Below are 71,500 nucleotides of genomic sequence, written 5' to 3'. Positions count from 1 at the left end.
GTCACCCAGGCTGGAGTGCAGTGGTGCCATCTCAGCTGACTGCAACCCCTGTATCCCAGGTTCAAGTAAGCCTCCTCAGCCTCCTGAAGAGCTGGGACTACAGGTGCCCACCACCACGTCCAGCTAATTTTTGTATTTTTAGTAGAGACAGGGTTTTACCATGCTGGCCAAGCTGATCTCAAACTCCTGACCTCAGGTGATCTGCCTGCCCCAGCCTCCCAAAGTGCTGGAGTTACAGGCGTGAACCACCGTGCCTGGCCCATGAATGTTTTAAGTAGCATTCCAATGGCCACTCTAGCTTTTATTCCAACAATTCTACGTTTCTTTTAAGGTGAGTTAGAAAAAAAGTGTAAGTAGCACAGCTAAAATGGCACTTCATGGACATTATTAATATGGACAGGGCAACTACACGTGAGCTTTAGTGTTCTTCCCAACAACAGGTGAGACATCCCTTCTGGTGTGAGTTGGATGTAGTTTAAATGCTGAAAGCCCAGCCTGAGCAACATAGCAAGACCCTGTCTCTATAAAAGACTTTTTTAAATTAGCCAGGTGTGGTGGCACACTCCTGTGGTCCCAGCTAGCCTAGAGGCTGAGGCGGGAGAATCACTTGAGACCCAGGAGGCGGAGGTTACAGTGAGCTGAGATCACGCCACTGCACTCCAGCCTAGGCGACAGAGCAAGACCCTGTCTCAAAAATTTTTTTAATTTAATTTAAAAAGATTCACCCTGTAGCTGCAAAAGACACCTTCCTGTCCTACTGGCCTGAACGCAGCTAACAGAATCCTTTCTGAGGACTTTCCTCCTACCAAAGGACCCAGTGCCCCCGGAGTGGAGGGAGCACAGGCTTTTGCCTGACCCAGCCCTCAAGAGACGCCCAGCTCTGCTGCTTACTGGCCAGTGCACCTGGTGATGGCTGCGATGCACTAGCCTCTGTCTTCCTCCCCCAGCAATGGAGAAGCTGGCGGGGTTACTAGGAAGCCCTCCCACAGAGCATATGCAGAGAGGGAAGGCAAACGCCTCTCCTTGCCCACGGTTAACAGTGTGCACTGAGTGTCTGTCCTGCACCTGTGCCTCCCAGCGGCCTCGTTCTCAGATGCCTGACATGTGGCCCCAGATGTCTGCGATGGGAGGGAGACACTGCAAAAGGAAGGCATGTTCCCAAAACCTGGGATGTGCAGAGTACCCCGATGCCTTGGAGGGAGCAGGTCTGGGTGGGACTCCACTCTGCCGTCAGGTGGGCACTTCAGACTGACCAGATGCCCGGCTCCCAGTGCACCCTGGCAGGAGGCACATGCTGCCTGGGTCCCTTTTCTGGTGAGATTAGCACCGCTCACATGCTCATAGCATTGGCCAGGCTTCTCCACTGTAAAGTTCCTATGCTTCCCCTGTGGGAAGGTATTTTGAGACCATGTAACTGTCCCATTGCTCTCCAACTTCACACCCACTCTATTAGTTTCTTATTTTGATTTATTTATTATTTATTTTTTATTTTTTTGAGCAGCAGGGTCTCATGATGTTGCCCAGGCTGGTCTCAAACTCCTGGACTCATGTAATCCACCTGCCTCAGCCTTCCAAAGTGCTGGGATTACAGGCATGAGCCACCTCTCCTGGCCACATCCGCTCTATTTGTTTCCTATGACTGCCCTAACAAATTACCACAAGCTGGATGACTTAAAACAACAGAAATTTATTCTCGCACAGATCTGGCAGTCAGAGTCTAAAACCAAGGTTTCAGCAGAGCCGTGCTTCCTCCAAAGGCTCAAGAGGAAAATCAGCTCCTCACCTCTTCCAGCTCCCAGTGGCCCCAGGTGTTCGTGGTTTGTGGCTGCATCGTGCCATCTCTGCCTCTGTGGTCCCATGGCACTCCTTGTCACATGTCTGTCTCTTCTATCTCTTACAAAAACATATGTCAGCTGGGCATGGTGGATCCCAGCAATTAGGGAGGCCAAGACGGGAGGATCACTTGAGCCAAGGAGTTTGAGACCAGTCTGGTCAATATAACGAGACCCCATCTCTACAAAAGAAAAAAAAAAAAGTTTTAAATTAGACAGGTATGATGTGTGTCTCTAGTCAGAGCTACTCGGGAGGCTGAGGCAAGGGGATCACTGGACCCCAGGAGTTCAAGGCTGGCGGCTGCTGTGAGCTATGATCACACCACTGCACTCCAGACTGGGTGACAGAGTGAGACACTATCTCTAAAAAAAAAAAAAATAGTATGTGTTAGACCAAGTGTAGTGGCTCACACTTGTAACACCAGCACTTTGGGAAGCCAAGGTGGGCAGATGGCTTGAGCTCAGGAGTTCAAGACCAGCCAGGGCAACATGGCAAAACCCCATCTCTTCCAAAAATATTTAAAAAATTAGCCAGGCATGGTGGTGTGTGCCTATAGTCCCACCTACTCTGGAGGCTGAGGTGGGAGGATTGCCAGAGCCCAGGAGATGGAGGTTGCAGCAAGCCGAAATTGTACCACTGTACTCCAGCCTGGGCAACAGAGCAAGACTCCATATCAAACAAAAAAGAAAAGAAAAGAAAAAGAAAAAAGAATAGGTGTCATTGGATGTAGGGCCACCAGTTATCCAGGATGGTCTTATCTCAAGATCACTAACTTAAACACATTTACAAAGATTGTTTTTCCAAATAAGACTGCTTTCACAAAGGCCTTATTAGGTCGTGGACATTTATTTCCATTCAACCCCTGAGGCCCACTCATTGTGGCATTCGTTGGTGAGTCTTGCCTGAACTCATCATTATGATAATTTGCCAAGTGCCAAAGATTGCTTTCTAATTCCATCTCACCTTCCCAGCCGCTCATTAGCATCCTACTGTCCCTTCTCCACATTTTTAAGTTGATTTACACCAGTAGGCTTTCTTCTTTTTTTCTTTATTTTTTGGGTTGGGGGCTCACTATGTTGCCCCTCCTGGGCTCAGTGATCTTCCCACAGTGCTATAGGCAAGAGCCACCATGCCCGGCCCTTCTCTTCTCTTCTCTTCTCTTCTCTTCTCTTCTCTTCTCTTCTTTTCTTCCTTCCTTCCTTCCTTCCTTCCTTCCTTCCTTCCTTCCTTCCTTTCTTTCTTTTTTTTTTTTGAGACTGGATTTCGGCTGCGCACAGTGGCTCACACCTGTAATCCCAGCACTTTGGGAGGCGGGCGGATCACTTGAGGTCAGGAATTCAAGACCAGCCTGGCCAACATGGCAAAACCCCATCTCTACTAAAAATACAAAACATTAGCCAGGCATGGGGGTGCACATCTGGAGTCCCAGCTACTTGGGAAGCTGAGGGACGAGAATCACTTGAACCTGGGTGGGGGGTAGAAATTGCAGTGAGATGAGATCACATCACTGCACTCCAGCCTGTGTAACAGAGCAAGACTCAGTCTCAAAAAAACAAAGAGGCCCTCCCTACCGCCAAAAATAAAAATAAAAAAAGAGAGACTGGATCTTGCCTATCACTCAGGCTGGAGTGCAGCGGCAGGATCACAGCTCCCTGCAACCTCCAACTCCTAGGCTCCAGCAATCCTGCCTCCTCAGCCTCCCACAGGGCAGGAATCACAGGCATGCACCACCGCTTCAGCCTCCCCTTCTGTTTGTCTAAGTCATTCATTTTTGTTGTATTTTATAAAAGTCTTGCTGAGTGACAGACTGAAAATAAACAGAACTGAGCCCCCACCCCTGATAGATGGCCAAGTGCTGGTCATGGATACTTGTGGGGTGGGGGCGCAGTCATCCTCAGGGTCCCCCACATTTAATTCCTGAAACCTGCATCTCTGAATTTCAACTCTAGGTAGATGGAGTTTATTGAGCACCTACTGTGTACCTGAGAATTACCACCTCCATCCAGGCCCCTCCACGCCTCACTGATTCATCACCTGGTCTCCACCCACCCTCTGCCTGAGAGCAGTGATCTGAAAACAAAACCCCAAAACTCTCCAGTAGCTTCCCAGTGCTCTCAGAACTAAGTCCAAAGCCCACACCTCAGCCTGCAAGGTGCTGCCTGACCAAGGCCTGCCCATTGTCTGGCCTCATCCCCACCACTGGCTCTTTGTGCTGCCAGCCCAGTCGCCCAGGCCTTCAGTCTGCTTCTGACACGGGCCAGGCCTTGTTCCCATCATACTTTTGCATATGCTGTTCCCTCTGCCAGGAATGCTTTTCCCATTCTTCCCATGGCAGGTCTGTGTCATCCTTCAAGTGTCCGCTCTAAAGATGCCTCTTCCAGGCAGCCCAGACCGCCTGGTCTAAAGTACCCATCCCCCACCAACATTCTCTCTATTTCCTTCCCAGAACTGTTGGGGAATTGTAAATCTCTAGGCAGGGCAGGAGCTCAGATAGGATTTTCATTTCTTATGCAAATGTGTCTGTCCTTCTTCCCTGATGGCCTAAGGATTATCCAGCTTTTCCCAGTAGAGACTGCAGGATGGGACCACTGAGTTCTAGCCTGGGATGCACACAGTTCATCCGCGGCAGGGAGGTTTCCTGAGCAGGGAGGCTGGGTAATCAGTATTCCAATGGAAGTGACATGAGGAGGGGCTGGCTGGGATCCTAGCTCCCACCCACCATTTGATGATCCCATCTGGGAAAGGAGAGCACGATGGTGCCTTCCTTGGAGAGGAGTCACTGCAAGGATTCATGGTAGTAGGGCCAAAGGGCAAAGGGCATCAGTGTCATAAACACTCTACCACTAGTGGCCACCATCCTCGCTGGACAGTCACCTCCGTGGCAGAGACCAGATCTATTCTGTTCATCACCATGTGCTATAAATGAGCCGGCACATAGTAAAAGATCAATAAATACCTTATACATGAAGGGCTGGTAAGGTGGAGGACGCAGAAACTTACTAAAAGGTGATTTCAAACCTCCAGGATCACTCAGGATGCCCATGTGAGCTTTGCTGTGAGTGGAGCAAGGGTGTAGCCTTGGCATGGGGCACAATGGAAAGTGGGAGGGAGGGGCTGATGTGGGCAAAAAACATTTCACCTGGACAGCCATGGTGGCTCACACCTGTAATCCCAGAACTTTGGGAGGCTGAGGCAGGTGGATCACTTGAGGGCAGGAGTTCAAGACCAGCCTGGCCAACATAGTGAAACCCTGTCTCTACTAAAAATACAAAAATTAGCCGGACATGGTGGCAGTGCCTGTAATCCCAGCTACTTAGGAGGCTTAGGCAGGAGAATCACTTGAACCCGGGAGGTGGAGCTTATAGTGAGACAAGATCATACCATTGCACTCCAGCCTGGGTGACAGAGCAGGACTCCATCTCCAAAAAAAAAATAGAGACATAGTCTCTCCACGTTGCCCAGGCTGATCTTGAACTCCTGGGCTCAGGTGATCCTCCCACCTAGGCCTCCCAAAATGCTGGGATTATAGGCTTGAGCCATTGTGCCCAGCCCTGACTTTCAATCTTTTTGTTTTTTTAAAAAACAACTTTATTAGCTAGGCGTGGTGGTATACACCCATAATCCAGCACTTTGGGAGGCCAAGGCAGGTGGATTGCTTGAGCTCAGAAGCTTGAGATCAGCCTGGGCAACACGGCAGAATCTCATCTCTACAAAAAATTAGTTGCTACAAAAATCAGCCGGCCGTGGTGGTGGGTGCCTGGAATCCCATCTACGTGGGAGGCTGAGGCAAATAATTGCTTGAACCCGGGAGGCGGAAGCTGCAGTGAGCCGAGATTGTGTCACTGCACTCCAGCCTGGGTGGCAGAATGAGACCCTGACTCAAAAAAATAAAAATAAAAAAATTAGCCAGGCATGGTGGCACGCTTCTGTGGTCCCAGCTACTCTGGAGGCTGAGGCAGACTTAAGCCTGGAAGGTGGAGGTTGCGGTGAGCTGAGATTGCACCACTGCACTCCAGCCTGGATGACAGAGGATGACAGAGTGTGACTCTATCTCAAAAATAAAAAAAAAATAAACTTTATTGATGTATAAGTTATGTATCATAAAATTCAACACCCATTGTTAGTGCACAATTCTGTGACTTTTAATATTTTTTGCATATGCATAATCATTATCATAATCCAGTTTTTAAATATTTGTATCACCCCTGGCAGGGCGTGGAGCTTGCAGTGAGCCAAGATCATGTCACTGCACTCCAGCCTGGGCAACAGAGCAAGACTTCGTCTCAAAAATATATATATATATATTTCCATCACCCAAAAATTTCTTCAAGTGCTGAAGTTTTAAAGCCATTCCCTTTACATTCTGATACCCGAAAGTAAACCTTGAAATCTCCCAAGGCGATAATGTTCTCCTGAGGGACCCAAGTTAGCTCCTCTTTCCCATCCTTGGGAGAAAGCTCTTTGGGTAGGGTGCTATCTACTTGGCATAATGGGTACTATTTAATTTGCATCCTGTGCCCCCCTTGCCCCATGAGATAAAGAGAGGGATGGCAGTGGATGGCTGGGAGCCCACAGAGGCTATTTTATCATCTCCAAGTAAAAAATGGAGGAAAAATTTGAGACTCCAAAGAGATCCCACCTAAGAGGGGGAGTGATCACTCGTTGAAAACATAACACAAACCTGGCTTTTGTGATCTTTTTTCTGATCTCTGATGTGTCAACCAAAGCAAGTTTTTCTCAGCCTGTCAGGCTCTGGTGTCTTGAGATGCTGAATGCAATTGCAGGAAGGAGGAGGAATTGAGTGATGTCCTCAAACACATGTGAGTAACACTTGGATAAGCAAAACTGTCTTGAGTGCAGAATTGCTCAGAGCCCTCCATGTGCTGGGGAGGACTATGAAGCCCCAAAAGGGAGCTGCTGGACCAGGCAAGTCATTTTTGAGGGAAGATGTAATTGGTACCCACAGAACACCTCTCATGTCTCAGGCCTCTGGAACACAGTTACATGAGAAATGGTAGCAAAGCCTCCAGGTGCACAATGCCTGTTTCAAATGCTGAGCTTGGGGCTTTGTGCTGGTTATGTCTTTAGATGACATAGCAGTCCTAGTTTTTTTGTTTGTTTGTTTTTTGAGACAGAATTTCGCTCTTGTTGGCCAGGCTGGAGTGCAGTGGCGCGATCTCGGTTCACTGCAACTCTGCCTCCTGGGTTCAAGCTGATTCTCCTGCCTCAGCCTCCCAAGCAGCTGGGATTACACGCATGTGCCACCTTGCCTGGTCAATTTTGTATTTTTATTATTATTTATTTATTTATTGAGATGGAGTCTCACTCTTTCACCCAGGCTGGAGTACAGTGGCACAATCTTGGCTCACTGCAACCTCCATCTCCTGAATTCAAGCGATTCTCCTGCCTTAGTCTCCCAAGTAGCTGGGATTATAGGCCTGTACCACCACGCCTGGCCAATTTTGTATTTTTATTTCTCTTTATATTTATTTATTTATTGAGACAGAGTCTCACTCTTTTGCCCAGGTTGGAGTGCAGTGGCGCAATCTTGGCTCACTGCAACCTCCATTTCCTGGGTTCAAGAGATTCTCCTGCTTTAGCCTCCCGAGTGGCTGGGATTACAGGCGTGTGCCGCCACACCTGGCTAATTTTTGTACTTTTAGTAGTGACAGGTTTTTGCCATGTTGGCCAGGCTGGTCTCGAACTCCTAACCTCAGGTGATTCACCCTCCTCAGCCTCCCAAAGTGGTGGGATTACAGGTGTGAGCCACTGTGTCTGGCCACAGCCCTGTTTCATAGAAGGTGATGGTCTGAAACTGGAATACTGTGGCCACTACACCAAACCATCTCCCTTGTGAGGCCATTCCTCTCAGGAACAGGCACACGGCAAGTACTCAAAAATTAGTAAGCACTGGCTGGGTGCGGTGGCTCACACCTGTAATCCCAGCACTTTGGAAGGCAGAGGCAGGAAGATTGCTTGAGCTCAGGAGTTTGAGAACAGCATGGGCAACATAGCCAGACCCTATCTCTACAAAAAATAAAAAACCAATTAGTAGGGAATGGTGGTGTGTGCCTGTGGTCCCAGCTACTCAGGAAGCTAAGGCAGGAGGATCATTTGAGCCCAGTAGATTGAGGCTACAGTGCTAACTGTGTCACTGCACTCCAGCCTGGGTGACCCAGAATGAGATCCCATCTCAAAAAAAGAAAAATTAGTGAGTACTGATTTCAATGGAAGAACAAACTGTCGTAGACAGACTCTCTCCAGCTAAGCATTTGGAAACATGTCCAATTCTGGTTAAATAAGATGGTTTGGCCAGGCATGGTGGCTCATGCCTGTAATCCCAGCACTTTGGGAGGTGGAGGTGGATGGATCACCTGAGGTCGAGTTCAAGACCAGCCTGGCCAACACAGTGAAACCCTGTCACTAATAAAAATACAAAAAAAAATTAGCTGGGCATGGTGGTGGGTGCCTGTAACACCAGCTACTTGGGAGGCTGAGGCAGGAGAATTGCTTGAACTTGAGAGGCGGAGGTTTCTGTGAGCTGAGATCACACCATTGTACTCCAGCCTGGGCAACAAGAGTGAAACTCCATCTCAAAAAGAAAAAAAAAAGATGGTTTATGCATATAACGAAATACACAGCAATAACAACAAAAACGAGGCATTTCTTTGTGGGTTGACATGGAAAGATCTCAAGACATGTCTTGAAGCAAACAAAATGTATGCACAGCTGGCTTCAACTTAGATGTCTAACAGGCAACTTAGATTTAATTTATCCAAAGGGGAGCATGGTCTCTTCTTTCATAAACAGCCCTTTTGTCATTGTTGTTTGCTTTTTGTGTTTTGTTTTTGAGACAGGATCTCATTCTGTTGCCCAGGCTAGAGTGCAGTGGCTCAATCACGGCTCACTGCAGCCTCGACTTCCTGGGCTCAAGGGATCCTCCCACCTGAGACTCCCAAGTAGCTGAGACTACAGGCGCACACCACCATGCCTGGCTAATTTTTGTATTATTTGTAGAGCCTATGTTGCCTATGCTGGTCTCAAACTCCTGAGCTCAAACTCTAGCCTCAGCTTCCCAAAGTCCTGGGATTATAGGCGTGAGCCACCATGTCCGGTCCCAAACAGCCCTTCTGCTACCCAGTCAGCCTGCCAGATGCCCAGAGCAAAAACCTTGGAGTCAGCCTGGACATTTCTTGTTCTCTCGTTCCTATTTTTCAGCAAATCCTCTTGGCTTTACCTACAAAATATATCCCAACTCTGACCAATTTTCACCTTCTCCTCTATTCTTGTGTTGGCACAACTGTATTCCTTTCTCAGGGCTGCTATAACAAATTGTCCAAAACTGATGGCTTAAAACAACAGAATCTTTTTCTCCCAGGGTTCTGGAGGTTAGAGGTCTGAAATAAAGGTGTGGGCAGGGCCACCTTCCTTCTGAAGGCTCCAGGGGAGGGCCCCTCCTGGCTTCTTCTGACTTCTGGTGCTTCCTGGTGTTCCTGAGCATCACTGCCATCTCTGCCTCCGCCTCCACATCCCCTCTCTCTGTGTGTCTTCCTGTGGCTTCCCCTTTTCATGAGGATATCAGTCATTTAGGGTGGGTCCTAAATCCAGGATAATTTCTTCTCGAGATCTTTAACTACATCTGCAAAGACTCTAAGACCAAACGAGGTCACATTCTGAGGTCCCAGGTGGACATGAATTTGGGAGAAAAACTACTGAACCCAGCACACCAACTCACCAGCATCTTTCGTTTGACGATTTCTCTAGCCTCCAACCGTCTTGAGTTTCTGACCTTGACCCCCTACAATCAATGTACAAGACAGTAGCCAAAGTGATCCTAGTGAAAATATCAGTGAAAATATCAGGTCTCATCCCTGCTGTGTCAACCCTCAAAGGTCCCCACCTCATCTGGAGCAAAAGGCAGACTTCTTCCGAGGGGCCACGAGGTCCCACAGTCCTCCCAGTCCCTGCTTTGCAGCCTCTGCTGTCCCAGCTGTTCCTCCAATCTGTTGGGCATGGTCCCCCTCTCCAGGCCTTTGCACTTGGTAGCTTTTTCCTAGACTTCTGTTTCTTCTAAACTGGCTCTCTCCCCTCCCCTCCGTGAAACTTTCTGAAGCCCCAGAAATGCCCATTCCTGCCCCTTTTAATGTTTTCTCCAAAGCACTTCTCACCCCGGGAACACTCAGTGCATTTTACACATCCGTGGTGTGAGCTGTCTAGGTCCTCACCAGGATGAACCGCCTGAAGGCAAATCTCTTTCTGCTGTGTCCTCAGCACCCAGAACAGTGTCTGGCACACAACGGACACTCTATTGAGTTTTAAATTTTTTAATATATTAAATTTTAAAAATACATGGAACGGTTCATGAATTTGCATGTCATGCTTGCGCAGGGAGCATGCTGATCTCTGTATCGTTCCAATTTTAGTATATGTGCTGCTGAAGCGAACACAGAGTTTAAAGCTGTGTTGAATGACTACATGAATGTACTTATGCTAGAAAACAAAACAGAGGGTGCCCAGAGCCTGAAGCCCACCAATAAAGATAGTTGGGGAGAGGGCAAGAGTGGCCCAGCGACATACAATATGTTTTTAAAACGTGTATTCATTGCCATAGGGATATTTTCCCATCTATCAGACTGTCAAGAATGCAGAATACTAGCCAGAGGCCAGGCGGGGTGGCTCACATCTGTATTCCCAGCACTTTGGGAGGCCGAGGCAGGTGGATCATTTAAGGTCAGGAGTTCGAGACCAGCCTGACCAACATGGTGAAACCCCGTCTCTACTAAAAATACAAAAAAAAAAAATTAGCCGGATGTGGTGGTGCACGCCTGTAGTCCCAGCTATTCGGGAGGCTGAGGCAGGAGCATCACTTGAACCCAGGAGGCGGAGGTTGCAGTGAGCCAAGATTGCACCACTGCACACCAGCCTGGGGGACAGAGTAAGACTCTGTCTCAAAACAAAAACAAAAACAGAATACTAGCCGGCTGCGGTGGCTCACGGCTGTAATCCCAGCACTTTAGGAGGCCCAGGTGGGTGGATTGCTTGAGCCCAGGAGTTTAAGACCACCCGGGGCAACATGATGAAACTCCATCTCTACAGAAAAATTAGCCAGGCATGGTATTGCACAACTGTAGTCCCAGCTACTTGGGAGGCTAAGGTGGGAGGATCACCTGAGCCCTGGAGGTAGAGGTTGCAGTGAGCTAAGTTCACGCCACTGCACACCAGCCTAGGCAACAGAGGGAGACTCTGTCTCAAAAAAAGCTTAAATTAAATTAAATTAAAATTTTAAAGGATTCAGAATAAAATTAAGAATATATTAATCTAACTTGGCAAGAGCTGGAGACCCAGCCCTTGTGTGGGGCTGCTGGAAGGGGTTCTCAGGTCAGTGTCTCTGGGGGCCAACATGCTGTGTGGGGTGATCAAAAACCTTAGAGATGCGCACACCCTCTTGGGCCAACAATGACACGTCTAAGATTCTTTTTTTCTTCTTTTTTTGTGAGACAGAGTCTTGCTCTGTCGCCAGGCTAAAGTCCAGTGGCATGATCTCGGCTCACTGCAACCTCCGCCTCCCGGGTTCAAGCAATTCTCCTGCCTTAGCCTCTCGAGGAGCTGGAATTACAGGCACACGCCACCACACCCAGCTAATTTTTGTATTTTTAGTAGAGAAGGGGTTTCACCATGTTGGTCAGGCTGGTCTCGATCTCCTGACCTCCTGATCCACAGTGCTGCCTCAGCCTCCCACAGTGCTGGGGTTATAGGCGTGAGCCACCGCACCCGGCATGCCTAAGATTCTCAATTCGTCTTTAGTGTCTTGGTCACTGTGTGACTCCCTCTGGTTGGGTCTCACTTTTGTAAACTCCCTGGAGGCTCCAATTCCATTTCCAGGGTCAGTTGGGACCTCATCGCAGCCAGGGAACCGTGGGGCTCTGAACTGCAGTTACTAGACAGATGACGACAGTACTTCCTGGGAGGCCTATTTGGAGGATTAAAATGTAATAATGGTCGGGCACGGTGGCTCATGCCTGTAATCCCAACACTTTGGGAGGCTGAGGCAGGCGGATAACTTGAGGTCAGGAGTTCGAGACCAGTCTGGCCAACACAATGAAACTCCATCTCTACTAAAAATACAAAAATTAGCCAGGCGTGGTGGCAGGCACCTGTAACCCCAGCTACTCGGGAGGCTGAGGCAGGAGAATCACTTGAACCCAAGAGGCAAAGGTTGTAGTGAGCTGAGATCACTCCACGGCACTCTAGCCTGGGCAACAGAGTGAGACTCGGTCTCAAAAAAAAAAAAAAAAAAGTAATAATGGATATAAAACATTTGGCCTGGCCCCTGGTGCATACTAAGTGCTTAATACACAATATCTGGGCTGGGAGCAGTGGTTCACGCCCATAATCCTAGCACTTTGAGAAGCCTAGGTGGGCGGATCACCTGAGGTCAGGAGTTCGAGACCAGCCTGGACAATATGGTGAAACCCTGTCTCTACTAAAATTATAAAAATTAGCCGGGCATGGTGGTGCATGCCTGTAAGCCCAGCTACTCAAGAGGCTGAGGCAGGAGAATCACTTGAACCCAGGAGGTGGAGGTTGCAGTGAGCCGAGATTGTGCCACTGCACTCCAGCCTGGGCAACAGAGTAAGACTCCGTCTCAAAAATAAAATAAAATAAAATAAAATAAAATAAAATAAAATAAAATCTGTTGTTATTTTAATCCTTTTAAATAATTATTTAAATGGCATAATTTGCCATTTAAACTTTTTTTTCCCCAAATCAACTGCTTGGCCAATGACCTCCAAGGTTTCTGTCAATGTTGACAGTCAATAAAGCTCTAATGAGCCTCACCCTTGGGCACAGCCCTGTCCTACCTCCTCTGGTTACTTTGGCTTGAGGAATTTTGATTGTGAGCTAGACAATGCCAGCCCCACCCAGAATGCAGCTTCCCCCATCCCCGGCCCTGGTGTGTCAGGAGCAAGTGGAGGTCCCAGGCTTCAGAGCCACCATAAAGCCCATCTATCATAGGCTTTGGAGCTCCAAAACAGGCCAGCTCCAGGGAAGCACCAGCCACAGGACCCTACCTGAACAACTTGAAGCCCATCGAAATGACACCAAGAGCACCTCCCATGGAAATGTCCTTCCATAGGCCTCCCTGCGTGGTCTTACTTGCACACAGCTGGTTTATTGAGCCTTCTCTAACTTGGTAAACTTTGCTGAGGCCCAGTCCTGGGAGTTTTACACCATCCCCTCTTGATTCTTCACCCTGCTCCTGAGCGCATCCAACTCATCAGCAAGTTCTGTCAGTTCCGCCTTCAAAATACTTCCCAAGTCCTTCCGGCCCTCCATCATGGCTCCTACCAGCCGGTGAGCCACCATCTCTTGCCTCAGCGCCTGTGTGGCTTGCTTCCTACCAGGCTCCCGGCTTCCACTCTTACCCAAAGTGGTTCATTCTTCATGCAAAGTGGTTTTTTAAAATGAAAGCCATGGCCAGGCGTGGTGGCTCACGCCTGTAATCCTAGCACTTTGGGAGACTGAGGTGGGCAGATCTCCTGACATCAGGAGTTCCAGACCAGCCTGGCCAACATGGCGAAACCCCGTCTCTACCAAAAATACAAAAATTAGCCGCGTATGGTGGCGCGAGCCTGTAATCCCAGCTACTTGGAAGGCTGAGGCACAAAAATCACTTGAACCTGGGAGGCAGAGGTTGCAGTGAGCCGAGATTGCGCCACTGCACTCCAGCCTAGGTGACAGAGTGAGACTCCATCTCAAAAGAAATAAAAATAACATGTAAATAAATATGAATGCCAGTCATGTCTCTCCCTGCTTGTAACTCTGCAACAGCTTCCTACAATATCAAGAGTAGGGTCTCAATTCCGTTCTAGGACCCAGAAGCCTCCAACTCCCTCCAGCCCCATCCCAGTCTACTCTTCCTCCCGCCTCCAGGCCTTCTGCTCCCTGAACTTGTCCTTGATAGCCCTTCTGTCACCAGCTCTGCACCAAGGGCTCTGCTCAGCCACCAGCCCAGGTGTTGTCTCCCGGAGAGGACTCCCTGAACACCTGTGGAAAGCAGCACCTCAGCCAGGCACGATGGCTCACACCCGTAATCCCAACACTTTGGGAGGCTGAACTAGGCAGATCACTTGAGCCCAGGAGGTCAAGATCGGCCTGGGCAACACAGCAAGACCTCATCTCTACAAAAAAAATAAAAAATAAAAAAATTAGCTAGGCGTGGTGGTGCATGCCTGTGGTCCCAGCTACTTGGGAGGCTGAGGTGGGGGAATCACTTAAGCCTGGGTGGTCCAGGCTGCACTCCACTCTTGTCTGGGTAACAGACTCTGTCTCTAAAAAAGAAAGAAAGCAGCACTTTCAGCAGGCCCATTCATGCACACCAGAGTGTGAATAGGGCCCTGGGATGAGGGCAACACAGTGGGGTTCATTCACCAAAGTGAAATGCAATTTGGCTTTTAGGGGTCCACCCATAAGATACTCCGTGAAGCCACCTGAACAAGCAGCTCCTTTTATTCATTTATCTATTTATTTATTTATTATTTATTGAGATAGAGTTTCGCTGTCACCCAGGCTGGAGTGCAGTGTTGCAATCTCAGCTCACTGCAACCTCTGCCTACCAGGTTCAAGCAATTCTCCCTGCCTCAGCCTCCCAAGTAGCTGGGATTACAGGCACCGCCACCACACTCGGCTAATTTCTGTATTTTTTAGTAGAGACAAGGTTTCGCCATGTTGGCCAGGCTGGTCTGGAACTCCTGACCTCAGGTGATCTGCCTGCCTCTGCCTCCCAAAGTGCTGGGATTACAGGTGTGAGCCACCACGACCAGCCAGCTCCTTTATTTATTTATTTATTTATTTATTTATTTATGAGACAGAGTCTCGCTCTGTCACCCAGGCTGGGGTGCGGTGGAGCGATCTCAGCTCACTGCAATCTCCCACTCCTGGGTTCAAGCAATTCTCCTGCCTCAGCCTCTCGAAGTAGCTGGGATTACAGGCACCTGCCACCTTGCCTGGCTAATTTTTGTATTTTTAGCACAGATGGGGTTTCACCATGTTGGCCAGGCTAGTCTTGAACTCCTGACCTGAATGATCCACCCATCTCAGCCTCCTAAAGTGTTGGGATTATAGGCATGAGCTACTGTGCCTGGCCCAGTAGCTCCTTTATAACAGCAGGGGATAAGAAACATCCCAAACCCTGTTAGGAAAAGATGAGTTATATGTGTGTCACCCTCCAGGCACACACCCGAGGACACCTTCAAAACAAGTCAGCTCTATTTGAATGGAAAGGAGCCATCCACAGTGAAGAGAGTGAGGTGCCAGGTGGTGTGTACCATACACCGACATTTGGGTTAAAAAAGTAAATACATGGAGTTGTGCGTATGTGCCTAAAGTAGCTTTGCACACACCTAATTGGTAATGAGGTTTGTCTCCAGCAAGAGAAGCAGGTGGCCTGGGGGTCAAGCGTGGGAGGGAAACGCACTCCTCTCTGTGACATCATTTGCTGCATTTTATTTATTTATTTATTTATTTATGAGACAGAGTCTCGCTCTGTCACCCAGGCTGGGGTGCGGTGGAGCGATCTCAGCTCACTGCAATCTCCCACTCCTGGGTTCAAGCAATTCTCCTGCCTCAGCCTCTCGAAGTAGCTGGGATTACAGGCACCTGCCACCTTGCCTGGCTAATTTTTGTATTTTTAGCACAGATGGGGTTTCACCATGTTGGCCAGGCTAGTCTTGAACTCCTGACCTGAATGATCCACCCATCTCAGCCTCCTAAAGTGTTGGGATTATAGGCGTGAGCCACTGTGCCTGGCCCAGTAGCTCCTTTATAACAGCAGGGGATAAGAAACATCCCAAACCCTGTTAGGAAAAGATGAGTTATATGTGTGTCACCCTCCAGGCACACACCCGAGGACACCTTCAAAACAAGTCAGCTCTATTTGAATGGAAAGGAGCCATCCACAGTGAAGAGAGTGAGGTGCCAGGTGGTGTGTACCATACACCGACATTTGGGTTAAAAAAGTAAATACATGGAGTTGTGCGTATGTGCCTAAAGTAGCTTTGCACACACCTAATTGGTAATGAGGTTTGTCTCCAGCAAGAGAAGCAGGTGGCCTGGGGGTCAAGCGTGGGAGGGAAACGCACTCCTCTCTGTGACATCATTTGCTGCATTTTATTTATTTATTTATTTTGAGACATTCTTGCTCTGTCGCCCAGCCTGGGTGACAGAGCAAGACTCTGTCTAAAAAAATTAATAAATACAAAATAAATAAATTTAAAAACTTTTTTTCTTAAAAAGATTCATTTGACCAGGTGCAGTGGCTCACACCTGTAATCCCAGCACTTTGGGAGGCCAAGGCAGGCATATCATGAGGTCAGGAGTTCAAGACCAGCCTGGCCAAGATGGTGAAACCCCATCTCTACTGAAAATACAAAAATTAGCCAGACGTGGTGGCAGGTGCCTGTAATCCCAGCTACTCGGGAGGCTGAGGCATGGAATTGTTTGAACCCAGAAGGCACAGGTTGCAGTGAGCCGAGATCACGCCACTGCACTCTGGCCTGGGTGACAGAACACAACTGTCTCAGAAAAAAAAAAAAATGTCTACAACAGTGGCTGGCACATGCCAAGTGCTCAAGAATATAAGCTCTTCCATTCAAGGGCACCATAGCTTATGGCTGGCATCATAGCTTATGGCTGGCACCGAGCTCACTGTTTAAGCACAATCCCTGGAAGTAGCCAGGTTTACTCTTGAAGCTGACTCCGCCCTACACCAGCTAGGTGAGCTTCGACAACTCGCTGACCTCTGGCCAAGCCTCCAGCGCCACATCTGTAAAATGGGCTAAAATAGGGTTACTGCGAGAATGAAATGACACAAGGCAGGTATGTTTTCTGTTCTTCTGTAGACTCTCTTATGATAGCACTGATTGCTATTTTTTAGTGTTTTAACTCTACCTAGTTTCTCTTTTTTTTTTTTTTTTTTTTGAGACGGAGTCTCGCTCTGTCGCCCAGGCTGGAGTGCAGTGGCCGGATCTCAGCTCACTGCAAGCTCCGCCTCCTGGGTTTACGCCATTCTCCTGCCTCAGCCTCCCCAGCAGCTGGGACTACAGGCGCCCGCCACCTCGCCCGGCTAGTTTTTTGTATTTTTTAGTAGAGACGGGGTTTCACCGTGTTAGCCAGGATGGTCTCGATCGCCTGACCTCGTGATCCGCCCGTCTTGGCCTCCCAAAGCGCTGGGATTACAGGCTTGAGCCACCGCGCCCGGCCAACTCTACCTAGTTTCTCTAAGTTTGAAAGTAGGTTTCATTTTGACCACACACGAGTTAAAACCTTCAAACTGGATGAAATGATACACAGTGAGTCCAGGCATGGTGGCTCCCGTGCGTCATCCCAGCACTTTGGGAGGCCAAGGTGGGAGGATTGCTTGAACCCAGGAGTTTGAGGCCAGCCTGGGCAACACAGTGAGACTCCATCTCAAAATATGTAAAAAAATAATAATAAATTTAATTTAAAAAAGTAAAAGAGACAAAGTGAAAGGTCAGCCTCCGTGTCATCCACGATCCTCCGCCCCAGTCTCAGTCCCCAGCGGTAACCTCTTAGTGGGTGCTTGTCTAGCCTCCTTAAAGATATTCTAAGTAGAAACAGGCATGTTACCTGCAGTACTTTTTTTTTTTTTGAGACTGAGTCTCACTCTGTTGCCCAGGCTGGAGTGCAGTGGCGTGATCTCGGCTCACTGCAACCTCCACCTCCCAGATTCAAACATTTCTCCTGCCTCAGCCTTCTGAGTAGCTGGGATTACAGTCGTGCACCAGCATGCCCGGTTAATTTTTTGTATTTTTTTATTTTTTAGTAGAGACGGGGTTTCACTGTGTTAGCCAGGATGGTCTCGATCTCCTGACCTCGTGATCTGCCTGCCTCAGCCTCCCAAAGTGCTGGGATTACAGGCATGTGCCACCACGCCCGGCCTACGTGCAGTACTTTTGTCAAAAATAAAGACACTGGCCGGGCTCGGTTCAAGAATCACTTGAACCCGAGAAGCGGAGGTTGCAGTGAGCCGAGATTGCACCATACTGCACTCCAGCCTGGGTGACAGAGGAAGACTGTCTTTAAAAAAAAATAATAAACATTTTAAAAAGTAAAACAATTAAAATGATATTGTGACACCTTAAATCATTCTGTCATTGACTAGAATTAGTTAGCATCAACAAATAGAGAAAACAATAATTAAAAAGAAAGAGTTGAGAAAATTCTGCCTTCCTGAAGATTTTCTTAAACGGTTGGTGCCCTCCACCTTTAAATTTTTTTCTGTCTTGTGGGAGAAGACTACTCATGGATATTAGCAGTAGAATAGTGTCTTCTGCTTGCAGAAAATTAGTATTCCTGGGCCAAAGAAGAAAAGAAACAGGAGAGAATGAAGACCCCATGGCTCAGAGTGCGGTGGATGCTGTGGGGAAGGGGCGGTTCCCTCCAAGTCGGCTGAGGACAAGAGCAGGGATGGGAGGGGGCCCCGGGCCAGGGGCTGTCACACCTGTATAAGGACACCCTTCACCTCACAAGGCCCCTCCGTTTCTCCATCTCCCAGTTGGAAAAGTAAAGGGAAGAAATACAGGAACTTCTGCAAGTTTACCTGAATCTACTGCAACACTGATCAGATGGAAATCAAGCTGAAAAACCCGATGGAAAATTGCCTCAGGTGAGAAACCACAGCACCAACTCCAAACTTAGAAAACAATTGCGGCCCACACAGTGGCTCACACCTGTAATCCCAGCACTTTGGGAGGCTAAGGCGAACGGATTACCTGAGGTCAGGAGTTTGAGACCAGCTTGGCTAACATGATGAAACTCCGTCTCTACTAAAAATACAAAAATTAGCCAGGTGTGGTGGACGCCTGTAGTTCCAGCCACTCGGGAGGATGAGGCAGGGGAATGGTGTGAACCTGGGAGGTGGAGCTTGCAGTGAGCCGAGATGATGCCACTATACTCCAGCCTGGGTGACAGAGCAAGACTCTGTCTCAAAGAAAAAAAAAGATTGCGTCAGGGTGCAGCTGTTCTCCTCTCCCCGAATCTTTGCACAGGCTACCTTTATCCATTATATAAACATTACGTGAATTCTTTTTTTAATTATTAAAGTAACATGTATTTGTTTTTTAAATTCTTAGACTATATAAAATAATATCAGTGGCCGGGCGCGGTGGCTCAAGCCTGTAATCCCAGCACTTTGGGAGGCCGAGACGGGCGGATCACGAGGTCCGGAGATCGAGACCATCCTGGCTAACACGGTGAAACCCCGTCTCTACTAAAAATACAAAAACTAGCCGGGCGAGGTGGCGGCCGCCTGTAGTCCCAGCTACTCGGGAGGCTGAGGCAGGAGAATGGCGTGAACCCGGAAGGCGGAGCTTGCAGTGAGCTGAGATCCGGCCACTGCACTCCAGTCCGGGCGACAGAGCGAGACTCCGCCTCAAAAAAAAAAAAAATAATAATAATAATAATATCAGTAAAAAGTGATGTGATAATCCACCTCGCAAAATCAATTCTGTTCATGGGGCCAGGCACAGTGACTCACACCTATAATCTTAACACTTCAGGAGGCCGAGGCGGGTGGATCACCTCAGGTCAGGAGTTCAAGACTGGCCTGGCCAACATGGTGAAACCCCATCTTTACTAAAAACACAAAAATTAGCCAGGCGTGGTGGCAGGTGACTATAATCCCAGATACTCGGGAGGCTGAGATAGGAGAATTGCTTGAACCCAGGAGGTAGAGGTTGCAGTGAGTAGAGATCATGCCACTGCACTCCAGCCTGAGCAACAGACTAAGACTCCATCTCAAAAAAAAAAAAAAAAAAAGACTGGGCGCAGTGGCTCGTGCCTGTAATCCCAGCACTTTGGGAGGCCAAGGCGGGTGGATCACTTGAGGTTAGGAGTTCAAGACCAGCCTGGACAACATGGTGAAGCACCATCTCTACTAAAAATCCAAAAAATTAGCCAGGCATGGTGGTGCTCGCCTATAATCCCAGTTACTTGGGAGGCTGAGGCAGGATAATCATTTGAACCCCAAAGGCGGAGGTTGCAGTAAGCCAAAATCCTGCCACTGCACTCTCGCCCGGGTGACAGAGCGAGATTCTGTCTCAAAAAAAAAAAAAAAAAAGGCCGGGTGTGGTGGCTCAAGCCTGTAATCCCAGCACTTTGGGAGGCCGAGACGGGCGGATCACGAGGTCAGGAGATCAAGACCATCCTGGCTAACATGGTGAAACCCCATCTCTACTAAAAACTACAAAAATCTAGCCGGGCGAGGTGGCGGCGCCTGTAGTCCCAGCTACTCGGGAGGCTGAGGCAGGAGAATGGCGTGAGCCCGGGAGGCGGAGCTTGCAGTGAGCTGAGATCTGGCCACAGCACTCCAGCCTGGGTGACAGAGCGAGACTCCGTCTCAAAAAAAAAAAAAAAAAATTAGTTGGGCATGGTGGTGCGCACCTGTAGTCCCAGCTACTGGGGAGGCTGTGCCAAGAGAATTGCTTGAACCCAGGAGGTGGAGGTTGCAGTGAGCCGAGATTGCACCACCACACTCCAGCCTGGGTGACAGATTTTTTTCTATGTTTGTGACAGAATTTCTCAATCTCTGGACTGACATTTGAGGTTGGATAATTCTTTGATGTGGGGAGATGTCCTGTGCATGGATGGATGGGCAGCATCTCCCTATTATATAATAGTTGCAGCCCCCAAGCCCCACCACCCCCTCAAAGTTATGACACTGCCAAATGTCATCTAGGGAGAAATTCCACCCTTTCTCAAAGCCCTCATGTTCATGAAATAGGAACCATTGGGTCAAGCTGTGGGTAAACTGCCCCCACCCCCCCCAACCGCCACCCTTCTCCCAAGGGGAGATGGAAGAGAAAGAGGTGAATTGGTGGGAAGAGGACTGGGGCCTGTGAACAGAGTAATGACACAGTTCCTTGCTGCCATTATCGCCATCTTCATTTTGGAAGAAATCCATCAGCCCCACGGTATCCTTCTCCAAGGCATTTGACCCAGGAGGCTGGCTAGCCATTCCGACTGAAAGAACATAAATTGGCAGCTCTCCCTGTCATCACCAAGACCCAGGAGAACTGCCGAGTGCCAGAAGCTGCTATATATAGTTTACAACCGCTTGAAAAGTGCTAGAGGTATCTCCCGTCCACCCGGCAGCAAGTTCCATCAGGTCCATCAGCAAAACATGCCGGCACCCGGTTCCCCAACTCCCCTCTGCCACTCCAACCTGCACCCCCACTTCCCTGGATCACTGCTGGAGTCTGGTAACTGGCCTCCCTGCATCCACATTAACCTATTTCTCCCACAGCAGAGGGAACTGTCTGTGTAAAAGCCAAGTTCGATTTTATTTTTTCCTTGCCTAAAACCAAATGAGCCTCATGCGCTGACTCTGAGCACATCGTGTCCCCTGCACTTCCCCACCTCTCATGCCTTGCTATCACTAATCTCTATTCCTTGTCTCTATTCCTGAGCATCTTTCCACCCAGGCCACTTGTGGCTGGCTCACTCCCATTATTCAGGGCTTAAAAAAATGCCCCCTCTTTTGAGAAGCCTTCCCTGACCACTCTCACTAAGGGACTCCCTGCCATCTCTTTCGCCACCACCTCCCCATTGCAAGTCCTCATTTTATTTGCATCGTGGTACTTAGCATGCTAGAAACTTCTCCCCTGCCTGAAGTCTTCAGCTTCCCTGACTAGGAGGAAGGTCTGGGGAGGTTCTTGGATGCTTGTCTGCTCTTCCACTGATCAGCCTAGAAGCCTGGATGCCCTAAAACAAGCCCTTGCCAAGTGATTATTAAGGAAAACTTAATGAAGACTTAGAAGGTGAGTCCTAGATCTGAAACCTTAGCACCTACAGGATCCTTCAATTGGGCATCAATTTGGTCTTATAAAAGACTCTGTAAGTTCTAAGTTTTCTGTAAAATAATGGCCTCCAACCATGTCATTACAGGGCTGAGGGAGGCAGGGGGAACTCACAGTCTGGAGCTGATCCCAGTGCATCAGAGTAAACTGCAGCTATGGGTAGAGAGGATGCTGGTGAGGTCCCTTAACTCAGGACAGATGCTGGAGGGGTGGGCAGGGCATTGGCACTAAATAAGAGCAAGGCCAGCTCTCAGCCCAGCTGCCAGTTTCCTGAGCCATTTAAGGCACAAAAGTTCTCCTGACACCTTGCAAATCCTTCTGGCAAGAGAGGGGTTAATAATTCTAGCAGCTGCTATGTGCACAGCACCCACCAGCAGCCGGCCAGATGCTGCAAGCTCTGTAGCCACCATCATCTCATCTGTCGTCCCAACATCCTCACAGGGGAATGACTAAGATCCTCAGTTTAGACAGGAGGCAATTGGCTCAGAAAAGTGAAGAAACTTGCCTGAGGTCACACAGCCAGGAAGTGACTGAGTCCCACCTCAACCAGCCAGCCCAGCTGCCTGGAGAGGCAGATGAGCTCTCAACCTCATCCCTCAAACTCAGCCGTGTCTGACTTGGGAATGTTCAAGATCCTAAGTCCCTTTGCGGCTCTAAGCTTTTGCATTTGCACCTAAAATGGGACTAACATTTCCTATGATGCTCAAATTTCATTTATTCTTGCAACTGTTTTACTAATTACTTAGCAACCGCTATGTGCCAAGTAGTGCTCCAGGCCAGGGGCCAGAAAACTTGATCCGCCACCTGTCTGTGGAGACTGTGCGAGTTATTTTCACAGCACACTCTACAGAGATTCAAATATCCCCCCATCCCCACCAAAAATGTTTTTAACCTGTGATCTCACCATGGGGCAGGTTTTTTATTGTCTCATTAACCAGCAGTAACTCAGGGCAGGGGTTAGCAAACCTCATTTGGCCCATCACCTGTTTCTGCACAGCTCACAAGCTGAGAATGGTTTTTACTCTTGTTTTGTCCTTTTTTTAAAAGTCAGGGTCTCACTTTGTTGCTCAGGCTGGAGTGCAGTGGCATGATCATAGTTTACTCCAGCCTCACACTCCTCAGCTCAAGTGATCCTTCCTCCTCAGCCTCCAAAGTAGCTGAGACTACAGGCATGCACCACTATACCCAGCTTATTTTATTTTTTTGTAGATGACATCTTACTATGTTGCCCAGGCTGGTCTCGACCTCCTGAGTTCAAGTGATCGTCCTACCTTGGCCTCTCAAAGTGCTGAGATTTAAAGGTGTGATACATTTTTTAATGGTTGAAAAAACATTGAAAGAATCTTTTATGACAAGTGAAAATTATGTGAAATTTACATTCTTAGCATCTGTGGATAAAGTTTTACTGGACACGGCCATGTCATTTTTTTGTACATGGTCTGAGGTTGCACTAGACCACCTGGCCTCTAAAGGCTGCATGTGTGTATGTGTGTGTGTGTGTATATATATATATATATATATATATTTTTTTTTTTTTTTTTTTTTTTTTTTTTTGAGACAGACTCTCACTCTGTCACCCAGGCTGGAGTACAATGGTGGGATCTCAGCTTTGTGCAACCTCCACCTCCTGGGTTCAAGAAATTCTCCTGCTTCAGCCTCCTGAGTAGCTGGGGTTACAGGTGCCTGCCACCATACCTGGCTAATTTTTATATTTAGTTTCACCATGTTGGCCAGGATGGTCTCAAACTTCTTACCTCCAGTGATCCACCTGCCTCGGCCTCCCAAAGTGTTGGGATTACAGGCATGAGACACCATCCCCAGCTACATATATACATTTTTCAGACAGCTTTGTCACCCAGGCTAAAGTTCAGTGGTGTGATCACAGTTCACTGTAACCTCCTCCTTCCAATCCTCCCACTTCAGCCTCCAAAGTAGCTAGGACTACAGGCATACACCACCACACTCAACTAATTTTTTTTTTTTTTGGAGAGATGGGGTCTCATCATGTTACCCAGGCTGGTCTTGAACTCCTAGGCTTAAGCATTCCTTCTGCCTCGGCCTCCCAAAGTGCTGGGATTACAGGCGTGAGCCACCACACCCGGCCCAAAGTCTCAAATATTTACCATCTGGCCCTTTACAAGAATAGCTTGCCACCCTTGATTCTGGATCTTGTTGACATGCTGGTGACACAGGGCACCCCACATGGAGCTTACACTCTAGTCCAGGAATAGCCCTTGCAAACATCAAAAGCTGAGGCAGACCATTCCAGATCCTGGTCTCTGCAGTGAAGATAGGAGAGAGTGACTTGGGAGCTGCTGTAGCCTGCAGGGTCTCTGAGGGGGTGTGTTCAGCTCAGAGCTGCGTGAGGAGTTAGACTTCCAGAAAGAATCTTTGAGGCAGGGGGACAGCAGATGCAAGATTCGGAGACAGGACCAAGCGTGATTCCACAATCGGCAGCAAGATGCACGGCTGGCATGGAATGGACAGGGGACCACTTGTAAGTAGGCCAGGTAAGGCGACTGGAACTTTCTTCCGAGCAGAATGAGACATGATTGCATAGTGTTAGGCAGTGGCATGACAAATCCTGGTCCCATTTCAACAGGATCCCTCAGGCTGCCTGATGGGAAAGGCCATATACACTGAGGGGATATGGCCAGACGGGAGATGCCAGTGACGTAGAGGAAGACGATGGGTGTGTGTGGGGAGCAGGAGACAGCTGCACTCAGTGTGGTCTGGTTGTGGGGCCGGCAGCACAGGCTGATGCCTCCAATCCGGGCTCTCCAGAGGTCCAAATGAGGGAGCCACAGACTGATGGCGACTGAAAGCCACACACAGAGGCCACCCGATATTCAAGTGTGCTGGGCCTTTTCGCCTTCTCCATCTCACTCTCCTGAGCCCCCAAGGACCAGCAGGTGGTCCTCGCAGACCCAACTGATAGAAAATGGCAGACCTGCCTAAGTTTCCAAGGGTGCCAAGGGTGATGCAGATTGTGACCCACCTCTCCATCAACCAAGGAGCAATTCTTAACATTGTTCTGCCTAAAACAAATCCTTCTGCTTTTATTCTATTCCTTTTGTTTTCTTCCTCAGATACCACACCGTCTCCCCTTTCTGCCCTCTTATTATTTGATCCTCTCAATAACTTTGCAAGGGGCCATGTGCGGTAATGCCAGCACTTTGGGAGGCCGAGGCAGGCGGATCACCTGAGGTCGGGAGTTTGAGACTGGCCTGACCAACATGGTGAAATCCCCTTCTCTACTAAAAATACAAAAATTAGCCGGGCATGGTGGCGGGTGCCTGTAGTCCCAGCTACTCACGAGGCTGAGGCATGAGAATCACTTGAACCCAGAAGATGGAGATTGCAGTGAGCTGAGATCGCACCACTGAACTTCCGAGATTGCGCCACTACACCCTAGCCTGGGTGACAGAGAGAGACTGTCTCAAAACAAACAAACAAAAAAAACTTTGCAAGGTAGGTAGGTACCATGTTATTTATAAACTCAGAAAAAAAAATAAGCAGAGATAAATGTGCAGCAGTGAGAGGTGCAGACTCACTTAGTCATGAAGCTGTCAAGTGACAGAGCCAGGACTTAACCCCAAGCCGGGTTTTCTTTGACGCCAAAGTGAAAGTTGATTCTCATCAACCTCAACCTGGCAAGGGGTAAGAAGAGAAGGAACAAGGAAAAGGGAGAGGCTGGTTCCCAGGATCCAGTACCACATCAAAATCCCCAAGGTAACAAGATGATTTTCAGACCGTGGGGAAAGATGGTAACCCAACTATTCCTTTTCTATTTCCCCATCCACAACCCAAGCTCCCTGGGTGGAAAAAAAAGGCGGGAGATAAAAATGCCAACCACAGAACATTTGACTCAGACATCCCACTCTGAGGTATTTCCCCAGAAGAGAGGAAAGAATGCCGGGCGTGGTGGCTTACTCCTGTAATCTCAGTGCTTTGGGAGGCTGAGTCAGAAGGATCACTTGAGACCAGGAGTTCAAGATCAGCCTGGGCAACAGAGCGAGACCCTGTCTCTATACAAATAAAAATAAAAAATTAGCCAGGCATGGTGGTGTGCACCTGTAGTCCCAGCTACTTGGGAGCTGAGGTGGGAGGATCGCTTGAGCCCAGGAGGGAGAGGCTGCAGTGAGCCATGATCACGTCACTTGATTCCAGCCTGGGTGGCAAAGGGAAACCCTGTCTCAAAAAGAAAAAAAAAAGGCTGGGCGTGGTGGCTCACACCTGTAATCCCAGCACTTTGGGAGGCTAAGGCAGGCAGATCACTTGAGGTCAGGAGTTCGAGGCCAGCCTGGTCAACCTGGTGAAACCCCATCTCTAAGAAAAATACAAAACTGGCCGGGCGCGGTGGCTCAAGCCTGTAATCCCAGCACTTTGGGAGGCCGAGACGGGCGGATCACGAGGTCAGGAGATCGAGACCATCCTGGCTAACAGGGTGAAACCCCGTCTCTACTAAAAATACAAAAGACTAGCCGGGCGAGGTGGCGGGCGCCTGTAATCCCAGCTACTCCGGAGGCTGAGGCAGGAGAATGGCGTAAAAACCCGGGAGGCGGAGCTTGCAGTGAGCTGAGATCCGGCCACTGCACTCCAGCCCGGGTGAAAGAGCAAGACTCCGTCTCAAAAAAAAAAAAAAAAAAAAAGAAAAATACAAAACTTAGCCAGGCGTGGTGGTGGGAACCTGTAATCCCAGCTACTCAGGAGGTTGAGGCAGGAGAATCACTTGGACCTAGGAGGTGGAGGTTGCAGTGAGCCAAGATGGCACCACTGCACTCCAGCCTGGGCGACAGAGCGAGACTCCTTAAAAAAAAAAAAAAAGGGCCAGGCACGGCGGTTCACGCCTATAATTCCAGCACTTTGGGAAGCCGAGGCAAGTGGATCACCTGAGGTCAGGAGTTTCAGAACAGCCTGGCCAACATGGTGAAACCCCGTCTCTACTAAAAATACAGAAATTAGCTAGGTGTGGTGGTGCATGCCTATAATCCCAGCTACTCAGGAGGCTGAGGCAGGAGACTTGCTGAGGCGGAAGTTGCAGTGAGTCAAGATGCTGCCATTGCACTCCAGCCTGGGCAACAGAGCAAGACTCTGTCTCAAAAAAGAAAAAAAAAAAAGGCCGGGCAAGTGGCTCATGCCTGTAATCCCAGCACTTTGGGAGGCCGAGGCAGGTAGATCACGAGGTCGGGAGATCAAGACCATCCTGGCTAACACAGTGAAACCCCGTCTCTACTAAAAAAAAAAAAAAAATACAAAAAATTAGCTGGGTGTGGTGGCAGGCACCCGTAGTCCCACCTACTTGAGAGGTTGAGGCGGGAGAATGGCGTGAACCCAGGAGGCAGAGTGTGCAGTGAGCCAAGACCGAGCCATTGCACTCCAGCCTGGGCGGCAGAGTGAGACTCCATCTCAAAAAAAAAAAGAAGAAGAAGAAGAAGAAGAAGAAGAAGAAAGAAGAAAGAAGAAAGAAGAAAGAAGAAGGAGAAGGAGAAGGAGAAGGAAGAAGAAGAAGGAGGAGGAGGAGGAGGAGGAAGAAGAAGAAGAAGAGGAGGAAGAAGGGGAGGAAGAGGAAGAGGAAGAACAAGAAGAAGAAGAAGAAGAAGGTGGCACATGTCTACACAGAGATGCACACAGTAATTCTCAGCAGCTGTATTTGTAAAAGACAACAGCTGGAGAACTGGAGACAACCCAAATGTCCATCAACTGGGGATTAGATCAACAAATTGTGGCATAGCTGCATAGCTGTACAACGGGGTAGTGGTTGCCAATAAAAAGAACAAACTTCAGATACAAGCAACAACATGGAGATCTCAACTGCACTGTGCTGAATGAAAGCAGCCAGACAAAATAAAAATAACGCATTGTCTCTTTTTCTGTATGCTTCTACTTATGTACAATTCTACGAAGGCAAATGAATCCAAAGTGGCAGGAAGCAGGTCAGTAGTTGGCTGAGGGCAGACTTGTGAGGAGGGTGGAAGGAAGGATGATAAAAGAACACAAGGGAACTATATTTCGGGGCGACAGTTGTGTCCATTATGTTGACTATGGTGATGGTTTCACAAAACACTAAATTGTGGTGGATGTGATTGTTCACACCTGTAATGCCAGCACCTGGCGAGGCCGGGGCAGGAACATTCCTTGAGCTCAAGAGTTTGAAACCAACCTGGGCAACACAGGGAGACACCACCTCTACAAAAAATCAATTAGTGGGTGTAACAGTGCACACCTGTAGTTCCAGGTGCTCAGGAGGCTGAGGCAGGAAGATTACTTGAGCCCAAGAGGTCAAGGCTGCAGTGAGCTGTGATCACATCACGAAATGCCAGCCTGGATGCCACAGTGAGACTCTGTCTCAAAACAAGACAAAAACACAAAATTGTGTATTTATTCTTGTTTTACCAGTCTCTTTTTTTCTTTTTTCTTTTCTGTTTTTGAGACAGTCTTGCTGTTGTCGCCCAGGAGTACCGTGGCACAATCTTGGCTGACTGTGCAACCTCCACTTCCTGGTTCAAGTGATTCTCCTGCCTCAGCTTCTTAAGTAGCTAAGATTACAGGTGTGTGCCACCATGCCCAACTAATTTGTTGGGTTTTTTTGTTTGTTTGTTTTTTGAGACAGAATCCCGCTCTGTCACCCAGGCTGGAGTACAGTGGCACAATCTCTGCTCACTGCAACCTCTGCCTCCCGGGTTCAAGCGGCTCTTCTGCCTCAGCCTCCTGAGTAGCTAGGATTACAGGAGCGCATCACCACACCCAGCTAATTTTTGTATTTGTAGTAGAGATGGGGTTTCACCATGTTGGTCAGGCTGGTCTCAAATTCCTGACCTCATGATTCGCCCACCTTAGCCTCCCAAAGTGCTGAGATTACAAGCATGAGCCACCATGCCAGACCAGACCAGCTAATTTTTTTGTATTTTTAGTAGAGATGGGTTTCACCATGTTGGCCAGGCTGGTCTCAAACTCTTGACCTCAGGTGATCCACCTACCCTGGCCTCTCAAAGTGCTGGGATTACAGGCATCATGGCACCAGACCTCTTTTTTCTTTTATTTATTTTTAATTTTTATTTTTAGAGATAGTCTTGCTCTGTTGCCCAGGCTGGAATACAGTGCAGTGATCATAACTCACTGCAGCCTCCAACTCTTGGGCTCAAGTGACCCTCCCACCTCAGCCTCCTGAGTAGCTGGCGCTATAGTAGTCATGCCCCACTACACCCAGCTCATTTTTTTCTTTTTCTTTTTTTTTTTTTGAGACAGGGTCTCACTTTGTCACCCAGGCTGGAGTCCAGTGGCACCATCTAGGCTCACTGCAACCTTCGCCTCCTGGGTTCAAGCAATCCTCCTGCCTCAGCCTCCTGAGTAGCTGGGATTACAGGTGCTCACCACCATGCCCAGCTAATTTTTGTATTTTTGGTAGAGACGGGGTTTTGCCATGTGGCTTGGGCTGGTCTTGAACTCCTGGCTCAAGTGATCCACCCGCCTCAGCCTCCCAAAGTGCTGTGATTACAGGTGTGAGCAACCGTACCCACACGGCTAGTTTTTGAAAATATTTTTCTTAGGGATGGGTCTTGTGTAGGAAGAGTGGATGGAAGAGCAAGGAACTGACAATGAGCCAACTAGATGGAAGAACGCCCACAGAGGGTACAGCAGTCAGTTAAGCGCCTGATAAACAAAACTATCTACTATATGTCATGTTTACAGTGGACATCACATACATGACATCTATCACTGTATGCATACACAGTACGTCACATGTGTCACTATATGACATGTATAGTACATATCACTATACAATATACGTCACTATAGATCATGTTTACAACATACTTCACTATTTAAAGTGGCACAATGCCTAGCAGATAATAAACTCTCAATAAATAAAACCTATTATTACTGGGTTTTTTGGGGCTTTCTTTGAGACAGAGTCTCACTCTTTTGCTCAGGCTGGAGGGCAGTGGTGCGATTTTGGCTCACTGCAACCTCCACCTTCCGGGTTCAAGCGATTCTCCTGCCTCAGCCTCCCAAGTAGCTGGGACTACAGGCACCTGCCACCACACCTGGCTAACTTTTTGTATTTTAGTAGAGACGGGATTTCTCCTCGTTGCCCTGGCTGGTCTCAAACTCCCGAGCTCAGGCAATGTGCCCGCCTCCACCTCCCAACGTGCTATAATTACAGGTGCGAGCCACCGCAACTGGCCATTACTGACTTTTTTAAAGCTCCTAAAATGACTTTTAAAAATACATTAAGTAAAAAAGCACAGTGTAGGCTGGGTGCGCAGTGGTTCATGCCTTTAATCCCAACACTTTGGAAGGCCATGAGCTCAGGAGTTCAAGAACAGCCCGGGCAACATGGAGAAACCCCATCTCTACAAAGCATAAAATAGTTAGCTGGGCATGGTGGCACCTGCCTGTAGTCCCAGCTTCTCGGGATGCTGAGGTCAGAGGATCGTTTGAGCCTGGCAGCAGAGGTTGCAGTGAGCAGAGGCTGCACCACTGCATGCCAGCCTGGGTGACAGAGTGAGAGACCCTGTCCCCTCCAAAAAACAGCATAGTGGAAAATATATACCATATGCTACCATTTGTGGAAAAAAAAAAAAAAAAGAAAAAATACATATGTTGTTATATTTTCATAAAATGTCTCGGAGAGGAGACACAAGGAACCAGAAACAGTGGCTGCCTCTGGAGAATGGAGCTAGGATGCTGGAGCAGTGGCTAGAGGGACTTTTCACCAGTTCCTTGTGAATGTGGAGCCCTGAGAACATAATACCTAGAATTTTTAATTTTTATTTCATTTATTTATTTTAGAGACAGGGTCGGCCAGGCGCAGTGGCTCAAGCCTGTAATCCCAGCACTTTGGGAGGCCGAGACGGGCGGATCACGAGGTCAGGAGATCGAGACCATCCTGGCTAACACGGTGAAACCTCGTCTCTACTAAAAAATACAAAAAGCTAGCCGGGCGAGGTGGCGGACGTCTGTAGTCCCAGCTACTCCGGAGGCTGAGGCAGGAGAATGGCGTAAACCTGGGAGGCGGAGCTTGCAGTGAGCTGAGATCTGGCCACTGCACTCCAGCCCGGGTGACAGAGCGAGACTCCGTCTCAAAAAAAAAAAAAAAAAAAGAGACAGGGTCAATCTCTGTCACACAAGCTGGAATGCAGTGGCACGATCACAACTCACTGTAGTGTCAACTCCCGGGCTCAAGCCATCCTCCCACCTCAGCCACTGAAGTAGCTGGGGCTACAGGCAGGTGCCACCATGCCCAGCTAATTTTTTAATTTCTTGTAGAGATGGGGTCTTGTTATGTTGCCCAGGCTGGTCTTGAACTCCTAGGCTCAAGCGAGGAGGCCTGAACTCCACCTCAGCTTCCCAACTGAGATTAGAGGTGTGAGCCACCATGTCCAGTCAATAATACCTACAATTTTGTTTTTCTTTTTTTTTTTTTTTTGAGATGGAGTCTCGCTCTGTCGCCCAGGCTGGAGTGCAGTGGTGCAATCTCGGCTCACTGCAAGCTCCGCCTCCTGGGTTCATGCCATTCTCCTGCCTCAGCCTCCGGAGTAGCTGGGATTACAGGCGCCCGCCACTATGCCCTGCTGATTTTTTGCATTTTTAGTAGAGACGGGGTTTCACCATGTCAGCCAGGATGGTCTCGATCTACTAACCTCGTCGTGATCTGCCCACCTTGGCCTCCCAAAGTGCTGGGATTACAGGCCTGAGCCACTGTACCCGGCCCTACAATTTTTTTTCCAAAAAAACAAAACTCTTGATACATAGTAAATTCTCTGTTGATGGAAGCTATTATGGTATGATGATGATGATGATTATCATTACTGTTATATCAAATCCTCATCTTCCCTAAGGAAGCAGTTTCCTTGGGGACCACTAGCTACAAGTAGTGTGAGTCCTGATGTGCAGCCGGACCTACTCTAGCAGCTGATCCCCACATCACAAGGGCCACAGGCATCCCATCACATCGAATACTGAGGGAAAGACTTGTCCCTGGGAGAGAACCACCAAAGACAGCACAGGAAGATGGTAAGAAATAGCTCTCATTCCTTCCCTCTGGCAGCCAGAGGTACCAGAACACGGAATACCCACTTCCTTCTTTTCGCATCACTTTCTACAAGAAGCTTTAAAAACCTAATGGAGTTGGGTGCAGTGCCTCGTGCCTGTAATCTCAACATTTTGGGAGGTCAAGGTGGGAGGATGATTTGAGCCCAGGAGGTGAAGACCAGCCTGGGCAACCTAGTCAGATCTATAAAAAATAAGCAAAATAGCCCAGAGGCAGCGGTATATGCCTGTAGTCCCAGCTACTCAGGAGGATGAGGCAGGAGGATCACTTGTGCCCAGGAGGTCGAGGCTGCAGTGAGCCAAGATTGTACCATGGCACTGCAGTCTCAGCGACAAGCAAGCACCTGTCAGCAAGACCCTGTCTCAAGAAACCTAAACCAACATCGGCTCCATGTCACTGACCTAGGCAAGATTTAACATATGGGATCTTCTAACATGGTCTCATAACTGCCTCAAAGGTGTTAGGTCCGGGTGTCACACAGCCTCAATTCCCTCTTGCCTTCCTGGGTACTAGCATGCCTTGGACAGGGTAACTGAAACTGTAGCTGTTCCAACAGGAGGGCTGAGGTAACCCCTGGCGTTTGGATGTATAATCTTCATAGGTCAATGGGAACTTGACTGAAAAGCACACACAGTAGGTTCAGGCAGACCTTTGCATCAGTCAAGGCTCAGCTCAGAAGTCACCTCTTCCATGAAGCTGCCATGACTGCACCTGCCTGAAATGAGCTGGCCCGGTCACTACCTGTTTTATTTTCTTCCAAGCGCTACTGCTCTCTAAAATGCTCTTTGGGGGCCGGACACAGTGGCTCACGTCTGTAATCCCAGCACTTTGGGAAGCCAAGGCGGGTGGATCACTTGATGTACAGAGTTCGAGACCCAGCCTGGCCAACATGGTGAAACTCCATCTCTACCAAAAATACAAAAAATTAGCCGGCCGTGGTGGCAGGTGCCTTTAATCTCAGCTACTCAGGAGGCTGAGGCAGGAGAATCACTTGAACCCGGGAGGCAGAGGTTGCAGTGAGCAGAGATCAGCCATTGCATGCTAGTTTGGGCAACAGAGACCCCGTCTCAATAAATAAAATAAAATAACATGCTCTTTTTTTATTGTCTGGCTCCACCACTAGACCGAGCTCCCTGCCAGCAGGGCCAGACTCTACCCAGTTCACATCTATGCCCCCCATGCTTAGAACAGAGCCCAGCATTGAGGAGGTATTCAATAAACATTTGTTGAATACGTGGAAACACAACCAGTAAGACTTCACTCCTCCTTGCCCCTCCAAAGAAGTACAGAGAAAGGAAAGTGTGCTCAGTGCTCGAGAGAAATGAATGGAGCTGGAATTACACACACACAACCCAGTCCATTCAGCACCCAGCGGCTAAGCGCTCCTTTCAAAACACAAGATTCAGAAGTTTCCGTGGCCCAAACCCTACTGGCTTCCCCATGTCCCTGGGAGTAAGATCCGGAGTCTGCGTGCTCCCCACGCAGGGTAGGTGTTCACCGTACCCTTCCCACTCCAGTCACAGGGTCCTCTGCTCTCCCATGAAAATATCCAGCACACCCCACCCCAGGGCCTTTGCACATGCTGCTCCCTCTCTGGGATTCCCTCCTCAAGGATCTGCACGGCGTGCCCTCTCACGTTCTAGCTTTGGCTCAAGTGTGTGTGTGTGTGTGTGTGTGTGTGTTCCCACCTGGAATGTTTATTTTTACTTTCTCCAAAAGAGGAACACATTCCAGTAACCAAGGCACAGAGTGACTCACTGAAAGACCTGGAGATCCTAAGTTTGGAAAAGATGGGAGATTTGAAGGAAGCAGGACAGAAGCCTAAAAATACATGAAAGGGCAGGGTGCGGGGGTTAAGGCCTGTAATCCCAGCACTCTGGGAGGCCGAGATGAAATTCTTTCTGATGGGTCAGCCCCAGATCCACACATGGCCCTGAGCCCTGAAGAGGCTCTGGAAAAGGAACTGCCCACAGACCCCACCCCATAGCCCCAGCTCAGCCATATGATTCAATGTGGCTGTTTACTGGGCATTGAGCCAGTTAGTGCATGCAGAGACCCAAAAGCACCATCAGACATGGTCCTGGCCCTCATGAGCTGAGGGTCTACCGAAGAAGCCAGACTGTTTTCTCTGTTACCCAGGCTGGAGTACAGTGGCACTGTCACAGCTCACTGCAGCCTCAGCCTCCTGGGCTCAAGGGATCCTTTCACCTCAGCCTCCTAAGTGGCTAGAGCTACAGGCAAGCACCACCAAGCCTGATGTTTTTTATTTTTATTTTTTTGTATAGACAGTCTCCCCATCTTCCCCAGGCTGGCCTTGAACCACAGAGTGTCCCAACTCCTTGGTGTCCAGTGGGTGCCGTAGGAGCCCAAGAGTAGGAGGACATCCCCTGGAGAAGATGCTGGGGACACAGAGCAAGTTACACCCCTCTCCAGAATGGATTTGACTCAATAGCATTTTTGAACTAGAAGATGGAGGGCAGTGGCCCCTAAACTCAGCTCACGGTCAAGATCACCAAGTCTGTTTTTAATAAAATACAGATTCCTGGATCCTAAACCGAGTTCCTGATTCAGTAAGTCAAAGGCCACACAAGGGCATCAGTATTAATCCTTCCACACACTTCTGACGACCTGACAGGTCTAGCAGTCACTGTTTGGAGGGGATACCTTGAAGAACCCAATTAAAAGAAACAAGCAGACTGGGTATGGTGGCTCACACCTGTAATCCCAGCACTTTGGGAGGCAGAGGCAGGTGGATCACTTGAGCCCAGGAGTTCAAAACCAGCCTGAGCAATATGGAGAAATGCTGTCTGTACACAAAATTTTAAAATTAACCAGGCATGGTGGTGTGCACTTGTGGTCCCAGCTACTTGGGAGGCTGAAGTGGGAGGATCCCTTGAGCCTGGGAGGTTGAGGCTATAGTGAGCTGGGATTATACTTCCGTACTCCAGCTGGGGTGACAGAGCAAGACCCTGTCTCATTAAAAAAACAGATACAGATTTATTGTCTCACAGCTCTAGAGACTAGAAATCCAAAATCCAAATCTCAGCAGGGTTGTGTTCCTTCTAAAATCTGGAGGAGAGAATCCTTCCTTGCTTCTTCCAGCTTCTGGTGGTAGCCGGCAATCCTTAATGTTCCCTAGTTTTTAGCTGCATCCCTCCAATCTCCACTTCCCCTGTCACACAGCATTATCCCATCTGTGTCGTCTCTTCTTCTGTTTTTTTTTTTTTTTGAGTTGGAGTCTCACTCTGTCGCCCAGGCTAGAGTGCAGTGGCCTAATCTCGGCTCACTGCAAGCTCTGCCTCCTGGATTCGTGCCATTCTCCTGCCTCAGTCTCCCAAGTAGCTGGGACTACAGGCGTCCGCCACCTCTCCCGGCTAATGTTTTGTATTTTTAGTAGAGACGGGGTTTCACCGCATTAGCCACGATGGTCTTGATCTCCTGACTTCATGATCTGCGTGCCTCAGCCTCCCAAAGTGCTGGGATTACAGGAGTGAGCCACCGTGCCCGGCTTTTTTTTTTTTTTTTGAGTTGGAATTTCACTCTTGTTGCCCAGGCTGGAGTGCAATAGCACCATCTTGGCACAACCTCTACCTCCTGAGTTCAAGCAATTCTCCCGCCTCAACCTCCTGAGTAGCTGGGATTACAGGCATGTGCCACCATGTCTGGCTAATTTTGTATTTTTAGTAGAGACAGTGTTTCTCCACATTGGTCAGGCTGTCTCGAACTCCCAACCTCAGGTGATCCGCCCACCTCGGCCTCCCAAAGTGCTGGGATTAAAGGCGTGAGCCACCACGCCCAGCATCTTCTGATGGAGTCTCACTCTATCACCCAGGCTGGAGTGCAATGGCATGATCTCAGCTCACTGCAACCTCCACCTTCCAGGTTCAAGCGATTCTCCCACCTCAGCCTCCCAAGTAGCTAGGATTAGGCACTCACCAGCATGCCCAGCTAATTTTTTATTTTGAGTAGAGACAGGGTTTCACCATGTTAGCCGGGCTGGTGTTGTTGAACTCCTGACCTCAGGTAATCTGCCCATCTCGGCCTCCCAAGTTGCTGGGATTACAGGCATGAGCCAACACACCCAGCCTCTTATTCTCTTCTTATATGAACATGTCTTATTGGATTAAGGCCTACCCTACTCCAGTATGACCTTGGCTTAAATTACCTACACCAACCCTATTTCCAAATAAGGTCACATCTGAGGCACTGGGAATTAGGTCTTGGACACATCTTTCGGGGGCAGCATTCAACCCACAACAACTATGAAGCCCCAAATGCTTTCCAGCCTCAGCAAAGGCCAGACGCCAAGGTGTCCTCTTCAACTCACCCACATTCACATTCTCTTTGTCAAGCCTGAAGGCCAAGATCTTCCTGGAAAATGTTAAGAAGCCACAGTAACACTACATGTGTCTTAAAATACACACACAACACAGATTTGACCCCAAACGTTCCTTGGACAGGCCCCTGGAATTATGCCTTCCAATTCTATTTGTTTTCCATGCTTTTCTCCTACCCATTTCCCCTATCTAGATGTTATCCGAAAGAAGCCAGGAAATTACAGCGTTTATGTCTGTGCCAAAAATAATTGAGCATTCCACGCAACTATGGGCTGTAACGAAGAGTTACTTTTTGTAAAGCCTAAGGTCAAGTTTGTTTCTGCAGAAGATCATGTTCCATGTTACTAGTGGACACAGACTTTCAAGGTATGATCTGCCTCGTGTCAACATGGACCTTGCGCATGATAGCAGTCTGTATTGGCACACCTGGGAGGGGTGAGGTTTTGATGACGACAAGCATCATCAAGCCTCCCAGGGTGGTGACCTGCAGATTTCAGAAAAGCGACTGAGGACTACTGTCAACTGGAAGAGAAACCCAGGGTATACTGAGATTATAAAAGGTAAGTCAACAATTACCATTATCAGCTGGACGCAGTGGCTCACGTCTGTAATCCCAACACTTTGGGAGGCCAAATAAGGGCAGACCACCTGAGGTCAGGAGTTCAAAACCAGCCTCACCAACATGGTAAAACCCTGTCTCTACTAAAAATACAAAAATTAGCTGGGCATGGTGGTGCATGCCTGTAATCCCAGCTACTTGGGAGGCTGAGGCAGAAGAATCGCTTGAACCCAGGAGGCAGAGGTTGCAGTGAGCCGAGACTGCGCCATTGCACTCTAGCCTGGGCAACAGGGGTGAAACTCCGTCTCAGGGGGGAAAAAAATGACCATTATCATCCAAGAGCAAGATCTACTCCTGGGAAGAGTAGTATCCACACGTTGCAACATTAGAATGCCAAAAGCAAACCCTTTATCTCCAACCAGAGGGAAAACCCGTACCGCCCACTGAGCTCAGCTGGCTAGGGAGGACTCTGCTAAGCATCCCGACTTCACTCCATCACCTGTCAAACACAAGCAAAAGAATCTCAGGGCTGTTCTTCCCCTTTGTGGCATCGGCAGCTGTTTCCAAGTTCTTCACCTGCTTGTTAAGGAAGGCAAATTAAATTGCCACTCCATGACACCCCCTACCAACTTGAAAAAGGAAAAGACTGGAAAACACTCAGAAGTCCTCGGAAGTAACAGCAACCTCCTTAGTAATGCACAGCAGCCAACGTTTCCCCAGGGAATCTCGATGGGCTCCAGAAACCCAACCACTGCCATGTCATCAGAGAAGTTTCTCTTTGGTTCTCACCCACCCATGACCCTACCTTGTTTTGTTTTTTAACATTCAAATATAGGAACCTTAGGTCTCAGAGCTTACCCTGACACTAGACCCCCAAAAAGAAAAGAATGACGGCCATTGTATGGAATCATTTCAGTGAAAAACAGACTAGTCATCCCTCTTCTAACCCACAACTTCAATTGTGCACACGTGGAAGGTAAAACAACCGAGAACTGCTATTGAAAACTCTCTCTCTGCCCTTTCAGGAAATCTACAGGTGGGCACCCGGGACACCTTCCAAGTGCCAGGTACCGGGATGGCCAAGTACCCAGTCAACAGATGGGCAATCCCACTGACAGAGTCTCTCACCTAAGTGGACTTCTAGGCAGCATGGACCTTCAGACAACTGATGGAGTTTCTCTCAGTGCAACCAGGGAAAGAAAGGAAGCACATCTTCATGTCTTCTGTCAGAGGCCAAGACGTCAGGGATACCGTGTGCCTCCGCAGCCAGTGTGCCGCAACAGCACAGGGAAGAGGGAAAAGGGAAGGTGATCCTCACTCACATGCGGCTTGAAACAAACCCACCCTGGGCCATGAGAAGCAAGGGTCCACCAACCTAATGCCAAAGGGCACTGCACCCTTCTTTCACAAGTAAGCAAGAGTTTCCAGGAAAATCTGCAAGGGAGCTCATGTTTCAGTAGGATCCTCTTGAGGGGGCCTGGTTTTGGGCCACAGCGTCAGCTCAGGTGTTGGGAAGAAAAACCCATTACCGTGCATCAGACCCAAGAGCTCAGTGGCAGTGCCCAGACTTCCAGTGGGGATGAGGAGAAAGAACCAGGCAAGTAAGAAGCACGGCTTACGATTCACTTCAATCCCTGGTTGACTTTGGGGCATTTCCAGAACACTGTCTGCGTTGCAATTCGGCACAGCTCCTAAAAGCCAGACTCTGGTCCAAAAGCAAGTCAAGATGCTGATAACAGAATAGCCCTTTTTTCCTTCAGCCCTTTACCCTCACAACTTCCTCTTAACACTCAACATTTCAAGCCTTGATTGAGAAATAACTGCCAACCTAAGGTCTCTTTTCACTGCTCCAAAGCAAAGCAATTGTGATCTTGTCATATCAACCAGATAAATCCAACTTAATGGGAATGTTTGGTGGCCAAGGACGAGGTGCCAAGAGCAAAGTATTGGGTTGGGAGAGTTTAAGTTACTTAAAAACATCCAATGCCAACATTAAGTCAGGAATCGCTGGGCATTTGGTAGAGAATTATGAATTCAGGATTATAAAACTGGCATTGAAGCAATGGCCTTATCCAATGGGGAAAATCCTATGGCTCCCAGTTCCCTTTGAAGCCAGGTCACACATGGCAAACTCTAAACACATCACTTCCTGGAGGAGATGCCAGGCTGCTTCAACTCGAGATCAAGTACCCGCAGTGTGCATCACAAACACCCGGCAAGTACATTACCCCTGCCAGACTCCTCTGCTCCCAGAGTAGCACAAAGACCCAATCTCTGGTTTACCCTGCAGGCAGATAAAATGAAGAGGATGTCCTGGGTGGATGAGCACGATCTCATTTCCAAAGAGAATTTAGATGAATGGAAAACACTGACATGCTACACTTCCGCTGCCTGCATTTGACTGAATGCCAAGTCCTCCTAAGAAACACCTGCCTAGCCGGGCGTGGTGGCTCACACCTGTAATCTCAGCACTTTGGGAGGCCAAGGGGAGCGGATCAGCTGAGGTCAGGAGTTCAAGATCACCCTGGCCAACATGGTGAAACCCTGTCTCTACTTAAAACACAAAAATTAGCCGGGTGTGGTGGTATGCACCTGTAATCCCAGCTACTCGGGAGGCTGAGGCAGGAGAATCGCTTGAGCCGGGGAGGCAGAAGTTGCAGTGAGCCGAGAACGTGCCATTGCACTCTAGCCTGGGGGAGAAGAGCGAGACTTCATCTTAAAAAAAAAAAAAGAAACAGCTACCCAAAGAACACCCATCATCATTTCACTTCCATTCTTGACCAGCGTACAGTATACTGAGTACGGTATGTCAGTGTACCTGTTCTCAATAGAGTAACCTTCCATGAGACATTGTTCCCAAAACACTGGCCCCTCTTAGAGTCAATAAACTGTCCCTCAGACATTTCCCAACACTTCCAGGGTGGGGAAGATGATTCTATCCACCTGCAGTTGAGAGACATTGATGAGAGCGTAAAGACCTGGCGTAGCTGAACAGTCTCACTAGAGAGAGAAAATGAAACTTCAGGTTTCTCCCCAACAGCACACAAAACTTGCCTGCTCAGGGTATTAACTAAGCCACAGTCAAGCCATAAATCAGCTCTGCCCTAATTCCATTCACCCGAAAGACTGGGGAAAAAAAAAAAAAAACCTATAGCCAGACTTTCCGATTCTAACAAGAATACTTTTATTATACACTTATCATACACACAACAATTATTTGGGGAACATTTACAGGCAGAGAGTTCAATTCCAAATCTCCATTTCACCCACACACACTTACTGCACACTCACCTTAGGGTTCAGCCCAACAGAAACGAGACAAAGTTATTGCTTTCTGAACAGCTTCAATTAAATAGAATCTTCCAAGCCAAGAACAGAGCCCAGCATCCTCTTAATTCTTAATACCCTGTATATATGAATAAAACCTTATGATGTGTTATAGATTACCCCATCACCATTAAAAGTTAATATTAAAATTGGATCCCATGTCTCAAAAAAGTTGTAAGAAGTGCACCAGTATTTACAGACCCCATTAAATTATGCATAAATAAAATCTGTACACTCAACGCACTGTTTCTTAAAATACAGAACCTCCACGGGGACTTGGGGGTGACAAACAGCAACAAATTGCTTCATGCCTACCCTTTTCAAGTTTACTCGAAACATCTGAAATAAATATGCAAATAAAGCTTCAGTACCTTAAAGGAACATGTCATTTCAAAGAGTCTTCCAACTTTCAAAGTTAAAAAAAAAAAAGGGAGGAAAAAAATTATCAGCAGGCTTCGTTTTCTACAAGTTCCCTAAAACCAGAAGGCCCCCTTTGAACACGGGGTTTAGAGTGTGTCAAGTACCACCTATTAACTAGTTGCTAAGCAGATAGAACCTTTGCTTCCTACCAGAGGACTTGATCTCCGAAGAAGCTAGATACACACTTTTCTTTTTTTCAAGGTAAATATTTAGCGGACACAAAAACCAGCCATTACCTTAACACTGAAAAAAAAAAAGGAATTGTTCATCTGTTGATCTAGAACACATCAATCTGACATTTCAATGGCTAAGTGTGTGGGTCTGTTAGCCCAGGGAATGTATTTAAAAGATTCTAAAACTCGTAGCACCACTTTCAGAGGAGGAAAGAATGGGGTTCAAAAGAAATAATAATAAAAGCTTAATGAATAAAGAGCCAGTACTTGTCACCTTCTGAAAATAGGTCCAAAGTTAGGAGACAGCTCAGCGCTAGAGAAACAACTAAGGAATCCAGGAGCGGGTGATCGCTGCGATCCAGAACCAGTGAAGACCCCTTAAAGAGTAAGGTAGGTAAGAAACTCTTCCCCCAGGCCAAGAGGGGTTCCCAGTCTGTGCGGTGGAGAAGGATTTTTGCAGTCCTGTTCCTTCCCGACTCTCCGAACCTTTCTTCTTCGTCCCAGTTTTATTTCCTGTGCTTCTCCATTTTCTCCAGGGTTTTGTTAGAATCAGCTGGACTCTGGTCTCCGGGTTCATGTAGGATTTGTCTATGACAATCAGGGCTTCTTTGATGTAGTTCTGCAGGGCAGACACCGCGGCACAGATGGCCTGGCTGCCAAAACCGTGGGTAATCAGGCTGAAATGAGACAAGCAGTTCTGTATGTTCGTCTCCAAGACTGGGGCGGGCCTGCTTGTCCCGTGGGGTGTCCGGTCTTGGCTGAGAAGTTCTGTGAATTCTTTACACAGTTGCCTGTGAAGACAGTCAGTTGACTCCGTGAGTTCCATCTAGCTCCTTACAGGTCAAGAGCATAGAACCAACTACCCTGAGGATGACGCCTGGGAGGCAAGCAGAACCGCCTCAACCAAGGAAGGAGAATTTAATACTAATAGCCAACTGCTGCGCTTAGCACCTATTCTGCGCCAGGCTGAGTTAAGCTGTTTTAAAGCACTATCTTGTTTAATCCTCATGCAATTAGAAAAGATAACAGGATTAACTTAACCCCAGTTAACTGGCCAAAGTCACCAGGACTGGTAAAAGTAGTGGGGCCTGGATTCCAACCCAGAGCTTAAGGGACAGTTTACCTTGGTACAAGTTGGTTCCAATAAACAAATTCCCTGAGGAACCCGCAGAATGAAGCATCCCCCTGAAACTCGCACTCCTGACACAGCCTGGTTCAGTGCGCTCTCTTTTACCCCATTTCCTGGCTTGACTAGTTCTGCTTCATTTACCATGATTTTAAAATCAACTTACTGTTGGTTTCTATGAGAAAATCCACAGCTGCATTAAGTCGTTTTTGAGACAGTTAATTTGCCCACATCTCCTACAAACCCACCCTGATCTTTACATTTGAAAGACAAAAGTCTTGCTATCAGGAGGTAGAAGGCACACAATCTCTCTTTACTGGTTGTGACAAAACAAATCGGGTTTTCAACACATTTTTGTAAGTATGCAAACACAATAATGAAAGGGCAGCTCAACTATTTTGAGCTGAATAACTAAGCAGCTCAAAAGTACTCATGGCTGAGTCATGCACTCTTCTAAATCAGACAAAAAGTTAATGTATTTGACTTTGTAAAAGAAGCTTCCTTGCCATTTTCTTTTGCTCCGCCCTATTTTATTTCAAGAATATTTCTTTGTTGAGCCATCGGGACTGTGGAGGGGGAATCTTCTCAACCTCAAGGTCTGGAGCATTGAGTCATCATCAAATTCAAGTTCAGATACTTACTGGGCCGCCAATAGCATGTTCTTCCTAGCTGCCATCTCATTTCGTCCTCCGAGATGAGGTCTGGTTAAATATTCTGCCACTGGTTTACTAGGAAATTCGGCTTCACAGACGTAGGCGAAGTCCCTAGCCAAATGAACAGCTTCACCTAGAATAATCAGTGGCAGGTTTTAAGGTGGCTGTGGTCACTGACACCAAACTGCCCTTTTCCTCTTTTTTTTTTTTTTGAGATGGAGTCTCGCTCTGTTGCCCAGGCTGGAGTGCAGTGGCCCAATCTCAGCTCACTGCAACCTCCACCTCCGGGACTCAAGCAATTCTCGTGCCTCAGCCCCCTCAAAATAGCTGGGATTACAGGCATGCACCATCATACCCAGCTACTTTTTGTATTTTTAGTAGATACAGAGTTTTGCCACATTGGCCAGGCTGGTCTTGAACTCCTGGTCTCAACCCGACGGCTCATGCCAGGGATTACAGACATGAGCCACCGCACCAGGTCCCCATTTTCTCTCTTTCTAGTATTCACTGTCTACCAGTCACACGTTGCATGCAAGAATGAAATCATATACAGCGCAGACAACTCAGCTGGTAGGTAGAACTTTCTAGGGATTCTCAGTAGGTCCTCCATCCCAGGAATAGAGGGTGGAGATCCCACAATGTGAGCAGAAAAGACTTTGACACTTTTAACTGCACAGTCAAGTCAGCCCTCTGTATCCATGGGTTCCGAATCTATATTCATCCAACTTCAGATTGAAAATATTCAGGGGGGAAATAATGAACGGCTGTGTCTGTACTAAACACAGACTTCTGCCATTATTCCCTGAGCAATACAATGTAACAACTATTTACATAGCATTTACATAGCATTAGGTATATATAAGTAATTCATGTAGAGATGATTTAAACTATAAGGAAGGATGTGCGTAGGTTATATAACAAATGTAACATTTTGAACATCTTCAGGTTTTGGTATGGGATCTGGAACCAGAGCCCCATGGATACTGATATGAGTAAACTTGAAAAATGTTTACCACTCCTCCGCTCAACAGATAATCAAACATACCCATGTTTTCTCTTTATATTAAGTAGTATCATTTTGGGGAAGTAGAAAAATGTAAGGGCTATAAACATGTTTGACAAAAGCAAACTAGTCACTTCTCTATAAAACGGCAACGTCTGACACCTTACTGTTTTTTTTTTGTTTTTTTTTTAACAGCGCCTTCTTACTGAAGGGGCAGATCTCTAGAGTGTTTCTTTTCAAAAGGATGGGAGGGGTGTGTTTCCTAAAAACCAACTTGGAGCACCCTTTTCCCTGTCTGAGTCAGTGGAAGAACTGAGGGAGACAACCAAGGGAGTGATCTCCCACCCGAGAGGTACCTTCCCTGGCTCCAGGGTGCAGGACTGGTGAGTTTTTCAAAAACCCAGATGGTGGAGGGGCCCCTTGGGTTGACTGAAGCAGCCTTGGAGAGCCATTGTTCTGGAACACACTTTCTTATTCAATCACCCTGCCTGGCTCGCAAGAAACCCCAGCAGAACCGCCGATTCTACAGGCAGGACAGCTGTTCTCAGACAGGCAGCTCCTTTCTCCTTGCCCTGACCTCCAAAGGCACTCGTAAAAGGTAGAGCAGGGACTCTGCCAAGTCTCTTTGAGCACCACAGTCACGCCATCAGAGCAAGGAAAGAAAGTAAGTCTTCAAAAGAGGGTACTGCCACGGGGAGCCCGTTTCTCCTTGGCTTCCCCTGCCCATAGTGAGAGCCCTAAGCCTCTCTCAGCGTCCAACTCTTCCTGGGAGCAGTAACAACGTGCTTTGTTTTGTTTTTAAAAAATTATTTTACTTTCCCTTAAGCTTCTTTTAAAGGTTGTGTTGCATTCTTGGCTACTGTCCAGGTTGGGGTAAAAGGGCCCCCCATTCAAGAAACTGAAATGCTATGTCCTACTATCTTAGCACTGGCTAGAAGAACTTGTGCATGGGCCAGGGGTTCGATTAGTTTCTTTGGATGGGAGGAAAGAAAAGAATTGTGAATCGGGCCCAGTCATATTGTGTACAAGAGGTTCTCTTCACTGACCACAATCCTCAGCTACAAAATAACCCACAGCTACAAAAACCAGAAGCAGTACTTCTGCTCACCAGTAAGTAACCAGCTTTTATTCAAGGTGTACCAAATGATCAGCTGTTATCTTTCAAAAAAAACTGGTTCATTAAAAGGAAATGCCGACACCCCTAGAGTGTGGTTTCTTAGGTTAGGAAAACCAGTTTCTTTCCAACATTGATTCTCTGGGGAATACACAAGCGCCTACCTGAGCAGCCAGATACTTAAATGTTAACTTATTCGATAAAATTAACTGTGATTCATTGCAATAAACTTAGAGGACAATTCCAGTTGCTTTCATCTGTACTTGCAACCAAGTTTTAAGAGTTGTTTTCTAGTTTTTCTGCAAGAAGTATTAAAGACATGGGCACAAACTAACAACATCACAAACCAAAAACAAAACCCCACTGACCTTCTACTAAGGATGTCAGGAGAGTCACGTGAGCAGCCTTCCGTCTCCCAGCAGGAAGATTCAGCCCAATCTTGTCCAACTTCTCCCGCAAGGACCGGCCTCCATTTTTCGACTTGGCTCTAAGAAAAAAAAATTGACTGGTTACTCGCAAAAAAAAAAAAAAACCACACACACACTTTAAAAATTCTAAACTCCTAAAGTGCTGCTGTCAAAGCTGAAATCCGTCAAAGACTATCTACATCATGTGCACCACAATGAAAAGCGGTAGCAGGATCCTCTTTTAATTAGTCCCGTGAGATACAAAATCGATCTTTCCTAGCATCAAACTTTGCAGCACAGAGTATTTCAAATTGTACGGGAGCAGATACATTTTCACTTGTGAAACTACAACAGCCCCACAAAAACTCCCTGGGGAACAAACCCAGGGTGCTCCCCACCTCCCCTCAATACAGATGCTATCACTTCATACATGGGATCAAATTCTAACCAAATGAGAATTTGTGAGCACTGTTTTAGCACTTCCTCCCACATTTGGCACTTTCTAAAAGAGAAGAAATGTACTAAAAACTCTAACCTGATTAGAATTCAGTGTTAGGCATAAAGTCACATAAACGTTAAAAATACCTCCTGGGCCTCTGACACACTCACCTTCAACTACCCAACCACCATGCCCAGAAGTGTTCCCCAAGTACCTTCTGAGAACACCTCCCAGTAATGAGGCATTTAAGCATTCAGGTGGGGACAGTCGCCTCTGTACTTCAGCCACTGTCACTTTGTATTTAGACGTAGAGCTGAGGAGGGACAGTCTTCCAGGGACTGAGCAGAAGACCTCGCTGGGGTTCATTACGGCCCCAACCAGCTCCTTCTGACACGGGAGGCTCAGAGGGTTCTTGGTCATGGAAATGGGACCTGTGAATGAAGGTCAGAGCTGGCAGTCACAAGAGCTCTCTCTGAGCAAAAGAGACCTTTTCAAAAGCACTAAGCAAAGCGGAAAGTGATCTTCAGACAAGCATCGCTACACACTCCACGATCAACTGCAGGCCGACTTTTTTTTACACAGAGTCTCACTCTGTGGCCCAGGCTGGAGTGCAGTGGTCTGATGTCTGCTCACTGCAGCCTCAGCCCGCGGACTCAAGTGATTCTCCAGCAGGCGCCCACCACTACATCCAGCTAATTTTTTGTATTTTTAGTAGAGATGGGGTTTCATCATTTTAGGTAGGCTGGTCTCAAACTCCTGACCTCAAGGGATCTGCCCGCCTTGGCCTCCTCAAAATTACAGGCATCAGCCACTGCACCTGGCCATGGCTGACTTTTTTAAAAAGCCCCCTACTGCAGAGACAAATCTAATCTGAAATTCACAAGTTAACACCTTGGGAAGTTAATTAGTGAAGATCCCAAGCTTGGAGGGTTTCTTTCTTTTTTTTTTTTTTCTAGCAGCTGCTGAAAACTATTTAATTAGAACATTTGTTTTCAGAAGACGGCTTCAATACTAAATAAACGGTGAGTTTTTTCCCCACCCAAGAACAACCAAACTCATAGGACACAGTAAGATTCTTTGCCAAAATTTTTCAGTGCAATTGATCACAGTAAATTTAATCATCCAAACTAATACGTTCTAAGTTTACTGAAAACTTTTAGTCTTTTCTGAGTTTTTCTTCAAAATCAATTTTTCCTCCATCTTCAATCTATTTAAGCAGTTCGAGTAACAGACTGTAGCTACCTTCAATTTAGGCCTACGCTATTTCCCAAAATAGTCAAAATAGTAATCCTGTCAGTTAAGTAACTTAATTTCATAAACCACTCACTCACCAAGTAATCCAGTTTTCCAAATCCCCTCCTCCCCCATCCTGCAAAACCCTCCCTCTGACAGATCATTCCAAGCTCTGTTCCTTTTAGAGGTATTCATTTGGTAGGCCAAATTGCTTAAAAACTTTTCTTGCAAGTCAGATTTAAGGAGGTTTTACATACACGTGTTTGAAATCAAAAATAAAATCACAACTTATTCAACAATTAAAATTTGTTACAGAACCAACCACTCAACGAAGGTGTGACTGTGACTTTTTTGTTGTTGTTTTTCAAATTAAATCAGTGTTCACTCGCTCTGGAAGACTTATTCTCACATTGTAAAACACCCACTGGAACTCAAGGAGTAACATTTTTCCAAGAAAAAAAACTAGGCAGTAACAAATCCGGAGATTAAGAGACAGCGCCTAGAAGGTCGGAGGGAAATCCCCTCCTCTCACTCCTAAAATCTAGCTTCCACGAATCCCCTTCAGTCCCTTCTACCACAAATGTCCCGTATTAATACCCCCAACCTTGCCAGTCAACTTCACAAGCCCAGATGTGTGATCAGAGGAACACGATGCCACCTTGCTAGTTACCTTTGCGAATGACTGTCTGATCGTGCAGCAGCAGGTGCTGGTCGTCGACATTCTGGGGGAGAGAGGACAAAATTCCCTTAAGTTCGGGGGAGCCTAGAGGGGTGCAGGGTGGGGGCAGAAGGCCTTAGGGCGAACAGGTCCGGGCAGGAGCCGCGGCGCCGCTCACCTGCACCTCGTCCATCTGGTGAGCCATGTCGTGGAGTCCCAGGTTCTCCGCCAGGCCCGCGGCATCCAGGGCGTGTGCGTGGGGCAGCAGCAGGTCGGAGCGGCGGTAGGCATCCCTGCGGGCGCTCACCGCACCCGCCTCCAGCCCGGAGAGGTGGGGCAGCAGGCCGGCCGGGCGCCCGTGGTGCGAGGGCAGCCCCGCTCCCTCCTGGCTCTGGCGGCCGGGCCAGGCCTGCTGCTGGCTGCCTGTGGGCGCCGGCTGGTGCAGGGGGTTGATGGCAGCGGCATACGCTTCACCCAGATGCGAGTAGGGGTCGGCAGATTGGGAGTAGGCCAGCTGCTGGTAGGGAGGGGGAAAGTAGGGTGGCGGCTGATATTCGGCGACTCCAGTGTGGGAGAGGGGTGGCGCGGGGCTGTAGAGGTGCTGCCCGGCGGAGGAGAGGTGGGGGACTCGCGGATTCCCATTGCTGCTCCCGTCGTGGCGATCCTGGAAGAGAAAAAAAAAAAAAAGAGACCCCGCTAGTGCGAAACCCCGCTAGTGCGAACTGGCCGGCGTCGCCGGGCTGCGCGGAGGGCCCCAGGGAACCAACCCCACCAGACCCCGCGGGGCTTGCCCAGGGTCGGAAGGTACCCGGGGGCAATGTGCCCCGAGGATTTCGTTGTAAGCAAAGAGTGCGCGGAGGGAGGAGAGTCTGGTGAAAGACCTGGGGGAACGAGTTCTCAAAGCCCGGCGGCGAAGGTCTGGGCGCTGCTCCGAAGCCCGAGGCGCTCGGAGGCGCCAAGTCCGAACCCTGGGTCTTGGGCCAGAAAAGGACAGGGCCGGAGCCCGGGGCGAAAAAGCCGGACCCTGGGGCTAAGGAGCTGGACGCCCGGTGCAGAGCGATCTCGTGGAGCCCGCCCATGGCGCAGGGACTGCTGGAGGTGGCAGCGCGGCAGGCGCGGACAGAGCGCGCGGCGCGGGACATGCGCACCTCCCCCGCCCCCGGGACCCTCCCTTCCACGCCCTCGGGACAAAGACCTCCGGGCCGGCGGCGCTAGCAAAGCAGGGCCCGCCACCCTGCCCCACCCTGCCCTGCCCCAGGGAGTGAAGAGGGAGCGCGCGCACAGGGCGGCCCTCCATGCTGGCCAGGCCCAGCCGAGGGGAGTAGTAAGTGGGGGTGCCCTGCACGGCCAAGGGCAGTGTTCTCGCACATCGGGACGCAGAGGAGGCATTAAGGACCCTGGAAATTGGGCAGCCTTGTCCGCGCACTTTCCCTCGCCCCTGGGCGGCCCCACTTAGTTTCAGAAGGATGCGGGACCCCATCTGCCCAGGGATCTCGGGGCGCCGGGAACCTGGAGGAACATGGCGCTGTCGCCTCCTGGCGGAAGCGCCCGGGCTTGCGGGCAGGGGCAGCCCCTCCAGGCCCCGGAGGCGCAATGAGCTCCCGCGAGTCCGTGGCCCGAGCTCCGCGCTCCCAGCGCGCCGCAGCTCGCCTAGCGCTGCCTGAGTCTTCTTCCTCTTCCCGCTCGCCGCCTCCCTCCCTCCCACTCTCCGAAACTCTAGCTCAACCTGTCCGACAGGCTGGAGCACTCGCGAGCGCTTACGGCCCCATCTGGCCTCGGGCACCCCCCCACACACACTCCCCAGCCCCCACTTCTTTTGAAAGCCAAACTTCGGTTGTTTTCGTGCTTCCCCGAGGAGGTAGCGGGGCAGGTGACAAGCCGGCCTTGGAGGAGTGTCCGCCAAGGTGTCGCTGGCAGGTAGCCTCCTCTGACCCCTTGGGACGGAGACTTCGTGCGTAAAAGCCACGTCTGAGGGTTGCAGACGGGACACTTTTCCGAGAAAACGGGAAGCAGGGCTGTTTGCCGCTTAGGAAAGCGCCCGGTGAGCTGTGTGGGTGGGATTTGCCATTCTCTTTCTAGGCCTCGTTCCCGAGGGCAAGCCATTTAGGAAAAGGCCCTATACAGGAAAGGGACCCTGCAGAAATGGACTAAGGGGTGTCCGAAGAAGTGAATCCCGTCCCACCGAGAGGCCAGGGCTCCTGTGCCCTCGTCCCCGACCTCGGTCCAGTGGCCCCTGCCTCCCGGACTGTCCTCGGCGGGGCGGGGCTGCACCCCGGAGCCCCAGCTCACCTCGCAGTCCTCTTCGTACTTGACATTATCGGTTATTTTCCACAACATGGCGTCCGGCGTCCCCCAAAACAATCGCCAGTTAAATCCAGGCTCCCCCCAACCCCCAAGCGGTAAATCCAAAATCGGGGTCACGGTGACCAGGCGTCTGCCGCCGCCCCCGCCTCGCGCGGGCCTTCCTGTACGGGTCACTGAACGCGCATCGGAGGCTCTGCGAGCGTAGATGCTGCCGCCGCGGGTGTAAAGACCGCTGCCGTGGACAGGGAAAGCCGCGCCCGAACTGTGTGCCCTGGCTATAGCCGGGGGACCGGTGCGCCTTAATGAGAAGGAAATTATCATAACTCCTCCCCGGGGGCCGGCGCGGAGGCCCAGGCGCCGGGCGGGGCGGCCCCCAGCCAGTCCCAGTCTAGCTCCGCCCCGCACCCGGGGCTGGCGCCGCGCCGAGCCCCACGCTGTGAGGGACTAAGAGCGGAGTCAGTGGGCGGTGCCTCGTTGACAGCCGAAGACCTGCGAGGCCTGGGTCCCCCGACGCGCCTTCCTTCTGTCGCCTCCACCGTAAGCACACCTGAGATTGGCAGGGCTGGAGGAAGGGATCCAAATACTGAAACCCACCCCTCTTTCGCCTAAACGGCCTTCATTCGGTCCTCCAAAAGACGGATGTCACCTGGAGTTAAGAATCTGCGCATTCGGGGAGCGACTCAGCAACCGGGGTCTCCTCATCTCCTAAAAACACATCCCATCCCACCTACTTCCCACTGAGGCTTAAAGTCTGAGCTGGGATCATGCAACTGGAGCCCCAATCCACCAGAGAGGCCCAGTTCCCTCCGTGGGCACAGCGCGGTCCTGGCCCCGGGACGGGAGGAGAGAGGAAAGGACTACTGGGGAGTCTGCCCCAAGGGCCGCAGAGGCAGCAGACGGTCCTACCCGCCCAGGAGTTGCGGAGAGCGGCGTCTCGCCGCTGTTGCCCGAAGCGCATCTCCCGCGGCTGGGTGAGGCGGGGGGGGGTGGGGTGGGGGGGGTGACCCGCGCGCACTGGACCAGCCCAGCGGCCCTGCCCTGCCCTGCCCTGCCCTGCGGAAGGCCGGCTCGGCAGCTGCCTCCGGCGGGCCGGTCACTCAGAAGCCTCTACTCACCCTGGGAAAGAAGCGCGGGGCAGGAATAAAACCCGAGCGCTACGAGTAAGGTAGGGGTGAGGAGGTGCAGAAGTAGGGAGAGCGTGCAAAGAGCCCTCGACTGGAGAGGTAGACACCCAGGTCCCACATGTTGAGGCAGAAAACGAAACTTCCTTCCACACAAACGCTGCTTCCCTCTCCCCTTCGGTACTTGCCACCCAAACTTGAAAGCAAAGTGCAATATTAATTTTTAAAATTTAAACTAACGAAATTCTTTGGCTCAGTTATTACACAGCAATTGACTTTCACTGTAAGGGGAACATCGCTAATTCTCGAGGTCGTATTTGTTGGGACGCCCCAACTGGCTCCCTGGGCTGGATTTAAACATTCTGAGGGGATTCCAGAAGACTATTTCTATTTGATACTGAATACTTAATTCTGCAATAATCAATGCCTATCAGGACGGTGCCCGCACCTGGAGTAGACTTGACTCTCCCATCCACAGAATGGTGGCATCCACTGCCTCACTGTACCTTCTCAGGTTCGCTTGACTTTCAGCATTTATTTAGACCCAGGTGGGCCTAAAAGAAAATAATAATAATAATAATAGGCGTCGTCCAAGGGAAACTTTCCCCCGGCCTTAGACAGCAGCCAAATCCGAGTGATTTTCCGACCAGATGCGAGAACAAAATCTGGAAGTTGAAACCACTGAGACTTTTAGGCCAAGCATGTCTGCGGGGCTTTGCACTAAGGAGAACAGTGCATAAAAGACACACAGGACCCTGACACTTCGGTCCCAAAACAGGCGTCTGGGGGTAAAATAAGTTACTGCAGAAGCAGCGCTCCTGGTATTAGCGGCGGGGGAGGGGGACACCTGCCAGAAGCAGAAATTAGACCTAGGCCCGCAGGCACTCCAGAGCCCAGGTTCAGGAACATGGGGTCCTAGACTTGCCAGAGGAAGGGTGCGGCGCCTCCTTCGGGCGCCTGAACTGCCTGACGGGTGCCGCTGGGCGGCCCGACATTCTGGGCCTTCTAGCCCTTGGTTTTATTCCCTGACCCGGCCTGCGGTGCAGCTTGAACAAGTTGTCTCGTCTGTGCTGGCAACTTTACCTCCGGCACGCTGGGGCCCGGAATGAGCAAGGTGCTCATCCCCCATGCCAAGGCCCTGGCTCTCCTTTCCCGCAGCAACACTAGCCAAAGCCGCCCGGAGGAACGGGGATGCCTCCCCGCCTGGGAGCGTCTACGCAGGAGGCGAAGGGAGTCGATGGGCACTGAGAGCTCGCGCAGCGCTGTTCTCTGGGCCCAAAGGACCCAGAGGATCCGGAACCGCTTGGCAAAGGCCATTCTTTCCCAAGGAGCTTCCCTGGACCCCGGCGCTGCCCCCTTTGCAATGGGTAAGCGCTCGAATTGGAACGCAACCTACGAGCCCTCTTTAAGGAAGGCGGCTAGAACAAATCCTGTCTTCTTGGCACGGGAGACCCTTCCCGAATACGCACACTCTCGGCTTCTGGGCCGGCACCCAGGCACGCGCGCGCCCTTGTGAGGAAGCCTCAACCCTTCCTTGACTTCAACTTTTCTGCTCAGCAGACAGCCGGGAACCGAAGGCTCCAGCATCCAAGACAGCCTCCCTCCAACGTCCCCGCCCCTTGCCCACGTGAAGACGCGGACTGCGTGGCCGCGCTCTAGACAGCTGGCGCCCGCGGAAGCGGACCCTTCTGGAGCCCGGAGGCCTCGCAGCCGCCTGGAGAAGAGGGTGGAAGGTTGTCGGGGGTTCCCCTCTACCGCCCCCTAGGGAGCCTAAACTCACATACTCCCTGGAAGCCCTGGACCCACGCCCCTATGAAACCACAGACCGGGCCTCTGCAACAACAGGAGCGCCCCAACAGCGCGCCACTTCCAAAGAGGCGCGAGCTGGTGCCTTTGGGAATAGGGCTCCCGACCCCAGGCCTGAGTCATCCGCCGCCCCTGTCCCCACCCCAGACCGAAGAAGGCAGCCAGGCGGGTAGAGCAAGATTCGGGCAGATCTGCGACTCCTCTTCCCGCCCCAGGGAGGGGGCGCCCGAGGAGAAGATGGAGGCCCCCGAGCGCTTTCGCAGACTCCGCGCCACGCGCCGGGTGTTTGTCCCGCCTCTCGGTAAAACGTGAGCGCCGGTAGGGACCTCAGGAAGTGGCAGACCCGTCAGGATCAAGCAGGGTGGAAAGGCCGGGGCCTGCGGCAAACCCAGGAGGAGTGGTAATTCACGCCCGCCACGCACCCTTCGTGGCACTGGCACCCACTGGACCGACACTGGCATCAAAGGGCACCCTGAACTATCTATGTCCAGTAAGGGCACGCCCTGGGGCACCACAGACATCAAGTCACAGCCACTCCAAAATAATTACAAAAATGATCATCGTAAAGAACAGACTTCTTTAATAGGGCGCGAAGCGGCCGCCACATACGGACGCCTCTGGTCTCGGTCCGACTAGACTCAGTTCACTGGTCGCTTCTTTGCGCTCCGCGTCAGGCCGCGTGCTCTTCCTTTAGAACCTTTTGAGCCTTTACCTCTTCCTCGCAAACAACTCCTTTTTTCAAACAGGCAAAGTGAGGCGAGGAGTTGAGGGGCCCACAGGTTCCCAAGCTTTCGAGGAGGGCCTGGGTCCACGTCAGTCCTGGCCCGCCAAACGAGACTTGGTGGGCACAGTCTCTAACCTGACAACCACCTGTCCCATTTCACAGCAGGCAAAAGTGAATTTTTAGTCGCCCAACTACCTGAAAGCCGCAAAGGTGCCTAGGGTTGAAGGCCACCTTCCTAGCGGTTCTAGGGAGCCCGTTAGAGACATGCCTGACTCCCCCCCTGCCCAGCCCCGGGGGACCCCCGCCCGCCTGAGGCCTCGCACGCTTGGCCGCGGGATGGTAGCCTCCTGTCACCTCTCCACTAACATCCCGGAGCCCAACCGTACGCACCCTAACCGCTCGGAGCGCAGGCCCGAGGACTAAGGCGGGAGCCCCGTGTCCCCTGAGGCCTTCTCCGCTCCGCGTCCTGGGTCACCACACACTTCCAGGCCAGCTAAGCCCGGCGGCTTTAACTCAGATCTTGGTCGCCGCCAGGCGTGGAGCAGGCCACTGTTGCCAGACGCTGCGCGGACCCGAACTCCTGCGCCAGTACTGGGCGACAGGCAGCCCGGGCAGCACCCAGGAGCGACCCTGCACGCCCCCAGGCGCCCGTCCCACCCAGCGCCACCCCTCGCCCTTCGCAGCGAGTCCTCCCGCAGCCTCTTCTCTCTGCCAGCCTCCGGGGCCGCATCTGCCCTCCACCCAGACACCTCTTTTCTCACCCGTAGGAACTGGAAGCTCATGGTGCCAGCTCTCCAACCCTCTGTGAGTTGAGGATTTTAAGAGTAGGAGCGACGTAGAAAAAGTGTTCCCCAAGGGCCGAGTCGTGTGCGGTAAACACACGCTTCCAGCGTTTATTTAATTAACGGGAGGGGGAGGGGAAGGGGGGATATTCACAGCCAAAACGAGCTATCGCGATTGGAAGACAGGCAGGAAAGGTCCCTGTTACTCCTCCCCTGCCCTCCTCCCCTGGGAAACTATAAACTCTACATTTGAAAAGGGTATACCCTAGGGCTTTAAATTATCTTTACATATGTATACGACAAGCGGTACGTAGGACTCCTTCAGTCAGAAATTATTTTAAATGTAGCCTACGTCTTACTGGCAAGGGAATATTTTTTTACTTAGTTAGTTTCTAAGACCAGAACTATTAACATTTCTGGGAATTCTCAGCCCTCATGCCACATCACAGGTTTCCGGGTTCAGCTAAAATTAAACCAGGGGTAGTGAATTCTTGGAGTAGGGGAAGAAAGGGAGTGGGGTTTGGGGTCTTCCTTAAGTGCCAGAGAGATTTGTTGGCACATTACATGCTAATTTGCCTTAAGGAAAGGGGCAAAGTACATAGAAGGAAGGAAAGAAGGAAGGAAGGTAGGAAGGAAGGAAGGAAGGAGGGAGGGAGGGAAGGAGAGGAAGGAAGGAAGGAAGGAAGGAAGGAAGGAAAAAGCAAAAACGAAGAGCCCAGTAAAACAGAAGAAGAAGACTGTAAACACAGAACTAAATGCTGCTGGTTGACTGCACCATCAGTTTAAACATCCCGGGGCCCACTGTGATGACCCAGGCCAGGCTGGAGAAACCAGACTTTTACAGAAGCTGCTTCTGATCATCTGAGTTCTTGCTGGTTTTCACACAAAACCTGCTCAGGCCACCCAAACAGCTTCCTTCCAAGAGAGGTGAGTTGAAAACTTACCAAAGATTCCCCTACATATGCCTTAGAAGAAACAAAAAACCAGCAGCAGGCAAGCAGATTTCCACCCACCTGCTGGTAACCCCTCCCAGAGTTTCCCAGAGCCCCAGCAGCCTTCAAAGGCAGTGTTTTCAATGCACAAAAAGGCTGGGTGCATGGCTCACACCTGTAATCCTAACACTTTGGGAGGCCGCGGCAGGCGGATTATCTAAGGTCGGGAGTTCAAGACCAGCCTGGCCAACATGGTGAAATGTCTCTACTCTCTCTACTAAAAACACAAAAAATTAGTCGGGTGCAATGGCTTGCACCTGTAATCCCAGCTACTCTGCAGTGGCACGTGCCTGTAATCCCAGCTACTCGGGAGGCTGAGGCAGGAGAATCCCTTGAACCTAGGAGACAGAGATTGCAATGAGCCAAGATTATGCCTTTGCACTCCAGCCTGGGCGATAGAGCTAGACTTGGTCTCAAAAAAAAAAAAAAAAAAAAAGGAATGGAATGTGCATTCTTACACTGCACGAAACAACAAGTGACTTCAACCCAGCAACAATTTCATGGAAAGGGGTTTAAACATTCACCTCTGGCTACTTCTTAGGCCAAAAAATAGGCAGAATACAAAAAGGCAGGGAAAATAAGTCTTCATTGGAGGTGTGACTAGGATTTTGATCACTAATAGTCTAAGAGCGACACATGCCATACTGTATGTCCCTGCTACAGGAGTAACTGAAAGGACACCCAGGCAGGAGGATGGGGTGGGGGGAGGGGAGGTGTAGAGAGAAAGCCAACTTTTTACTTATTTATTGTTGGGTTTTGGTTTTTGTTTTTTCTTATTGCGGGAGTTGCAATTAATATATCCTGTTATAAGTATTTCTCAAAATAAGCACAATGATCACTGTTAACATCCTGATTTCATTTAAAAATTAAATTTTTGATGTTGTTATAGTTACATGCGATACAGTCACAGCAGCAGCTCCTGGGTTCAAGCAGTTCTCCACCCTCAGCCTCCTGAGTAGCTGGGACTATAGGAGCCCGCCACCACAACCGGCTAATTTTTGTGTTGTTAGTAGAGATGGGGTTTCACCATGTTGGCCAGGCTAGTCTTAAACTCACCTCAAGGTGATTCACCCACCTTGGCTTCCCAAAGTGCTGGGATTACAGGCATGAGCCACCGCGCCTGGCCAATATCTACTTTTATAATTTAAAAAAAACAAAGGATGCCATAACCATTGTTAATGCCCAAATCTATTACTTGTCTTCAGAAACTGGAGCACCTTGTCCTGTCACGATACATGAGGATGAAAAATTGGCCCTTGGACAAAGTTCCAACCTCCCCAGGATCCTTTTCCTCTAGACAACACCCACTGGCAGGGTCTGCAGGTAAGCTGGAGCAACACCCTTTTGGGACAGTTCTTTCTCCTTTGTCCACTTTTTTAAGTCCCACGAGCCAGACTGTAGTATCCTAATTTTCTCTCCCTCATCTTCCTCACGTGGCACACAAACGTGGGCTTCCCTAGACCCAGTGCCAAGCTCCTGAGTCCTGCATGTAAGAACTCATTTCAGTGGAGCTGCAGGCCCAAAAACAACAGCAACGTGACAAAGGCCAAAATGTCACCATGGCAACCCAGAGATCCAGAGGGGAACTCTAGCCAGCAAAAATCAGCACCAAATTAAAACCAGAACCTCAAAAAAAGAAAAAATATTATTCTTTAGATCTACTCTGTATACTCTGTAGTATAAAATAAATATCAGTCTCCAAGCCCTTTTCGGTACCAGGCACACCAATAAAAAATTTTTAGAGACCTAATACATATATATGTATTTTCCCCTCCACTGAATAAAATCTTTTTTAAATTGTTTTTATTTTTTAGATGGAGTTTCGCTCTTGTTGCCCAGGCTGGAGTGCGGTGGCGCGATCTTGGCTCACTGCAACCTTCGTCTCCCAGGTTCAAGTGATTCTCCTGCCTTAGCCTCCTGAGTAGCTGGAACTACAGGTGTGCGCCACCACACTTGGCTAATTTTTTGTATTTTTAGTAGAGGCGGGATTTCACTGTGTTAGCCAGGATGGTCTCAATCTCTTGACCTTGTGATCTGCCCATCTCAACCTTCAAAGTGCTGGGATCACAGGCGTGAGCCAACATTTCCTTTCCTTAAGAAACTTAGATATGCGGCCGGGCGCGGTGGCTCACACCTGTAATCCCAGCACTTTGGGAGGCCAAGGCAGGCAGATCACGAGGTCAGGAGATTGAGACCATCCTGGCTAACACGGTGAAACCCCGTCTCTACTAAAAATACAAAAAAATTAGCTGGGTGTGGTGGCGGGTGCCTGTAGTCCCAGCTACTCGGGAAGCTGAGGCAGGAGAATGGCTTGAAACCGGGAGGCGGAGTTTGCAGTGAGCCAAGATCTTGCCACTGTAATCCAGCCTGGGCGACAGAGTAAGACTCTCTCAAAAAAAAACAAAAAAAAGGAAAGTTAGATATGCTTGGCTGGGCGCGGTGGTTCATGCCTGTAATCCCAGCACTTTGGGAGGCCGAGGTGGGCCGATCACAAGGTCAAGAGATCAAGACCATCCTGGTCAACATGGTGAAACCCCGTCTCTACTAAAAATACAAAAATTAGCCAGGTGTGGTGGTGGGCGCCTGTAGTCCTAGCTACTTGGGAGGCTGAGGCAGGAGAATTGCTTGAACCCAGGAGGCGGAGATTGCAGTGAGCTGAGATCACGCCACTGCACTCTAGCCTGGCGACAGAGCGAGACTCCATCTCAAAAAAAAAAAAAAAAAAAGAAAGAAAGAAACTTAGATATGCTCAAAGGAGATTCATACTTCCCTACCCTAATTTATCCGATGAGACAATAATGCACTTTCATTTTGGTTAAAGATGTCCTACTGCTGAGTAAACAGATCTGTTACGCCCTCGTCCATTGTCATTTATTTGCCAGTTGGAAAGTTCTTATCCATTAAAATCCTGCACTTAGCCTGGGTAACATGGCAAAATCCCATCTCTACAAAAAATACAAAAATGAGCTGGGTGTGGTGGCATATGCCTGTGGTCCCAGCTACACAGGAGGCTGAGGTGGGAGGATCACTTGACCCCAGGAGACTGAGGCTACAGTGAGCCATGACTATACCACTGCACTCCAGCCTGGGTGACAGTGAGACCCTATCTCGAAACAAAACAAAAAAATCCTGCACTTAGCACAAAGCAGTGGCTCTCAAATAATGTCCCAGACGAAGAGCATCCCATGGGAACTTGTTAGAACTCCCCATTCTCAGGCCCCACCTCAGACCCCTTGGAATCAGAAGATCTGTGGGTGGAGCCTGGCAGCTTGTGCCTTGACCAGCTCTCCAGTTGATTCTGGAACACACTGAAGTTTTGAGACCCACTGGCATAAATGATTGCTATGAAAACAAGGGCAATATTATTTATTATCTTATTCATATGTGAGACTTTGACATTGTGTACACCGAATCCAACCTGCGTGTTCCAAAACCATAACTATATAGAATAGGGATTTCTTTATCCTTTACTGTGGTTCAGATCTGTGAACCCTTTTTGTACTGAAGGTTGTACTTTAATCTTATCACAAATTAGGCTTTTAAACAGTAACTTTACCTTACTCAACACCACTCATTAAGACCTTGACTTTGTTTTAAATAAATAGTTTTAGGCTGGGTGCGGTGGCTCATGCCTGTAATCCCAGCACTTTGGGAGGCCAAGGAAGGTGGATCACTTGAAGTCAGGAGTTCGAGACCAGTCTGGCCAACATGGTAAAACCCCATCTCCACTAAAAATACAAAACTTAGCAGGGTGTGGTGGTATGCACCTGTAGTCGCAGCTACTGGTAAGACTGGGGCAGAAGAATTGCTTGAACCTGGGAGGCGGAGGTTGCGGTGAGCCGAGAATCCACCACTGCTCTCCAGCCTGGGCTAAAGAGCAAGACTCTGTCTCAAAAAAAAAAAAAAAAAAAAAAGACGGGTCGTTGTTTGTTTCACTGCCCTGTGTAATTGTGCAATGGAAATGGTTATTTCCTTTTATTTCCCCCTCCACCCCAATTATTTCCAAACATCTCAAAGCTCCAAGCCCTTCTTTGTCCCCTACCCTTGCTGTCACAGGAGTTGACAACGGTAAGCAAACAGATTGGGCAAGAAGGGGCTTTATCCAGAGTCATGCTTTTAAAAAATTAATAATAATAATAATATTTATTTATATTTTTGAGACGGAATTTCACTCTTGCTGCCCAGCCTGGAGTGCAATGGTGCAATCTGGCCTCACCGCAACCGCAACCTCCCAGGTTCAAGCGATTCTCCTGCCTCAGCCTCCCAAGTACCTGGGATTATAGGCACATGCCACCACGCCTGGCTAATTTTGTATTTTTAATAGAAACGGGGCTTCTCCCCTTTGGTCAGGCTGGTCTCGAACTCCTGACTTTGGGTAATCCACCCGCCTGAACGTCCCAAAATGTTAGGATTACAGGCCTGAGCCATTGCGCGCCCAGCTCCCCCCACATTTTTTTTTTTTTTTTTTTAATAGAGATGAGGCTGGGCACAGTGTCTCACTTCTGTAATCCCAGCACTTTGGGAGGCCGAAGCAGGTGGATCACAAAGTCAAGAGATTGAGAACATCCTGGCCAACATGGTGAAACCCTGTCTCTACTAAAAACACAAAAATTAGCCAGGCATGGTGGGGTGGGAGGCTGAGACAGGAGAATTGCTTGAACCCGGGAGATGGAGGTTGCAGTGAGCTGAGATCGCACCACTGTGCTCCAGCCTGGCAACACAGTGAGACTCCATCTCAAAAAAATAAAAAATAAATAAATAAACAACCAAATAAATAGAGATGAAGTCTCACTATGTTGCCCAAGCTGTTCTCAAAATCCTGGGCTCAAGCAATCTTCCCACCTTGGCCTCCTAAAAGTATTGGGATTTACAGATGTGAGCCACCATGCCCGGCAGACTTATTTTGTTGTTGTTGTTGAGCTTTTATTAACTGTTTCCACTTGGGAGGTTACTTCCATAAATTCGTATGGAGGTGCACATTTTTCTTTGCCTCGGACTCGACTAGGCACAGGCAGCTACAGCCTGCTCTAGTGGGAGGCTGAAGACAGAGAGCAAAGGTAGGGGCCATGCTTTATGGCACTCAGCATTAGAAAATAGGGGACTCAACTGCCTTAAATGTCATATTTTATTGAGAGTTGCCCATGGAGCTGGAAGGCAGGTGGTGTCTGTCTTTCCCAGAATGCACCTCATTCTTGTCCCTGAAGCTCGTGGTTAAGACCACAGGTTGGAAGCCAGGTCTAGTCCAAACTTTGACTCTGCCATATCTTAATCAAAGTTCTTCAACAGCATGGAGGCAGCAATAGTGCCAGCCGGGCGCGGTGGCTCACGCCTGGAATCCCAGCACTTTGGGAGGCCGAGGCAGGTGGATTACCTGAAGTCAGTAGTTTGAGACCAGCCTGGCCAACATGGTGAAACCCTGTCTCTACAAAAAAATACAAAAATTAGCTGAGCATGGTGGTGTGCGCCTGTAGTCTCAGCTACTTGGGAACTGAGGCAGGAGAATCGCTTGAACCTGGAAGGTGGAGGTTACAGTGAGCCAAGATTGTGCCACTGCACTCCAGTCTGGGTGACAAAGCCAGACTCTGTCTCAAAAAACAAAACAAAACAATAGTGCCTATCTCACAGGGTTTAGGATTAAAGGAGAAAATGTAGGTAGAGTGTTTAGACAGTAATAGCAAAAATAAGTGTTCCAGCATAACTGTTACTATTGTCATTGAGATTCTCTTCATTCTCATAGCATAGAGGCTCTCTGACCCAGACTGAATCCTATTTCTGAGGCTGACCATGCCCCACACCCCCAGGCCTCCGGGGTCAGGTGCGCCAGCTGTACACTGAACCACCTCTCTGCACCCCTCATCAGCCAGGTCCACCTCCTAGGTCCATCTCCCAGGTCAGCAGTCCTCAGGCGAATCAGAAAATGAGAGGAGCTTAAGACATTCATTCCAGGCCGAGGGCGGTGGCTCATGCCTGTAATCTCAGCACTTTGGGAGGCCGAGGATCATGAGGTCAGGAGATCGAGACCATCCTGACTAACACGGTGAAACCCTGTCTCTACTAAAAATACAAAAAATTAGCCGGGCATGGTGGTGGGCGCCTGTAGTCCCAGGTACTCAGGAGGCTGAGGCAGGATAATCACTTGAACCCAGGAAGCAGGGGTTGCAGTGAGCCAAGATCGCGCCACTGCACTCCAGCCTGGGCGACAGCGACACTCCGTCTCAAAAAAAAAAAAAAAGGCAAAAACAAAGGAAGCAGATGAAATAGTCTCCAATTTCCCCACACTCCCATTCACAGAGATAAAACTACTAGAACACAGAAGTATGATTCTACACTTTTTCTAGTCATAATCTGTATGATTTATGATATAGAAAATATAACAAATGTTACATTAAAGCTATAACATTAAACATAATTTTTTTTTCTTTGAGACAGGGTCTCACTCTGTCACCCAGGCTGGAGTGCAGAGGAATGATCTCGGCTCACAGCAAACTCCACCTCCTGGGTTCAAGTGATTCTCCCACCTCAGCCTCCCAAGTAGCTGGGATTACAGGCACACGCCACCACACCCAGCTAATTTTTGTATTGTTTGGTAGACATGGGGTTTCACCATGTTGGCCAGTCTGGTCGCAAACTCCTGACGTCAAGTGATCTGTCCACCCTCTTCGGCCTCCCGAAGTGCTGGGATTACAGGCGTGAGCCGCTGTGCTCGGCAAAAACAATAATTTTTGTTTGTTTCTTGACCCAGGGTCTCCTTTTGTCGCTCAGGCTGGAGTGCAGTGGTGCAGTCACAGCTCTGCAGCCTCCAACTCCCCAGGCTCAGGTGATCCTCCCACCTCAACTTCCCGAGCAGCTCATGCAGCTTACAGGTGCATGCCACCTTGCCCAGTTGATTTTTGTATTTTATGTAGAGATGGGGTTTCCCCCATGGTGCCCAGGCTGATCTCCAACTCCTAGGCTCAAATGATCCACCTGCCTTGGCCTCCAAATTGCTGGGATTACAGGCATGAGCTATCACGTCTGGCTCATAATGAATTCTTTTTTATTTTTTTGAGACGGAGTTTCGCTCTTGTTGCCCAGTCTGGAGTGCAATGGCATGATCTTGGCTCATTGCAACCTCCACCTCCCAGGTTCAAGTGATTCTCCTGCCTCAGCTTCCCAGCTAGCTGGGATTACAGGCATGCACCAATATACCCCGCTAATTTTTGTATTTTTAGTAGAGACGGGGTTTCTCCATGTTGGTCAGGCTGATCTCGAACTCCCAACCTCAAGTGATCCTCCCGCCTCAGCCTCCCAAAGTGCTGGGATTACAGGCACGAACCACCGCACCTAGCCAAATTTTTTAAAATAACAATAGTGGAGCCGGGCGCGGTGGCTCAAGCCTGTAATCCCAGCACTTTGGGAGGCCGAGACGGGCGGATCACGAGGTCAGGAGATCGAGACCATCCTGGCTAATACGGTGAAACCCTGTCTCTACTTAAAAATACAAAAAACTAGCCGGGCGACGAGGCGGGTGCCTGTAGTCCCAGCTACTCGGGAGGCTGAGGCAGGAGAATGGTGTAAACCCGGGAGGCGGAGCTTGCAGTGAGCTGAGATCCGGCCACTGCACTCCAGCCTGGGTGGCAGAGCAAGACTCCGTCTCAAAAAAAAAAAAAAAAAAAAAACAATAGTGGAGTCATCAGCCTGGGCAACATAGCAAGACCCCATCTCTATAAATTTTTTTTTTTCTTTGAGATGGAGTTTTCTCTCTTGTTGCTTACGCTGGAGTGCAGTGGCGTGATCTTGTCTTAAAAAAAAAAAAGATATTAACTGCCATGTTAGTACGTTACGATTTTTTTGGTTGTGTTATTATTATTATTATTATTTTCAAAGACAAGTTTGCACTTTGTTGCCCAGGCTGGTTTTGAACCCCTGACACTCAAGCAATTCTCCCACTTCGGCCTCCCAAAGTGACAGGATTCCAGGTGGGAGCCACTGAGCCTGGCCTTTTTTTTTTTTTTTTTTGCTTTTGTTAGGCTTTTTTCATATGCCTCATGGCTAACAGGCCTAACAGGCCTACCGTATGTTCCTCACCAGCCCTCTGCATGTTCATTTAATCCTTGTATGGACTCTGTGAGGTAGGAAGGATTACAGGTTCATTTTGCATTTGAAGGAACCAGGGAACATAGTGGTTTAGTAACTCACCCTTCGGGGCCAGGCAGGTGGCAAAAATGTGTGAACAGTAGGTGCTGAGCACACACCCTAACAAGTTGAGTCAAGTTGTCTTTTAAAGTAACCTGTGGCACAAACAGACACATCCACAGGCTATTTAGGGCCTGGGGGCTGCCAGGGTAAGGCTGTAGGAGACTACAGTCTCTAAAACATTCCACTCCCTCGTCTTCCCTACAGCAATGCAGGAAAAGTGCTAAATCCAGATGTTGTAGGGAGGAGAGTTACATTACCAGTCCTCAATTTTTGCCAACAAGATAATCCACTCCAAAAGAAAGTGCACATTTGATATGCATCTTTTCAAATATTTGTCGGTCATTTGTATTACTTCTTCTCTTGAATTTATGTGACTTGCCCATTTTTCTGCTGTGTTATCTTTTCTTCAGTTTTTTCCCCCAACTACTTTATTTATTTATTTTTATGTATTTTATGTATCTTCCTCTGTTGCTCAGGCTGGAGTGCAGTGGCACAATCTTGACTCACTGCAACCTCCACCTCTCTGGTTCAAGCAATTCTCCTGCCTCAGCCTCCCGAGTAGCTGGGATTACAGGTGCATGACACCATGTCAAGCTAATTTTTGTATTTTCAGTAGAGACGGGGGTCTCACCATGTTGGCCAGGCTGGTCTCGAACTCCTGACTTCAGGTGATACACCTGCCTGGGCCTCCCGGAGCACTGGGATTACAGGTGTGAGCCACCACACCTGGCCTTCCCCAACTACTTTAATTAATTGTTGTTGATGTTGAGATCTTCAATGCATCTAGTATGGGTGGCAGAGATGAGTGGGGGGAATATATTTATGGTCTAAAGTAGACCTAATTTGTATTCTTCCCAAATAGACATATAATAAATTGCCTCCACTGCATGGATGGGGCTGATGGAAATGTCATTTTTTTTTTTTTTTTCTGAGATGGAGACTCACACTGTCGCCCAGGCTGGAGTGCAATGGTGCAATCTTGGCTCACGGCAACCTCCACCTCCCGGGTTCAAGTGATTCTCCTGCCTCAGCCTCCTGAGTAGTTTGGAATGCAGGCGCCCACCACCACGCCCGGCTAATTTTTGTATTTTTAGTAGAGACAGGGTTTCGCCATGTTGGTCAAGCTGGTCTCGAACTCCTGACCTCAGGTGATTCGCCCACCTCAGCCTCCCAAAGTGCTGGGATTATAGGCATGAGCCATGGCACCTGGCCTGGAAATGTCACCTTTAATCATATAATGAGCTGACCTCTATCCATGTGCCTTCTTCTGCACCCTCTTACATGTTTAGTTGATTCTATTCCCATGATTCTGTTCCAGAGTCTATTCCTATGTTGATGCCAGACTGTTTTGATTATTGTAGCTTTTAGCCTTGTTTCAATTTCTGCCTTGTCTCCCTGGTTCAAGTCTTCCAGTAAAGTTATAGAACCAATGTGTCCTATTCTTCCTCACCTTCCAACACATAAACAAATCTTGCTCTAATTTTGTGTGGAATTACTCAGAATGGGTAGATATAAAGACTGGATATCTTTCTACTAATGAGGCTGAGATTAGGCCTCTTTTCAGTCTAGAATGGGCAAGCCCTGGGGCAGAACCCTTATATTAAAGCAGTAGCTCAATCAAGGTGATTTAGTGCCCCCAACCCCCCAGGGGACATTCAGCAAGGTTTGGGGATATTTTTGGTTATCATGACTAGGGAGGGTGCTCCTGGCATCTAGTGGGTAGAGGCCAGTGATGCCGCTCCACATCCTACAAAAGGGTGCTATGGGATGCTACAGGGTGGTCTGGTCCAGTCCAGGGGTGAGACAGCTTCACAGCAATCCTGAAGATCTTGAAGGATGGAGAAGATCCTTAGAGGAAGCAGGGGGAGGGGAAGGGATAGCAAGGCCCTGGGGCATCCAGAGCCCAGCCAGAATTGGAGCACTAAGGGTGGGGTCAGGAGCTGATTCTTTCAGTCCACAAACATCCATCTTCTTATCTACCTTGCTCAACAAAGCATTTGGACCACAGCAAGTGTTTAGTAAATAAGATGCTTTTCTTAAGCTGCAAGGGCGGTGGATAAGACTTTCTTGTTCCTGCAACAGATACACTCTGAGCACCTCCCGGATGCCAGGCCTGGCTTGGGGACCCTGGGGAACAAAAGCAACAAAGCCCCTGACCTCACAAAGCTTACCATGACTGGGGAGGATAAACCACCACAAACAGATACTTAGGACACTGTCAGGCATCACTTGGAAGGAAAGAGAAGAGGCATGGTGTCTTACAGGTCACAGCAAGTCCTCTCTGTGAAGGTGACTCCCCACCGCACACTTGGGAACCCCAGAGGCAGATGTTTAGAGACGTCCCCTTTAGGGCCAGGCAGGCAGCTCAAGCGAGATTCTCACACCAGGTGCTAAACCACTTGCTTTAAGATTAAACTATTCCCCTGCTTGATTGAGATACATTTTAATATAGCCTGTGGCCCAAGCAAAAGCCACCCCACAGGCTGTTTAGGACCTAAGGGCTGTGAGCATTTAGGAAGTTCAATGCTACAAAATGTAATGGATCCATCCCCCACAGTATCTATAGGACTTACAGAATCATACAGGTACATGCTATAGGGTAAATGCAAGAAGGGAGGGTGTAATATCCAAGAGTTTGTAGCTAATGCTACATTTAGGTTCTCAAATGCTCCCACCAATTGAATTAGACCCCTGCTGACAGCGAGGAGGAGAGCCTGTGTCCTGGCAAGTTCACCTGCAATGGGTGTTCCAGTTGGTATGCCATAACGAGTAGGAACTCCCTAGCTTCTCCACAGAAATAACCAGGATTAAGAAGTCTGTAGCCCTTGAGTCCTTTTTCTATATACTGTATTTAAGTACATATTTCTGCACACAGCATTTATAAAGAAGATCTTACTGCTCTTTTACATGAATTTGCCAAGCAACATTCTTGGCCATTCTTCGACATTATCTACAGCTATGTCTCATTCTCTGTTTGTTTGTCATTTTAGCATCTGCACACCCTGATGGTAGAAATGGTATGGTGATGACAACTTTTCTGGTATTTACTGTATTTACTGTATTTACCTGTATTCTTTCTTCAGTGAACTATCTGTTTAAGCTCTTTGCTCATGTTACCATTGCACTATATTTTTAGTGTTCTTTCTCTTTCTCTTCTTCTTCTTCTTATCATTATTATTATTATTTGGAAATGGAGTCTCGCTCTGTCGCCCAGGCTAGAGTACAGTGATGCGATCTCTGTTCACTGTAACCTCTGTCTCCTGGGTCCGGTCCAAATGATTCTCCCGCTTCAGCCTCCTAGCAGCTGAGATTGCAGGCGTGCACTGCCACATCCGGCTAATTTTTGTATTTTTCTCTTTTTTTTTTTGAGATGGAGTCTCGCTCTGTTGCCCAGGCTGGAGTGCAGTGGTGCGATCTCGTCTTACTGCAACCTGCGCGTCCCAGGTTCAGGTAATTCTCCTGCCTCAGCCTCCTGAGTAGCTGGGATTACAGATATGCACCATCACACCTGGTTAATTTTTGTATTTTTAGTAGAGACGAGGTTTCACCATGTTGGCCAGGCTGGTCTTGAACTCCCAACCTCAGGTGATCTGTCTGCCTTGGCCTCACAAAGTGCTGAGATTACAGGCATGAGCTACCATGCCCAGCCTAATTTTTGGATTTTTCGTAGAGACAGAGTTTCGCCATGTTGGCCAGGCTGGTCTCGGACTCCTGGCCTCAAGCGATCTGCCCACCTCGGCCTCGCAAAGTGCTGGGATTACAGGCGTGAGCCACCCCTCCCAGCCTTTTTATTATTATGTTTAAATGGTGCCCTACATATTTAGAGAAACTTCTCTAGTAACCAGCTATAGAAATTATCCCTGAAAGTATAGTTTCTTTCTTTTTCTTTTTTGAGACGGGGTCGCACTCTGTCAGCCAGATTCAATCACTCAGTCGGGGCTCATTGCAGCCTCCATTTCCTGGGCTCAGGCGATCCTCCCACCTCAGCCTGCTGAGCAGCTGGGACCACAGGCGTGTGCCAGCACACCCAGCTCATTTTTGTATTTTTTGTAGAGACAGGGGTCTCACCATGCTGCCCAGGCTGGTCTCAAACTCCTGGTCTTAAGCGATCCTCCCGGCTAGGCCGCCCAAGGTGTTGGTGTTATGGGCGTGAGCCACCATGCCCGGCCCAGTCTTCTTTTTATTAGTCTTGTATCAAGCATTCTCATATAATTTGTTTTTTAGGTTTGGGTCTTGAGCCTGTGTGGAATTGTGGAATGTGCGTCTATATGTGTTTGGGGTTTGAGCAGGAAGCCTCATGTCACTGTTTCCAAATGGATAGACTTCCAGTCGATTGGCCCAATAGCTTTTACTTAAAAATCCCTCCTGGCCGGGCGCGGTGGCTCAATCCTGTAATCCCAACACTTTGGGAGGCCGAGGTGGGTGGATCACAAGGTCAGGAGTTCCGGACCAGCCTGGCCAATATGGTGAAACCCTGTCTCTACTAAAAATACAAAAATTAGCCGGGAGTGGTGGCAGACGTCTATAGTCCCAGCTACTCGGGAGGCTGAGGCAGGAGAATCGCTTGAACCCGGGAGGCGGAGTTTGTAGTGAGCCGAGATTGGGTTACTGCACTCCAGCCTGGAAGACAGAGTGAGACTCCGTCTCAAAAAAAAAAAAAAAAATCCCTCCCATGGCCGGGCGCAGTGGCTCACGCCTGTAATCCCTGCACTTTGGGAGGTTGAGGCGGGCGGATTGCCTGAGGTCGGGAGTTCGAGACCAGCTTGGCCAGCATGCTGAAACCCTGTCTCTACTAAAAATACAAAAATTAGCCGGGCGTGGTGGCACATGCCTGTAATCCCAGCTACTCGGGAAGCTGAGGCAGGAGAATTGCTTGAACCTGGGAGGCAGAGGTTGCGGTGAGCGGAGATCGCACCATTGCACTCCAGACTGGGCAACAGAGCGAGACTCCGTCTCAAATTAAAAAAAAAAAAAAACTCCCTCCCATTTGAAGTGCTGTCTTCATTATTTCCCTGATTCCCACATATTCTTGGATCCATGCTGCACTCTGCCATGCTGTGGATGAAACTGTCTACTGGACACAGATACCAGATGGCGTGCAAAGGCCTTCACCTTATTTCTCTGCCTTCTCTCACCAACTCCACCCTCCGCAAGAACTTTACAATCTATTGGATTTCTCCAACTCTACACGATTCCCTCCTCCGCCAAAAAAACTTTTTCCTTTAATTTTGAGCAGAGTTACTCTGAATTTGTAGATCCCTTTTGAGAGATCTGAGATCTTTATATAAATGAGACTGAGATTAGGTCCCTTTTAGGTATAGCCCGAACAACAACAAAAAAAGTCAGTTCTTTGATGCAGAGCCCTTGGGCTAAAAAAAATAAAATTCCAGACAGGTGACTGAAGGATGGCCACAAGGGCATAGAGTCCTCAAATGACTCACCTGCCGCTCTGGCCAAAGGCTTCTTCCGGATTCTTCTGCTCAGGGGAAGGGTGTGGCAGCACCAGGCTCCCAGCCCTGAGGATAGGAGCAGCACCCAGGATAGGGTGCAATTTATTTCCAGTGAAAGAATTGTAGCCTCATTCCGCATAGGAACTCTTGCCGTGGGTAGGAATCAGATGTACTAAAAAAAAATCACTAATCAGGTATTGATCACTATTAGGCACTCTCATTGTTTGAAAAATTATAGTAACTTTCATTCAACAAGTATTTCTCCTACTCATTCTGTGTCCTAAGGGTGGGCATATGACAGTGTGTGTGTGATGATTACCTCCTGGCCTGGGAGAAAAGCAATGAGCAAATAAGTAGTAAGATGCGTGGTCCAACATCTGGAGACAGGCCACAGGGCAAAGTAAAGCCAGAGGGGGAGGATGCCTTAGGCGCTGGAACAATTTTGTTTTTCTTGTTTTTTTTTTTTTTTTTTTTTGAGACTGAGTCTTGCTTGCTCTATCACCCAGGCTAGAGCACAGTGGTACGATCTGGGTTCACTGCAACCTCCACCTCCTGGGTTCAAGCGATTCCCGTGCCTCAGTCTCCCTAGTAGCTGAGATTACAGGCAGGTGCTACCACTCCCAGCTAATATTTGTACTTTTAGTAGAGACGGAGTTTCACCATGTTGGCCAGCTGGTCTCCAACTCCTGACCTTAGGTGATCCGCCCACCTCAGCCTCCCAAAGTGCAGGGATTACAGGTGTGAGCCACCGTACCTGGCTCTGCTAGTGCAATTTCAGTAGGCTTGTGGGGGAGGCCTCACACAACTCATAGGTAAACAATCACAACCTGAAATTGCTTTATTTCTTTATCAATTTATTAGCTTCTTGTCTGTATCTTGCGCTGGAATAGGAGCCTGTCAACGGCGGTGACCTCATCTGTCCCCATAGGCCTGGTTGACATTTAACGCATGGTGGGCTCTCACTGCTGGTGGGAGGGACTCAGTGAAACGGCTACCAACCTGCAACATCCAGGCCTCAGAAAAAGGAGATTAATTCAGAGCAGACCGGCCACTGCCTTTCACACAGTGTAGACAGCCAACCTCAGACTTGAATGATCCGTTGGTTTTGGTCCAGAGGTAGTTCCATTCCGCTGGATCTGGGGCCCTGGGCCTGGGATTTTGCATTTCCAGCAAGCTCCAGGGTGGTTTGGTGGCCCCACCCAGGGATCACATTTTGAGCACAGCCCTTGAAGACATTCATTTAAGTGCTTTACAATGTTTGCCAAGTTTCCAAATCTTTCCAGCTCTTCCTCTGATCTCATTTAAAAGTACAGAATTGAAAAGGGGACCTGCTGTTAGATGGTAAGGAATTATTATTCATTTATGATTTATTTTTTTGAGATGGCGTCCCACTCACTCTGTTGCCCGGGCTGGAGTGCAGCGGCATGATCTCTGCTCACTGCAACCTGCCCCTCTCAGGTTTGAGCAATTTTCCTGTCTCAGCCTCCCCAAGTGCTGTGATTACAAATGTGAATCACAAAATTAATAAATGCCTGGCTTATTTATTTATTTTGAGATAGGGTCTCACTCTGTCACTCAGGCTGGAGTGCAGTGGCACAATCATGGCTCACTGCAGCCTCAACCTCCTGGGCTCAAGCAGTCCTCCCACCTCAGCCTCCCAAGTAACTGAGACCACAGACTCCCACCACCACACCGCACTGATTTGTGTGTGTGTATGTGGAGACGGGAGTCTCACTCTGTTGCCCAGGCTGGTCTCAAATTCCCTGCCTCAAGCCATCATCCTGTCTCGGCCTTCCAGAGTGCTAGGATTGCAGGTGCAAGCCACCGCACCCAGCCCAGAAATTTTTATTAACTTGTACTGGGCGTGATCATCACATTGGGGGTTAGAAAAACAAACAAGCAGGAATGCCTTTATCTGCTTAGATGCACATTGATGTATTTCTGGGTAAAATGATATGAGGTCGGGGTGTGTTTTACAATACTGAGAAAGGAGGGATGGGTGGAGGAGAGGGATGGGTAAAATCCAAGCGGCAGAAAACGTGGCAGTTGAGACCACGATGGGTAGGCCAGGCACAGTGGCTTACGCCTGTAATGCAAGCGCTTTGGGAGGCTGAGGCAGGAGGATTGATCGAGCCCAAGAATTCCTGACCAGCCTAGGCTGTTCTACAAGACCCTGTCTTTACAGGAAATTTAAAAATTAACCAGCCATGGTGACGTGTGCCTGTGGTCCCAGCTACACGAGAGGCTGAGGCAGGAGGATTGATCAAGCCCAGGAGGTTGAGACTGTAGCAAGCAGCGTTTGTGCCACTGCACTCCAGCCTGGGTGACAGAGCAAGACCTGTCTCAATAAAAAAGAAAAAGGGCCAGGCATGGTGGCTCATGCCTGTAATCCCAGCACTTTGGGAGGCCCAGGTAGGTGAATCACTTGAGGTCAGGGGTTCAAGAACAGCGTGGTAAACATGGTGAAACCCTGTCTCCACTAAAACTACAAAAATTAGACAGGCATGATGAGGCATGCCTGTAATCCCAGCTAATCCAGAGGCTGAGGCAGGAGAATAACGTGAACCCAGGAGGCGGAGGCTGCAGTGAGCAGAGATCCTGCCACTGCACTCCAGCCTGGACAATAGAGGGAAACTCCATCTCAAAAAAAAAAAAAAAGAAAAAAGAAAAGAAAGAAAAAGAAACAGGGTCAAGCACAATAGCTGCTGCTCTTATTCTAATTAACATCATTATTATTCAAAAGGCAGGACTGGGTGCAGTAGTTCCCACTTGTAATCACAGCACTTTGGGAGGCCTAGGCAGGCAGGAAGAATGCTTGAACCCAGGAGTTCAACCTGGGCAACATGGTGAGACTCCATCTTTACATACAATTTTAAAATAATAAACATTGGCCAGGTGCAGTGCCTTATGCCTGTAATCCCAGCACT

At 49.0% G+C, this 71,500-nt stretch overlaps 1 protein-coding gene and 1 non-coding gene across 2 annotated transcripts; both read right to left on the bottom strand.

The window, feature by feature from the left end:
- Positions 1 to 10,176: 10,176 nt before the first annotated feature.
- On the bottom strand, positions 10,177 to 10,280 carry LOC117069197. Its single transcript, XR_004431441.1, has one exon. It is a non-coding gene; the product is annotated as a U6 spliceosomal RNA (small nuclear RNA).
- A 29,548-nt stretch (positions 10,281 to 39,828) lies between these two features.
- TFAP2C (transcription factor AP-2 gamma) lies at positions 39,829 to 49,818 on the bottom strand. Its single transcript, XM_033186816.1, is given in 8 exon segments — positions 39,829 to 41,157; positions 41,160 to 41,374; positions 42,351 to 42,495; positions 44,848 to 44,966; positions 45,540 to 45,756; positions 47,229 to 47,280; positions 47,395 to 47,880; positions 49,506 to 49,818. Coding segments are annotated over 8 exon segments (1,350 nt in total). The 5' UTR covers positions 49,554 to 49,818; the 3' UTR covers positions 39,829 to 41,089.
- Positions 49,819 to 71,500: the final 21,682 nt, after the last annotated feature.

Source organism: Trachypithecus francoisi, unplaced genomic scaffold (assembly GCF_009764315.1).
Source record: "Trachypithecus francoisi isolate TF-2019V2 unplaced genomic scaffold, Tfra_2.0 Lachesis_group21, whole genome shotgun sequence".
Taxonomy (NCBI): Eukaryota; Metazoa; Chordata; class Mammalia; order Primates; family Cercopithecidae; genus Trachypithecus; species Trachypithecus francoisi.
This window is presented reverse-complemented; position numbering and strand designations above follow the sequence as displayed.